General features: G+C 40.4%; 2 protein-coding genes across 4 annotated transcripts; one reads left to right on the forward strand and one right to left on the reverse strand.

The window, feature by feature from the left end:
- The first annotated feature begins 13585 nt into the window (after window positions 1-13585).
- trappc6b (trafficking protein particle complex subunit 6B) lies at window positions 13586-17655 on the forward strand. The gene is made up of 6 exons (XM_030056572.1): window positions 13586-14297; window positions 14382-14449; window positions 15190-15307; window positions 15633-15716; window positions 15863-15956; window positions 16738-17655. The coding sequence occupies exons 1-6, from the start codon at window positions 14217-14219 to the stop codon at window positions 16767-16769; spliced, it is 477 nt and encodes a 158-aa protein (XP_029912432.1). The 5' UTR covers window positions 13586-14216; the 3' UTR covers window positions 16770-17655.
- Window positions 17656-19017: 1362 nt separating this feature from the next.
- LOC115362309 (semaphorin-3F-like) lies at window positions 19018-59703 on the reverse strand. Of its 3 annotated transcripts, XM_030056179.1 has the most exons (19): window positions 59389-59703; window positions 43186-43319; window positions 32584-32744; window positions 31985-32047; window positions 31757-31876; window positions 31451-31544; window positions 31030-31149; window positions 30795-30940; window positions 30449-30563; window positions 30199-30268; window positions 29972-30116; window positions 29145-29367; window positions 28766-28854; window positions 28620-28661; window positions 28264-28421; window positions 27485-27552; window positions 25842-25966; window positions 24925-25080; window positions 19018-22811 (listed from the first exon to the last, which is right to left on the reverse strand). In XM_030056179.1, exons 2-19 carry the CDS (start codon window positions 43286-43288, stop codon window positions 22773-22775), a joined length of 2037 nt encoding a protein of 678 aa, XP_029912039.1. In that variant the 5' UTR covers window positions 43289-43319; window positions 59389-59703; the 3' UTR covers window positions 19018-22772. The 3 variants fall into 3 exon arrangements, with proteins under 3 accessions (XP_029912039.1, XP_029912036.1, XP_029912038.1); XM_030056176.1 differs by having other exon boundaries at window positions 19019-25080; window positions 59389-59702; XM_030056178.1 differs by lacking the exons at window positions 43186-43319; window positions 59389-59703 and adding an exon at window positions 42231-42309 and having other exon boundaries at window positions 19019-25080.
- Window positions 59704-72089: the final 12386 nt, after the last annotated feature.

Raw genomic sequence — 72089 nt, forward strand, 5'->3', positions numbered from 1 at the left:
GAATATTCCGGTTCGGGGCATTTTCCGACTAAGGTGGTTACATGCCTCAATATTCCAGTTGGAACAGGCATATGCCAGGGGTCTTATTCGGAATTCTCTCCGGTAAAGGAATATGACCTTAATCGGGTTCGGTGCGTGTTTACATGACTCATGCGCAACCAGAATATTGCGAATATTGTGAATAATACTGGAATATGGTGTGCATGTAAACGCCATTGCTCTTTTCAGTATTTGGTGGGAGGCTCTGAAAAGAGCCATTGGGGTCAGACAACATGTGGCCAGGATCAGAGGACCTAGGATGTCACAGCTGTGCAGATGTTTTGGAGTAAAAGTCCATTGCCGTCTAAATTTAGGGTGCCAAATTGATCAGGCACGGTCCTACCATACCCATGTCTGACAAGAAGCCAAACATCACCCTGTTTAGCCATCGTCTGGTTCTTTCAAGGCCGTATCCTCTGGCTGCGGTCAGGCCCCTCCAGGTCCAGCAAGGGAGGATGTCCGAGAACATCAATTAGGTGTTGGGAAACAGAAAACTAATTTCCCAGATGTCTGCCTTCATTCGCCACATTAGCGCCATTCTATCAGTGTCCATGCCAATGCTGTTCCCTCCGAGGTGAACCACCAGCACATCTGGGTTGCAGCGGGCGACGGCCTGCTTCGACCGGAGAAGCGGGAGCAGGTGATCTCACCACCTACCGCCTCTTCCATCCCAGGTGATATGGCAGCGAAGCCCCAGGTTCAGGTCCAGGTCAGACGCTCCTATACGAGCATGCAGCCAGGCGATGATCGAGCTCCCAATGATCCAGACGTGAGGTGCAGAGTTGTCAGCCATCCAGTGTTTAGGTCTAAAGCCAGGCTGAAATGGAGTCAGTGTAGAGAAAGTGGTTAAGAATGATTTCAGTTCAGGATTTTTGCAAGACAAGATACTTTTGAAATTGCACAATAATTATTTAATTCAGCTTTGCAAATGCCTTAGTGGTGGGGAATATAGGTAGTCCTCCAAACTGTAAGACTGATGCCAGACATAATGCTAAGGCTGAAGATGTGAGTTATATGTTTAGAAATTAGCATATTTCAAAGCAAATGGTTCCAGTGTGTCATCACCCATTGGTTTTGAGGCATCAATAATGTCATAAGGAGTCAGCTACCATGCCATTGGAGACAGGAGATAAACTAAAGGAGTAGTTTACCTCATTGTTAATATTAAGGAAGGACAACCTATGTTCTTCTGCATAACCACTGGATCCAACACTAAAACTGTCAATTAACTGCTAGGATGCAGCAAAATGATTGTTAAAAGCAGTGCAATTTTCAAGATTTTTTTTTTTAGTTTGGCCATTAACAACATAGTGTGATAAAGGAGTGCTACAATTGTTAGGTAGATATGATTATTTTCCAGAATTTACCTTGGTTATATGAGGAATAAGTGAAAGAGTGCAGGTGATAGTCAGTTTTAGCTTTTCTGGCAGCCGCAGTGCACTTACACCCCAGCTATCTAAAGGCAAGCCAATGACAGGCGTCTTTGGTGCACCTAGCCAGATCTCATGTTTTATTTCTTAAGTAAAATAAAGAAGAAAGCTCAGCAGTGAACCAGGGAGTGAAGCTAAATTTTATACTAGCTGCATGATTATCCAAAATAGAATTAAATACATTAGTAAAATAAATTTTGAGAATGTCAGCGATTGGACTGCAGTAAAGGTCATCTAAAAAGTTGGGGTCAGACAACATGTGACCAGGATCAGAGAAGCTCAAACACCACTGCTGTGCAGATGTTTTGGAGTAAAAGCCCATTGCCCTCTAAATTTAGGGCACCAAATTGGTCAGGCATGGTCCTGCCATACCCATGTCTGACAAGAAGCCAAACATCACCCTGTTTAGCCATAGTCTGGTTCTTTCGAGGCCGTATCCGCTGGCAGCGGTCTGGCCCTTCCAGGTCCAAACCAATTTCCCGGATGTCTGCCTTCATTCGCCACTTTAACGCCGTCCTGTCGGTGCCCATGCCAATGCTGTTCCCTCCGAGGTGAACCACCAGCACATCTGGGTCGCAGCGGGAGCAGCTGATCTCACCACCTTCCGTCTCTTCGTCCCAGGTGATGTGGCAGCAAAGCCCCAGGTTCAGGTCCAGGTCAGACGCTCTTATATGAGCGTGCAGCTGGGCGATGATCGAGCTCCCGATGATCCAGACACGAGGTGCAGAGTTGTCAGCCATCCTGTACAGATATGACGACAGCGGCGCTGCTTGTCTATTTATGCATGCCACAGCTGCCCAGGATTGGTCCGTGAATTTGAGGAAGGAAAATGATTGGATAGAACTTGACGCAAATTTTAAACTGAGGAGAGAAGGGACAGCTTGGTGAGAGCAGTGCCACGCAGTGCTTTGTGCCCGCTGTCTTCACTTACGTCTGCAACCCCCTCCCATCGCCAACACACACACACACACACACACACGATGCAGCTGAAGCTGCTGACAATGAATTGCGCGCAGGAATAGAATGCCAGATCACTCAGGCTGCACTCACCTATACACAGAGCAGTAAAGGTCATCTAAAAAGGCCTGATCATTAAATTTCTTTAAATTTCTTCTGACCAACATGTGTGAATTGGCTTTCCTCTGTTTCACATTTCTAATGCAAGAATTTGGGCAATGGTCACTAACTCCTGGGTCAAAAACACCACAATTAAGCTTGAATTAAAAGTCATGCCAAATCAGCTTTATTTGTATAGTACAATTAAACCACAGTGTAAAATACAGTGTGTATATATATATATATATATATATATATATATATATATATATATATATATATATATATATACAGAGCAAATCATGATCTAAAATAAATTTAACATCATGAGGTAATAATAAACTGATAGTAAACTCTGTTTCAATAAAACACAGAATTATATTAAGGGTAAAGGTCAAATCTGTTGGGAACAACATTCTCATTCTGAATTCAATGCCAATGAGAAAAAAATGTGTCTTCAACAATGACTTAAAATGTCCTAGAATAGGAGCAGATCTTAAGTGAAGTGGTAGGAGCAGCTACCATAAACGCTCGATCACCCCTAGTTTTAAGTCTTGTCTTGGGCCCATCCAGGAGCTGTTGGTTGGTTGACCTTAGTGCTTGAACATGAACTTGAAGTAATTCACTCAAGTAAAGAGGTGCCAATCCATTTAAAGCTTTAAAAGCTAAAAATAAAATTTTAAAATCAATCCTGTGTTGAACAGGAAGTCAATGGAGAGACCTCAACACTGTTGTGATGTGGTCAATACAATACAATGCAATACAATACTTCATTGTCATTGTCATAATAACAGTTATAATAACAACGAGATATCGTTTGAGCAACTTAATACTGGCGTAGCAAAAGTGCAAGAGTGCCTTTCAAATATCCAAGGTCAAAACTGTGTTCAGAAAATAATAATTATAGTAATAATAATACTTACGTCCGCAAACCCGCCACACACGCACTCACGCAGGTGCCGCATTTAGCCCTAACATATCTTAATTTTGAGTAAAAAAAAAAAAAAAAAAAAAAAAAAAAAGTTATTGCAGCATAGCCCAGCATGAAAGACTACTTTATATTAATTTGCGTGGGTTGCTTGTGTACGTTGGCCCCCTCCGATTTAAAAAAAAAAAAAAAAATTATATATGTACATACCATAACCAGTACTGCTGCTAATACCACTAATAGTAATAACAAGAATGACTTGGCCATCGCTCTTTTCAGTATTTGGTGGGAGGCTCTGAAAAGAGCCGTTGGGGTCAGACAACATGTGGCCAGGAGCAGAGGAGCTCCAACGCCACAGCTGTGCAGATGTTTTGGAGTAAAAGTCCTTTGCCCTCTAAATTAACTGCGCCAAATTGGTCCGGCACGGTCCTGCCATACCCATGTCTGACAAGAAGCCAAACACCACCCCGTTTAGCCATAGTCTGGTTCTCTGCCGTGTCTGGCCTCTCCAGGTCCAACAAGGGAGGATGTCCGAGAACATCAATTTGGTGTTGGGAAACAGCAAACCAATTTCCCGGATGTCTGCCTTCATTCGCCACATTAACGCCATTCTGTCGGTGCCCATGCCAATGCTGTTCCCTCCGAGGTGAACCACCAGCACTTCTGGGTCACAGCGGGCGGCGGCCCGCTTCGACCGGAGAAGCGGAAGCAGGTGATCTCACCACCTACCGCCTCTTCCGTCCCAGGTGATGTGGCAGCGAAGCCTCAGGTTCAGGTCCAGGTCAGACGCTCTTATATGAGTGTGCAGCTGGGCGATGATCGAGCTCCCGATGATCCAGACGCGAGGTGCAGAGTTGTCAGCCATCCTGTACAGATATGACGACAGCGGCGCTGCTTGTCTATTTATGCATGCCACAGCTGCCCAGGATTGGTCCGTGAATTCGAGGAAGGAAAATGATTGGATAAAACTTGGCGCAAATTTCAAACTGAGGAGAGAAAGGACAGCTTGGTGAGAAGGGCGCCACGCAGTGCTTTGTGCCCACTGTCTTCACTTACGTCCGCAACCCCCTCCCATCGCCAACACACACACATACGATGCAGCTGAAGAGAATCGCGCGCAGGGAATAGAATGCCAGATCACTCAGGCTGCACTCCCCTATACACAGAGCTATTGTTTCCCCCAAATATATACTAGCCTAATTCATTATTTATGTATTTATTTATTCATTTTCAAATGCTGTTGCTGCACTTATATAATATATATATATATACATATATATATATATATATATATATATATATATATATATATATATATATATATATATATATATATATACACACATATATATATACACTCATGGCATTCTCTCGATGAGCTTCAAAAGGTAGTCACCTGAAATGGTTTTCCAACAGTCTTGAAGGAGTTCCCAGAGATGCTAAGCACTTGTTGGCCCCTTTGCCTTCACTCTGCGGTCCAGCTCACCCCAAACCATCTGGATTGGGTTCAGGTCCGGTGACTGTGGAGGCCAGGTCCTCTGCCGCAGCACTCCATCACTCTCCTTCTTGGTCAAATAGCCCTTACACAGCCTGCAGGTATGTTTGGGGTCATTGTCCTGTTGAAAAATAAATGATGGTCCAACTAAATGCAAACCGGATGGGATGCATGTTGCTGCAGGATGTCACTGCAAGATGCTGTGGTCAGGGGCGCCACCAGGAATTTTGGACCCCATGAAAAAAAAAAAAAAAAAAAAAAAAATATATATATATATATATATATATATATATATATATATATATGTATGTATGTATATATATATATATATGTATATATATATGTATATATATATATGTGTGTGTGTGTGTATATATATATATATATATATATATACACTATATTACCAAAAGTATTCGCTCACCTGCCTTTACTCATACTATGAACTGAAGTGCCATCCCATTCCTAACCCATAGAGTTCAATATGATGTCGGTCCACCTTTTGCAGCTATTACAGCTTCAACTCTTCTGGGAAGACTGTCCACAAGATTGAGGAGAGTGTTTATAGGAATTTTTGACCATTCTTCCAAAAGCGCATTGGTGAGGTCACACACTGATGTTGGTCGAGAAGGCCTGGCTCTCAGTCTCCGCTCTAATTCATCCCAAAGGTGTTCTATCGGGTTCAGGTCAGGACTCTGTGCAGGCCAGTCAAGTTCATCCACACCAGACTCTGTCATCCATGTCTTTATGGACCTTGCTTTGTGCACTGGTGCACAGTCATGTTGGAAGAGGAAGGGGCCCGCTCCAAACTGTTCCCACAAGGTTGGGAGCATGGAATTGTCCAAAATGTTTTGGTATCCTGAAGCATTCAAAGTTCCTTTCACTGGAACTAAGGGGCCAAGCCCAGCTCCTGAAAAACAACCCCACACCATAATTCCTCCTCCACCAAATTTCACAGTCGGCACAATGCAGTCTGAAATGTACCGTTCTCCTGGCAACCTCCAAACCCAGACTCGTCCATCAGATTGCCAGATGGAAAAGCGTGATTCATCACTCCAGAGAACGCGTCTCCACTGCTCTAGAGGCCAGTGGCGGCGTGCTTTACACCATTGCATCCGACGCTTTGCATTGCACTTGGTGATGTGTGGCTTGGCTGCAGCTGCTCGGCCATGGAAACCCATTCCATGAAGCTCTCTGCGTACTGTACTTGGGCTAATCTGAAGGTCACATGAAGTTTGTAGCTCTGTAGCAATTGACTGTGCAGAAAGTCGGCGACCTCTTTGCACTATGCGCTTCAGCATCCGCTGACCCCTCTCCGTCACTTTACGTGGCCTACCACTTCGTGGCTGAGTTGCTGTTGTTCCCAAGCGCTTCCATTTTGTTATAATAGAGCTGACAGTTGACTGTGGAATATTTAGGAGCGAGGAAATTTCACGACTGGATTTGTTGCACAGGTGGCATCCTATGACAGTTCCACGCTGGAATTCACTGAGCTCCTGAGAGCGGCCCATTCTTTCACAAATGTCTTGTTTCACAGTCTGCATGCCTGAGTGCTTGATTTTATACACCTGTGGCCAGGCCAAGTGATTAGGACACCTGATTCTGATCATTTGAATGGGTGAGCGAATACTTTTGGTAATATAGTGTATATATATATATATATATGTATATATGTGTATATATATATATATATATATATATATATATATATATATATATGTATATACTCGATGATGGTTTAATAATTTTATATTAGTTTTTGCCTATTTTTTGGGGCCTCTGTCAGGCAAGGGCCCTTGGAATTGTCCTAACTTTTCCCCCATATACGGCGCCCCTGGCTGTGGTAGCCATGCTGGTTCAGTGTGCCTTCAATTTTGAATAAATCCCCAACAGTGTCACCAGCAAAACACCCCCACACCATCACACCTCTTCCTCCATGCTTCACAGTGGGAACCAGGCATGTGGAATCCATCCGTTCACCTTTTCCGCGTCTCACAAAGACACAGCGGTTGGAACCAAAGATCTCAAATTTGGACTCATTAGACCAAAGCACAGATTTCCACTGGTCTAATGTCCATTCCTTGTGTTTCTTGGCCCAAACAAATCTCTTCTGCTTGTTGCTTTTCCTTAGTAGTGGTTTCTTAGCAGCTATTTGACCATAAAGGCCTGATTGCCACAGTCTCCTCTGCACAGTTGTTGTAGAGATGTGTCTGCCACTAGAACTCTGTGTGGCATTTATCTTGGCTCTGATCTGAGCTGCTGTTAACTTGCGATTTCTGAGGCTGGTGACTCGGATGAACTTCGGATGACTGAATCCTCAGCAGCAGAGGTGACTCTTGGTCTTCCTTTCCTTCAATTAATTCACCCAATTTTTTTAGAGTTTCTGAATGGGCAGAAGGAAAAGACTTTCCTTTGTTGTTGCAGAGCATAATAAAATGATTTGTTTCAGTGTTACAGCATTTTTACTGAATTCCGTTGTTAAGGTTGGCTTTAACTTCAAATGGAAAATACATCTATTGCAATAAATATTAAACAAAACAAAACAAAACAAAAAAAAAAAAAACTTTGAGTTGCTGTGTTCACTGTTGTTTGTCAAAATAACAGTGATAACCGCTACTGCAAGCTGTTGCAGCTGTTAATTACTTGAACATGCAGCAACACTAATCCCTACTAGACTGAGCTTCATTTCCCAAAATGCTCTCAGGAAATGGAGCCATAGTCTGCAACCACACACGTGAAGATCAGCCCTGCAAGTAACTCTAACCAAGAAAGTGAGAAGAGCAGTCATACATGGGTGTGTAAACTCAATGCTATTGAGTATTTCTTGGCTACAGTTACGAGTGGTGTTCCATGGGGCACACATAGACACACAAACACACACACACACACACACACACACACACACACACACACACACACACACACACATCATTACCAAGTGAGTGTATTTTTAATTGGGGGGGGGGAAGAAAATAACTGAAAAAATTACTTATTTTCTAACATTAAAATCAAATCTACAAAGCTCCTTGATATATATTATGCCATATTTTGAGCATTTGTCATTAATAAGTTAGACATTAGATTACTCTCATTCACATGCCAAGTATAATAGCAAGACATAAGTATTCCCAATTCTATGAAAGTGAAAACTAGTTCCTGCTTAATTTATCTGAGGGAACTTGGTTCAGTACATTATTACTGGACTAAAGGGCTGTGTCTTAGCCCACAACGCAATGTCCAAGACTTTTTCAAGAAGATAAAAACTACGGGTGAGAGAAAAGTCAACACTAAGGAATCTCAGAAATTAATTTTTATTAGTCTACAAAAGTCACCAAACATTGACTCTCCGGACATGAGCAATAACAACACAGCTAGTTTGGAGCTGACGTTAATCTCTCTTGTTAACCAGCTAGCTAAAACACCAGTTCACTAACGTTAACATCAGGCTTGTCACTCAGTAGATTCGATTTTATGAGTACCATGAATATTAAATTACACTTGATTGATCCCTGTGGGGAAATTTGTCCTGTGAATTTGACCCTAACTGCTTAGGAGCAGTGGTAGTCACAGGGCAGCCTGGGGACCGACTGGAGGTGGAGCCACAAGTCTCCCCTATAGCCTACATAGATGTCCAGTTTTTGCTAGTCCCATACAGCTTTGGGCCAAAAATAATGCTGTTTTTATCATGCAACAAAATGCGTCTTTTCACCTACTGTAGTTTTGCTATATGCCTGTATTTCTGCATAGGCTACTGGAGTGCTTAAACACTGTTGGAGATACATAATATCATGTAGGCTAATACGTCTATTTCAGTTTACACCACAACGCTATCCCCTATTTAAAAAAAAAAAAAAGGCTTCCTGCTGTTAGTTTTTGTTGTTATTATTATTTTTGTGGATTTTTAACTTTCAGAGAGAAGGATATACCTCTTGAAAAACTGAGCTGAACTTGATGCTTAGGTGGTTGGGTAGATGTAGATTAGGCAGAGAGGTAGCAAGTCTTCTCGGTAGATAGTTTTCTTTCAGAAGGAGTCTGATTTGGAAACCAGTCATTTAATTAGTAACACAAGTGAGACAGAGCTCAATTTTAGTCAGTGACAATTTTTTGGGCCAATATTACGAAACCCTCAGGAATGCACTCTGTTTTGATAAGACGTAACCGAGGGTTTCAACATGTTTCCATAAATGGATCGTTATATCTCTTTGAATGGGACTGAAAGTAGAAACATATTTACTCTTTTCTCTTCCCCTTTTCCTCTCAGGGTTCTCTGCTGAAGTGAACGCTCTATGGAAAAGTCCACCTCTCTTCCAGTTCAGCTCCTGATGCGCTTTGCCCTCTCAGTCTTCACTAAAAGTGCCTGCAGATCCAGGAACTACGTGGAGCTGAACAGATTGGGCAAGGGCTCCTTTGGAACAGTGAGCCATTTAAAGGGTTTGCTATGAACACAAGGACTTTTTTTTTTTTTTAATAACACGAACCTGTCAAACTCTTCATGTGTCCACAGATATCCATGTTAGAGAGACTGAGATCTTTCAAGGCACACAGATATAACATCATCCAAGTGCTTGCAGATGCACGGTCACACTTGCCCGGTGTTTGAGGCTTTAGATATCAGCCTGTATCACTACATGAGGCAGAGAGACTTGTCCCCTCTGCCTCTATATGACGTCAAATGGATCATCAAGCAGGTACAGACACAATCAATTACCAATCCAAATTCAAAGCTGCTTCATTTGTGATCAGTTGGGACGTACGCTTCATGTTTTAGAAGTGACCTTGTACTTGCAGGTGGCCATCACATTTGACACCCTGAAGATAATGGGGGTTATCCACACAGACCTAAAGCCAGACAAGGGTGAAGCTCATTGATTATGGCTTGGCCATCCCGACATCTGCGGCCAGGCAGGGCTCCCGTCGTCAGCCACGACACTGGAGGTGAGATCTGGAGGAACATGGATCACTGCTCTAGAGGAGTGTGTCCATATCCTTAGTGCTAATGGAAGGAAGAAGCACTGTGTGTACCCTGTCCATAATCAGTGGCACTCAGTATCACTTGGGTTTGTTTTATTTCTAATTTTTAATTTACAGGAGTGTTTTGATAATTATCAGGGAATTTTCTTAAAGTAATATTTTACTAACTTTTATGTTCACAAACATTCAAAAACAAGAAATCTGACAATGATCCAGCATCACTGCTCTGACCTTTAAATATGCCATTTTAATGGTTATAAATATTGTTTTCCTGTCATTTTTATGATTGTGATTGCATCATTTTTCTTCTTTCACACTCAGGTCTCCAGAAATTATTTTGGGCTTGCCATTTTCAGAGGCCATCGATATGTGGTCACTTGGATGTGTCATGTTTGAAACGTTGCCGGGATATTCTCTGTTCCCTGGCGAATGTGAATGTGACACAGTGAGTCCTTTACTTTTGGACTGCCTTATCTCTTTCCACAGTATTTCAAACAAGCTGGAACAGAATCATGTGATGCTGTGTTTTGTCTCTGGGTCCGCCAGAGGACAAGCTTTTACACACTGTGCTGAGGACAAACAAATTTTCCAAGAAACTTAACTCCTGATGTCTCTTTGTTTTTTGCTCAATCCACCAATATGTTGAAGGAAGACAGCACCACTACTTTCCGATATCACTAAGGAGGAAGTGAAATAATATTCTATTTTTCAAAATGGTTGTCTTATGCCTTCAACAATTATGTGAGGGTAAAAAGATCCAGGTCTGGAAACAACATATAGCATCGAAATCTGTATACTTCATTGTATAATAATAATGCATAATAATGATGACTTTCAGGTGGAAGCGACCAGTACCTGGACATGGATTTGAATCTCCTCCAGTCTGAAATGTTCACCTGTGAGTGTATCCTCGCTAAACATCAACAGCATTCATCTGCAAATTCACATCTGCAGAACATGTGGCACCTTTCTGACTGAACCACTGCCTAATTAGTCATGTCCTCACCGGGTGAGGGGGTCCATTCTGGTCTGGAGGGCAGAGAGTGTGCCATCTTCTATTACTCTGGTCTGATGGTAAAACTCATGCTCTGAGTTGATCTCAAACACCCTCTACATCCTGCATCCACTCTTTTACCATAAAGATACACAGTAAGTCTGTTTTTTCTCAGTATGTTGGAATCTACAAATGTGAGATTTTGTTGTTGTTGTTTTTAACATTCACATCCAGTAAGTATAAGCACCAAATCACCAATTTCCAAGCTGCCAAACATGCAGAACAGTAAAACAGAATGAAATAAAACCTAAAAATGTTTTTGTTTGTCTTTGGTGCTTTCCTATTGCAGGCTTGAACACCCCTAGTAGATTTGGAGGAGTGGACACATATGAGTGTCCTCTTCTTTTTCTGTAAAATACAAGAAAAATGTACTAATGGTGCTTTCAGCCATTTCCTTGCTCCATAAAAATATTACACAGACTTTTAATAATCATCCAGGCCACCATCATAGCCTGCATGGGCAAAGTGGCCTTCACTTGTGGCCGACTCTGCTGTCATAGTGGCTTACAATACAAAGGGTACGGTTCTGATATCACTATCACTGGAAGCAACCAAGGTCCATGGTGAGGCCACACCGTATTAACTACACAGTAGTCTTGCCAGAGGTTCTCATGATACCGGGCTGACTCGCTGAAAAAGGGGCTGCAAAGTCCATGCAACCTGCAGAACATCATGGTGTAAGTGCTCATCACCGCCACTAGATGTCATTAAAGGGTAGTTAAGTCGGTGGCTCTGTCTCCCTGTGGAAAGCTTTTTAACAGCAGCAGCACATCACTATCAGACTGATTTAAAATATTAAACATGTTTGAGGTATGATTTAATTTGTCCTTGCAAAAAACTATGTAGGCCTGAATTCATACGTTAGAAAGTAATTTATTTTGCATCTTACATTCCACAATATGACATATTTACTCCCATAGTTTCAAATGCAAAGTTATAATGTGTAATTTATTCATTTTGCTGTATGATGTGCAGTGAGGCTCTACAGCCAGTCTTTATATGAAACTATTCCACAAAATAATAATGAAGTGTGTGAGAACAGGTATCACAGATGGAAGCTCTTGTGTTCTGACACTGCATGATGAATAATTCCCTGATAATGCTCGTGAAAATATAGAAGATAATATGCAAACTATGGAAGATGGGAAGGATGCATTTGAAAGACATTTGTTTCAAGGATTGCTTCAAGCAGATTTTTCACTGTTGAGTATAACATCAAACAGAAAAGTGTTTTCTCCTTGTGTGATTGGAAGAGTAATACAGACTCAGGGGAGCCATGCTCGCTCTTCCACAGCCCTACTTAGGTGACACCCAAATCAATTGTCTAGTCGATTCTTTTATTATATACACCTATACACATCATGTTGCACTCACCGACACACACACTACATGACTTCCCTTGCTGACTCACACTTTGATTTGAATGCTGTTATGCTCACTGGTGTACTGCTGTGTATATCAGCCAACACCCCAGGTAACATTAAACTGCTGGTTTTATGAATGGAGTTTGGTACAGTGGTGTAATGTTTGGAGTGTGGACCTGCTCTTTCTGTTGCAAGGCCAATGCCAGCTTGTACAAATACAACTGGGTTCCAGTACACATTATGCTTGAACCCAGAGGGGTGGTACGCCTTACCCTGGGCTAAGACTTAGAAAAATGAACTGTATGAATGTATAATGCATAGATGAACTGAATGAGACACTATGTTCATTCTGAGCATCTTAGTGAACCAGGGACTTAAAAAATCATGTGCTACAAAAATCTTAATCTGCTTAACATTTTGTGAAACAGGCCTTACTGCCCCAGTTACATCTGAACATCTCCTCATCATCTACACTCTGCTCATCCCACTCATCACTCCTCAGCTAAATGAGTGTGGCTTCGGCCAAATTAATTTTTACTTTATGTCAAGAATCCATCATGACTTTCTTAAGCATATCATTTGCCTTCCATTTTTATGTACATTTTTTATGTATTTGTTTTTTTTTTTATTATTATTATTTTCCAGTTGTGAACCACTTTGTAACTGTGTGTTTCAAAAAGTCCCATATAAATAAATATATGTTTTAAAGCTTTCCTCATCATGAGTGTCACCACCAGGTTCCTGGGGAAATCAGACTGCCTCCTCTGTGAGACACAACACACTGCACACCAAGCTGCACCAAGCTGATTGACCAGCAGGTGGCGCAGAGGTGTTGCAGAAAGCTTGACACACGGGCACACTGTAGAGGTGTATGTTACATTTTACATTGTGTCGCGCACATATTGCCAACTATTAACTTATATATAAAAATACTCAGTTAAACTTAAACTTGAAGGACAAATTCAGAGTCAAGACGCAAGAAAAACAAACAAGCCCGACATCCAAACCTCCCAGCGGCCCTCCACACGGAGCTGCTGCGAGGCCCCGCACCAGAGAGTATATATTAAATCGAAGCGAGAGAAACACTGCCAGCACTTCCGTTTTCACTTCAGCGTCCCTCATGAGCAGCCCTTCAGTTTCAGTGTCTGTTTCTCACATCTTCACTTTGACGAACCTTTACTGGATTTTCTTGTCCCAACCTAGAATTTAATGGGATTTAATGTCCTATATACTGGGAGGCTCACTGCGCATTTCAAACGGAAGCCGTTCCGTTTCGTCTGTGTCCCATGATGGAGTCCAGTTTCCATCAGCTAGCCCCCGAGAACAGTGCAAATATTGGTGAATGCATAATGAGGATGCATAATTGATATGACATGGGCATGTGTTGTCTTAAACAGGAAGAGTCATTTCTGTCATGCCATACTACACAGGCTGTGCACGTTTTCGACATTTTCTGTGCGAACACGCGAAGTCTATCTTGTCTTTTTTAATCTTTGACTGAAGAAAGCGGGGATAATTTCGCCCGCCTCATGTTTTTTTGTGGTATAATTGCTGTATATCTTAGCTACAAAACTCTATTTAGCTCTCCGGGCCTCAATATATAAAGTGAAAATATATTGAGGTGAATTTGCGACGTCGCGGGAGGGTTATTTTTCGTTTCATTTTGAACAGGCAATTATGTGGTCGCTCTGTAAAGGCCCTGTGCTAGATGTTTAGTTTTCCTTCTTGACAGTGAAAATATTGTCGCACGACTGAATGTAATGAAAGAAATCCTCTGTGTATCTGTCATGCCCATTTCACCCGACCATAACACCGCGTCCTAACAGCAGCGTTCAGCGACATTTGTGTTTTTACTGCCGAGCTCTGTGGAGAAGGAAGAATGGCTGACGAAGCCCTCTTCCAGTTTTTACACAATGAAGTGATCCAGTACATCTACAAGTCTGCTGAGGGCGGAGAGACGGTAAGGCACTGGCTGGCTGACCTGAGCTCTGTCTGCGGTCCTTGTGCAGTAACTTCATGTCTAACAAGCTGACCTCTTTGACAGGAGAATGGAAGAAACATAACCAAACTGGAAAACATGGGATTCAGGGTCGGCCAAGGACTAATAGAGAGGTGACTACTGGGCTCAGTTCCTGTTTTGTCGTGTGGCTGTGTATTTTGAACATGGCTCATATAAAATGTTCATATTATATACAAACACATTTGCTATATTGTGTGCAAATGAAACAACAAACCTAACCATACTTACAAGTAATGGCATGGGACGAAACCACGAATTCCTTCCTGTTTGGTGTTACTGCACCTGACTCCATTCACAAATCGGAAATTCGGATTTTCCTCACAAATTGGCAAAGCTGGTACTTTTTTTCAACATATTGCAAGATATCTTACGAATCTTTTGGGTCCGCTGCTCACTTCGGCATACATTTAATACTCCAAGAAGTGGTCAAACCCTAAATTTTATGACCAATCCAGCCAGTCTTCCTCCATCGAACACACACTGTGCTCGCCGGTAGGGAGCAGTGTGAATTAGTTATAAAAGCTGAGATGTTGAAACGAAGTGCTGTTTAGTGAGTTGTCTGTTTGCCGAATTTACCAAAACACCATAAAGATGTCCTAAAAGGGCTCGTTCTATTTTTCCTGCTGTGTGTATTAACCAGTACCCCTGGCAACTTTAAATTGCTAGTTTTATGAATGGAGTTTGGTATGTTTTCGCCACACAAGAGAGAACAAGTGTTAAAGCAAGAATTATCAATGACTCCTATACTGGAATACAGTAAAAAATTATGAAATATTATTGTGTCGTTGTCAAGTGTGTCGCCTATGTTTACACAGCGTTTACTTCCACACAGGTTCACAAAAGACACGGCGCGGTTCAAAGATGAGCTGGACATTATGAAATTCATCTGCAAAGACTTCTGGACATGTGTGTTCAAGAAGCAAATTGACAACCTCAGAACCAATCACCAGGTAGAGCCCTCCTCTCCACAGGCTCACGGAGCTGGATTTTCCCTATTGTATGAGGAAACTAATTTGTTCTCCACGTGGATAAGAAGACAAAGGGGGAGAAATCAGCATAAGTAAACACTGAAATTGTGCTTTGCTCAAGGCGGCAAATCCTTCTTCCTCCTTGAAAGAAAGTGAAAATGTATTTGATACCCCAGCACAGTACTTTATAACTAAAGGCACTCCACATTATTAGTTTATTTTATTAGTTTATTAGTTATTTGTGATGTTTTCCTTTGCATGCAGTGTAAATGGATAGAAGTGCTGATGCCGTTGTCGTGTGTTGCAGGGCATTTACGTTCTACAGGACAACAAGTTCCGCTTACTGAGTCAACTGTCAGCTGGGAAGCAGTATTTGGAACATGCGCCCAAGGTGCTTTACTTTGATTTCATAAGACTTAATGCCTCTAGGTATTAAATAATGTCCACATATTTATCAGGCTTACTAATGTCTGTTCCATGATGTTATTTCTCATCACGTTGGTTGTAACTGGGTGATTCTGTTTTCTGTGCCTGCAGTATTTGGCCTTCACCTGTGGCCTGGTGAGAGGAAGCCTCTCCAACCTGGGAGTGAAGAGTATCGTCACAGCTGAGGTTTCCGTCATGCCGGCATGTAAGGAAGCTTTCCTTTACCTTAGATTAATGAGCAATGCATCAACAAAGCCTCAGAAATTTTGAACGAGTGTGTTTGATATTAGGAGAAATGGGTTAAGGTGGAAAAAGCCACCACAAAACACACTGTCAAAACAACAGGTATTCAGATGTATGTTGCATTTTACTTTGGTAGAAAATCCTTCTACTTTAACACCATGTATACAGTGAAATTAACCCCCTGCTCTGGGAGTTGTTGAAAGGCATTCTGGGAGATGTAGGAAATCACTGATTGCAGTAGAAGCACAGGAAGCAGGTTGAGGGAGGTAAATTACAGAACTTCATCATATAATAACTAATAGAGTACATTGAACATCACTGATAGATGACAAGTACAGAAACTATCCAAGCATGGATTTTCCTCATAAAGACACTCAAAGAGGTTTTCCAGAGGAAAGATTAATATTTTTTCAGGGTGTAGTAATCCCAAAAGGACAGAATGTGTTGTTACATCTGATCTGTTTTCTTTGCATGCTGTAATCCCACTTTTCTTCCCCTCCCTCTGCAAACATCACATATATTACTGCATTTAAGGTCTCATTGTTTCGAGATATCATATCTTCAAATTCTTCTTTAAATGTGATTTTGTTTAATGGAACCTTCAAATTTGCCATTTATTTCAAAGTTTTTACTCTACAAGCTAAGTGTGAAGAAGGTTTAGAGTTGTTTTTTTTGTTTTTTTTAAGCACAAAGTGTGAAGAGAGGAAAGCTCTGCTCACTTTCTGTGTTTTATTTGTTTGCAGGTAAATTCCAGGTCATGATTCAGAAACTGTAGCGTCACCAGAGGAGGCTGCGTTCACTCGTCACACTTCGGCTTTTAGACATCATGGAGTTTCGGTCATTACGCATGAAAAAGTCACCCTGCATGAACAACACTATCATCGGGTTTTGTTTAAGCGGAGGTGTGTGTGGCTCGGTGTGTGTGTGCTCAGATTCCAGCATCAGATGAGTGAAGCTCTTGGCTCTTCACCTCCAACATTCCAGCTCTGAGAAGGTTCAGCTCTTTTACAAGTCCACCGATCACTGACAAAGGCCCCTGGAGGTTTTGCTTCTAAGAATTTACCACAAGCTCTTGTTGGATTCATTTGTCCCAGTCAGCGTCGTGAGGGGGCCGGAGCCTATCCCAGCATGCACTGCTTGCATGTGTACACTGTCAATCCATGGCAGAGTTAACACTAATAAAACCAAACACACCTAAAGGAGTCATCCCCTCATCCAAAGGACCATCATACACACAGATATTTTCACAGATTGTTCAGTTTATGCTCAACTATAACCACAGCTCATGGAAATATGTGCCATTAATTGCATGTGATGTTGTGATCAGAGATGGATATCAAAGGCTTGTGAAAGTACCGAACCCTCTCTCTCTCAGCCCCGGTGTCACTCTCTCCAGCAGCTCCACACGTGAACCAGCGTCTGACATGACGGGGATGCAGGACAGCCGCAGAGTGTGAACCCTGACATCAAGCGAAAGTCACTGACCTGATGCTTTTCCTCTCTGTCTGTTGGTGTTTTTCATTATTTGCACTGAGTGAACCCACTTAACAAACGGAGAACTTTGAATTCAACATGTAATTGCCTTTTTATTTGAAGATTTTATTTACTGTTTTTGTCTCTTGTGTTTTACCTCATTAAAACTTTCAGTGAAATCTTTTGAGTGTTTTTTTTTCACTACCCTGAAATGAGTTGGCACATGGTAAAATGCATCTTAGAGGGTTAAAATAGACAAAAAAATAACCCCAGTAGAAGTTCAAAACTGAATCATATGGGAGAAATAAAACCACATTTAGCACTTGAACACTCAACAGCGCCCTCTTCTGGAAGGATAAGTGTCCAGTTCATTAACTGCAAGTCAATGTAAAATTAAGAGTTCAGTTTATTATCAGTGGTGAGCTACTCTTACCTCACTTATCAGATAGCCTCAGGAAATAAATATATGTAACTAATGTATAGTTCTGGTGGACGGGGGGTTATGCCTGGGGCCTTGAGAAAATGAAATATAAATTCTTAGAAATAAGAGGCCTTACTAAGAAAGTAACATTTATTATGAAGAACCACAACGACACACACTAATCACACACAGCAACTCTGTGGATTCAAAAATGTGATGCAATAACCAGAAATCTCCAGCCTTTCATGAAATATTGACTTATTTCATGTGCTACAATTTGGACGGTATAAGATCTTGTGTTTCAGCTACACGATAATACAGAAAGGAGAAATAAACCCAAATATTTAGTAAATTCGTAGTTGTCACATGGAGAATTTTTTACGCCAGACAACATACCATACTTGTGGCATTTCCGTTGTCATTCACTTATCTGTTAGTGCACTTAGAAAAACACTAGTGCAAAGTGCTCTGTAAGACTAAATGTGCACTCGCAATATGTTCAGGCTCAAAGTTTCTGCTTTGTAAATCAGATCAAGCTGATTCATGGTTATGTTCCCCTGCAAAGACAAAATGGAAATGGGGGTAACAACGTGCAAAACTGCTCAGTGAGAGGAACAGGGAAATTCACTTAGCCTGACATAACTACAGAATATTGTCCACATATTTTTATGTTTTCGTCCTATCTTGAAAAGTCCCATAGCTCCATGTGAAAAACACTCTCAGAGCAACGTTCATGTGCCCGCTGCTCCAATTTGTTTTATGACATTATAATTTACTCTGTTGTCTTGGTTTTGGAGAGGTTTGTTGAATACATGCTTCTATTTTAGCACAGGCAGTTGCTTTAAAAGCTACCATGTGGACCGGACTGGGTTTTTTTTTTTTGTACTGCGCTTTTTACGATCGTTTCAACTCAGTTTTCCCAATAGAATTTCAAAGACCAAAACTCTTTTTAATCCTCCTAATCTTAGGCTTAAAGTCATATTGCATAAAAAAACAAGCTGTGCCAGGTGAGGGAGTAGATTATGTAGAAAGTTGATCGTAGTATCTTGCTGCACAGATATCATCAAATCATCATCTCACACAAAAAGAAAATGCAATCATTTCTTATAGATTATCCAAATAGCAGCAAAAAGTTTTGCCCTCTGTATTTGAAATTATGCACAGTAAACATTCTCTGTGTTAATGTGAATTTAATAGAGACAGACAGACAGGCGGGCCAGCAGATTTTGGATCAAAGTCCTGTGCATGAGTACAACATAATATTCATCACAAACCAAGAGACGATAGCAAAACAACTTCCACACACACAAAGAAACCAAAAGTAAAAATAGTACAATAAGAGTTACCAAAAACACTGTTCCTATTTTACAGTAACCATGTCCACAATGTCAGACAGGAGGACAGAAGCGTCAGCTGGCGGCACCAGCTGCACCGCCCTGCCGCACGTTGTCACAAACACACACACACATACACAGGTTTCTTCAGCGCCATACCACTTGAGTTCTGCTAACCTGAACAATTTTGTTGGGAGTAACAAGACGTGACTGAGCGTACATGTTGAACTGAGCCACAAGATGAAAAAAAGAAAAGCTGTTTACCCAATTTCGACTGAGTGTTCGGTCAAATAATTTCCCTAAAGGAAAACTAGGGCAGAGGTCATTCCAATTGTAAAAAAAAAAAAAAAAAATCCACATTGAATTCATTAGAGCTTAAAACACCAGCACAGAAATGGAAAAGGAAATTAAACTAAACTTTTGTATAAGAATAATAATAATATTAATACCACACCCACACCGAAAAACAAAACTGCAATGACATTTAAATTAAAATGGAGAACTATATGAAAATTTAAAAAAGAAGAGAAAGGAAAGAAAAGTGCCAATGCTGGTCAGAGGTTTGCACATTGAAACTCAGTTGTGAAAACTGAGCTGAACCAATGTTGAAACGATAGCTTTATGGAAAATCCAAAGTGAATGTGTTTCATACCATGTTCACTTTTTACCTCCAAATTCAGTCACTGATCAAACACAACAAGCCATTCTTGTAACAGCATACACACACTCTCTCTCTGTTTGACTGGGGTGTGTTTCTCCACAGTTGACTAGTTACTCTGTGGTGAGTTACTGGAGTTGAGTTCTCATGTTACTTACTTACAACCTTTATTTAACTAGGCAGGTTAATTAAGAGCAGACTCTTATTTACAATAACGGCCTAGGTGGGGGTAGTAGCCCCCTGGGGAAGGGTATGGGGATTAAAATAAAATGTTGATGGATAAACTGAACTTTCCCCCTGAGGAGAATTCACAAAAGTTGAATTGTATACCTGCTTTTTGAACTGAAAAAAGCAAAGGACTTGTCATTATGAACCAGTGTGGTAACAGCAAATTTTGCATTATGAAAACTAAAAATGTTTTCTGTCAACTTGGAGAGAAAACATCCACTGGATAACCATTAGGGAGCAAATCCATTAATGTCCATCAAAACATCCTCCACTGAAATGAATGACTCCCACTCTCCATTAAACTACAGCTGACAATGACAGTGTGAACACAGTATTAATGAATTACTTGTCTCCAAAACATCATGAGAAAGAAGAAATGTATACAGCCTGAGTCATTTTGCACATTCCCTCGTGTCATTTTCATTTTTCATCATGCTTCTCCGACATTGGATAATGTTTCAAAAAGGTCTAGCTTATTCCACAGGCATGTTTCCATGGAGGCTGGTGATCAGGTCATAATCTTTCCCTTTGACAGCCCAGCCCTGACATCCCCACCATCAGTGATAAAACGACAGAAATATGTACAGTTCCAAAGTAAATGATGGGGTTGGTGAGAGAGACAGTAGTGTTGAGTAGCTGAGAAGTACAGCCACAACAATCTGCCATCTGCCATCAAAAACATGACCTCAAAAGAGACAAAAGATTCTGAAATACCCAAGAAGTTTCTTCTTATTCCACCCCTGGGCAGCATTCACACCATGTACACGCCTAGTTTTTTTTTTTTTTTCTTTTTAAATGGAATATGAATACACATTGCTAGAAATGTTCACATCTGATGCCTCACCACTACCAGACACATCAATAAGTAAAGCACTAGGGTCAGAATCATATATGTACATGATACTGTCCTACTGGGCTAAAAGATGGCACCAATATGCAGAATATGCACTTTAGGTTTTGTACTATGTTGGCATTTTCCAAGTACCCAGTTTGTGCTTACATAAACTATCTCTGGTGAAGGGGAACATGGGAAAATTAGCAAGTTGTCTGCCATCAGTCAGAAATCACTGGGAACACTGGCAATGCAGCCAGGCAATCACACCAAACTCCACAACCACACTAGAGGCTGTCCAACAGCGTTGCTTATTCTTTTCTATCGAAAGCAGCTACAGTATTGACTGGAAAAAAGTTACTACATGTCACCATTTGATACTATATGCTAATTTACAGAGTAATATATTTGCTCCAGATCCCATTCATAGTGACAGGCAGGGCAATGCTATGTACGGAAAGGACCATGGTCAGCAGACCTCTTTGGATTAGATGAGTTAGTAACACAAATTAGGATTGGCTGTAACAATTTGTCACCAAATGTTTTGGGAGTTGACACATCGACATTGTCTGTGAAGATTCTCAGTCATCCAGGTCAAAGTATGTCAAGAAGTAGTAAGTCAAACTTAACTTGTTTGCTTTGAAGATGTTTTGCCACTCATCCAAGACCTAATGATTGGTGGGGTGTCCCAGGCATTTAAACCTTTGAGGTTTATTCATACCTTGATGTCACAAGAAGGTGAACAGTGCTCAAAGGTTTACATGCCTGGGACTCCCCACTGGTCATTAGAGCTGATGAAGCTTCTTGGATGAGAGGCAAAGCATCTTCACGACCAAGTCCAGTTGCCTTTAACTTATTACTTCCTGAAACACAGAAACATTTTTCCCCATGGTCAGAAAAAGTCAGTATATTTATTATTGCTACTTGTTTTTGAGAAATAAAGTTACAAGTAACTAAACCAAGGCGCCAAGAGATGCTTCTAAATTGACATAAGAAGACAGAGAGAAAAGGCAGTAAGAAGAAATGAGGAGTCTAGTAACAGGGAGGTGTTTAAACAAATGCAGGGGGCTCTGGAGGCCCTCACCCCAAAAAGATTCAGAGATCTAATGTCCTACATTCTGGTGATTCTTTTATGTTCTTACAAAAACAGTGTGCTGTTTTCCCAGTAATAAAGCTCAGATTCCTTGGTGTCTCATCAACATGAAGAGGAGAGCTTTCAGAGAAGAGGAAAAAGTTTCTCCATAGGGGGGGGGCAAAGAGTTGAATCTAGTATGGAAGGAACTGAGAGCAATCTGCAGAAAAACAGTGTGAAGGAGGCGTGGAGTTGGACAAAAAGAATCAATGGCTGTGAACAGACCAGGCCAGTCAGTGGTGGGGAGGATGGGCGGTGGAGATAATCCTGTTTTCCAACAAGTTTGACAAAGAGTCCCTGCGACAGCTTCCCCTGCTCCCCTCATTCAGCCGACCAGCTTAATGGGTCACCACTCACCTCCACCCTCCCATTTCACCCTCTCCCATATAGCATGGTGAACAGCCAACAACATGGCTGTTTGCATCATGCTTTAGCCTGCCCAGTCCAGCCATCACGGCGGAAGGTAGCACTTCTTGGTTGGACGTCAGAACTTTAAAGCTGTAGTGCTGTCTGACTCTGGTAGGACACATAGTAGCACTGGCTTCCCACATCATGGCCCTTTGAGAGGCTGGTCCTGCAGCTTCTCAGACTGGGAAGGCTGGGAAGCATTGTGAGACTCATATTTTTTTCTTTCTCTAGCGCTTTATAGTGCCATGTCCTGGATGATGCACATTACTATCTCTATCTCAGATATCAGATATCAGTAAATCAGTGTCCTTCTGATATCAGAGGCTCTTCCCTGTCCACAACTGCAGAAAAAGTCAGTAAAACCTGCAATGACATTTTTTTTTCTTGCACAAATTATTAATGCATTGTTTGATAAAGACTTTAGAAGCCAATTCTTGATTTAAAGGCAGTAATGTATCTCATTGTATCGCTAATGTAGGTCTCAAATGTTTTAGTGTCCCATTGGGGTCAAAGTGCTGATTGAGAAGCTTAGACACCCTGAGAAAAATCAAAATGGGGGGCAATAATGAATTCAGTCCAGATACATGTAGGCATCAGCCTTTAAAAAAACACACTGGTCTAACCCCACACAGCACCATATACCTCACTGCCATTAGGGTTGGGATCACCTCTTTGACCACCAAAGAGAACTCTGACTCTTGTTGATCTTAACCGTGTTTCAGCTGCTATCATGGTTCAAAATGGAGAAATGAATGCTCTCAATTCAATACAGATAATCTCATTCAAATGTAATAAAGAATGCAGCCTACCCCCAACGTACTGTAATATCCAACTGCTGTCAAGAAAAGATCTGTAATTTCAGTGTGACATAACAGGAAACAAACTATTTGCCAACAGTTCAATTCACCTCTTATTACTTAAAAGCTTTTATATTTGCATGCTGCTTTACAAACCCCTAATATCTCGGCAGACGATTGGAATAGTGTTTGGTCCTAAATTTGTCTGTTACAAGACTGTTGATCTAAAAATTACAATATATTATGAATGATTAGGAAAGAAAGCACAAAAATGATCTCTGGTAACTATTCACAAATATTACACATGCTCAAATAGAATACTTACTGGGTGTAAATGCAAACAGCCAAAGTTTCATGAATTGTTTAAATTATATTATTGAACAGTTATATACAATAATTTCCTGTTTTCATCTCTAAGGAAAGGTTCACTTGTGAGATGCTTTTAGTGTCGTTATATTACAGATGTTGTAGTGATCTATTTGAAATCCTTTAACACAAATGCATTAGTTCACCCAAAACGAATTTCAATGATAGATCACTTGATGATATTTCCTGCATTGAGTAGTGTGTAGATGATTTTTAACTTTTAAATAAAATCAGAGAAAATGGGAGAGTATAACATACCAACTGGTCCTTTAAAAACTGCCACCATTCAGGGCAATGCAATAAAAGCTAAAAGTTGTGCCTCTTTACTGTATACATTTATCACTCCTGTGATCCACTGCGTCTCATGTGAGTGAGAGAGAGGAAAATAAAGTAACCAGTGGAATTCAACATACAAAAAGAGTGAAGTTATTGTATTTCGACCCTCTCTCTGTTGTCCTGGACAACATTTTACTACAGGTTACACATCTACGCTCTGCCAATTCTATACATCAAATGTTGATGTCAAATTTTCAGGAATCATAATTATTTGCAGACATTACCTTGTTTATAATTTTCTGAACATAAGCTAGGTAAACAAGCCACATTTTAAAGGAAAAATCCACCACAGACCACTTCAACAGCATTTGGTGATGAATCTTAAATTCCTCTGTCCATTTTGTTGTATAATTTGCCAAACACAGACAATCTGCAATGATCAACAATAACAGAAGCAGAAATCCATCATAGCAAAGGCAGAGATCCACCGACAGAAGCCTAACTAGACCAGAATGCAATGCAGCCTGAGCATGAATGTTGCAAGTACATCAAATATAATATCCTGTTTGACAGCTTGATGATCTCTAAAGTAGATGAGGCAGGTTGGGGGAAATCAATGCAAAATAAGCCCTAGAATAATGTGAACATCACAAATTGATGTCTAACAGTGGAAGAGGATCTGAGGTTGGATTTTTACTTTAAGGTTTGGACCAAACTATAGTGTTAAAGTGTGTGATATTCAGGATGACAATAATTAGGAGGTGTCTAGTGGTCAGCCCGGCCCTCAGCATGACGGCGGCTGGTGCGTTTGGTTGGCAGGTTGGGATTGAGTTGCTGCCAATAGGACTGACAGTACTGGTTAATGAGGCGAATCTCCGGCTGCAAGTGAGGAGGGAGCACATGTGGCGGAGGTGGAGGAGGAGGAGGCTGCTGCCGCTGCTGGCTCTGGGTGTGGCTCTGATTCACCTCATCGGGTGGTGCTTCATGGGAAGTCAGGGCCTCCACGATCTCCCTGTCGAGGATGCGGAGGGCCACCCGTGCCACAGTGTGTTTGTAGTTGTTTTCTGTGGCCAGACAGAGGTAAAGCCCCGCGTCCGCCTGGCTCAGCCACTTCAGCAGGATCCCATGGCGTGTCTTCAGCACCTCCTGGTCCCGGTTCAGCTTGATGAGGACAATATATCATATTTTCAGCATGTATGTCAGGCGTTGACATTTTCAGATGAGCTACAGCAAAACACATTCCACATTGTTGCTTTTATTTGTTAGAGACAGGAATACTTGGGAGAGAGATGAAGATGATATGGCTTTGCACTGACTGAAGCATTGTTTTTTCTAAGAGCAGAAGCAATGCTACTTCTATTGTGGATGGAAAAAGGAGGTGAATCAGATGAACCATTCCCAAATGAATTCACTATTTTATGGCAGCCCAACAGCATTATTGCTTAAAGGAATCTACTGTGGTGTTTCCAGCACAATAGACCTTTTTCACAGCAGCCAATGTCATGGTAAATGCAGGTGGTACATTAGTTCTGTTCCATTAAGGCCTAACGGAGCCAGGGCTCGAGTTCACAGAAATGGAATGAAACCTTGATTAATGTTATTAGCAACACCTGTGTTTACCCTGCTATTTTGTGTCAAAATGGCTGTTGAAAATGTTTGTTTAATACATGCTTTGAAGAACTGCCTTAATGTCTTAAGACAAGCTGCTTCATCTCAAGGAGCTTATCTTGCTATTGAAATAAACTTTTAAAGCCAAGCAAAATATTTATTCATTAGACTGATGTCTACGTCCCTGTCAAATTTACCTTGAAATGATATATTGCTTATTGATTTATTACAGTATGACAACTAGAAAGCAATTCTAACACAAATGATCCAGTCACCCAAAGTCAGACTCAGTCATTTGGACTCGCTCTGCTCACCACTTTCCTCCTGCCATCTTTGTGAAACAGCCACTTGATGGTTGCTTGTGGAGATCTGGGCTGGCACTCCAGAAAAACACTGCTGCCCTCCACGCCAAACTGGGCTGTCTGGCCGAGACGCTTCTCTGCAGGTGGACAAACCAGAGGAAGATCGGAGGTTGGTCACAGTCACAGATGTCAGGGGCAGGTAGTTTAGGGCAAGGAGTCTTTGGACTGATCATGTGGATAACTACAAGGTCAGTGGTGCTTAACCCTATAAAGCCATTTGCATCATATATGATACACATTTTCAATTCTGTTTTTCGTTTTCAGTTTAATCAATACTTGACCAAAATACTGTTGTATACCTTTGAACACTTCCCCTGTTCACCCTGGGCCATACCATTGGCACTTCAAGTACATATCATATATCATACACCAAAAAGGTCGTGTAATAACATATTTTTTGATTTTTCCTTTTTTATATATATTTTGTTATAGGACAAAATAAAGGGTTCAATTTCAAAAAATTGGTATTTTCTGCCAATTCTTTCATAGTTCAGGCTTTATAGGGTTAAACTAGTGTGGGGAGGACTAAATATTAAACATAATCTTAGCATGATGTTTAAGATTTTTCTGATTTATAAAAAATGCTGACAGAATAAATCTCTATTTGTTCATTTAAAGCAGTGCACCTGTGTCATATACACATGGAATATGCAAATAAATAAATAATAATAATAAATCACAGATGAACTTCAGTTTGAATGCTTCTAAACATGTTTTCCACTTGGTTTTCCGTATAAATGTGATCCAATAGTTTATGTCCGTTAAACAGTCACATCATCTATGGTGAAAATGTTAACTTGTTTGCTTATTGTAACTTGCTTTATTTCATGTAAATATCTTACGATAGATGATGAATCTTGCATTCCTTGTGCCTCCAGGTTTCTATGCATTACCAGTAAGTGGTCTCACATCAATAAGATTAAACTCATCTTGAAGAATCACATCAGTGCCATGAATGAGCAGAGCTAGTTCAGTCAGGAAACTCTCCAGGTACCATCAGCTATTGGTACCTGACTGGCATGCTTTTCATGGTTAACCAATCATCATCTAATCCCAAACTCAAAGCCCTTTAAATGACACATTATTTTACATGACATGCTGCCTGTCAAGCTGCCCTGCTGCTGCTTGTTACTATAGCATCTTTTTAACCTCCTGCCTCCATGTCAGCAGGGAGGCAGGAGGAGGGGAACTATGTTTATACCTACAAAATATGTATATGTGGCAGTGATTTATGAAACCAAATAAGTGCAACAGTTATAAAAGGAGATCTGGTGTACCAAAGTCAAACCCCTTGTCATTCCTCATTATGTAATAAATGCATCTCTGATATGCAAGTTATCCTGGCTGAAATATTTTTTGGCCACTTCATATCACCACCAGATAAGATTCGATATGATCATGCACCTTTTTTAGAAATGAGGCCCTGGGAATGAAAGCAGCTAAAGCATAACTCAGTGTGTCCAGTAAAGAAATCACTTTATGGTACATTAGACGTTAGACATGTGAAGTCTTTTGCTCAACACTAAGCAGAAACACAAGGCAGGCACAAAGTATGTAAGTCAGTTCTCTAATCCATGTGATCACAGCCCCAGTACCTTTAGCATTGAAACCGCGACACTGACGCAGTGGGTCTCCATGCTTAATGTCCTGTCTTCTGCTCCGCCTGAAATAAAGATAATGACTGTTAGAGTATAGCTCACTGGATTTCTGTAGAGAATATAAGACAGTAAGACAATAATTATGTATAAACTGAAATACAGGTTGCATGTTGTGGACATGAATAATGTTAAGATTTGCCTATACTGCAGCACCACCAAAGCATTATGCCACAATGGTACAAACTGGATTATGTGACAATAGTAAGAATAGGACATACCGTCTGCACCTTTTCGTCACATGACAAGGTTAGCTTGTCAAGTAAAATAACTTTGGTTAAACTAAGACAGCTACAACAATTTGGTTAAGGTTAAATAAGAAAGATCACGAAAATAGAATGATTTGTCAACCAGAAACTTTTTACATGAGTTGGGAATTGAACCTGCTGCCTGACTTCTACACCTCTTCAGTGTGCTATCTCAGAGTCAAAGCACTGCCTGTTTCCATGTATCCTTCACTTAATCCTTTCATGACGGAAAACATATTCATGTCGTTTTGTCTGCACAGATTAAGTATTTACATTTTTTTCATGTTGAGCTGTTGCCACACAATTTCAGGAGACCAGGCTGAGAGGATGATGCCTCATATACATTAACAGCCAAATTCTCACATGGGCATTTCATATTGAAATAAGGTCCTGGCAAGAGCATAGACCCACCACTAATCAAAGATTTTAATTGTCAATCCACTGCAGCCAGTGCTTAAGCAGACCTCTCACCTCTTTGTGGAGGGGGTGAAGGGGGCGCAGTTCTCTCCGTCCCAGGCACAGTAAGGGTCTCTGGCCAGACAGCAGTCTGAGCAGGCTTTACCATAGACTGCACATCTGTGCAGGGAGACCTGGGTGAGGCCTCTGTCTGAGGATACATACAGCTGTTGCTGCAGGTCACAACAAAAGCAACGCAGAGCTATTAGCACCCAAGAAGTGATAATTAAGATATTATTATATTGATATTTAACAACAAAACCCTGTTAGCCATCTAATGATGAAACCAGGGACAAGCCACTCAAATGCTGCAGTAATGAAATCTATTGTGAAAGCTCAAAGAAAAAGGATTTTATAAAATGGTGACTTACCCTTTTAGATGATATCTTCATGGTTTTTATAGGAACCGGCGTCTGCAAGAACAAACATCACAGTGAGTATAATGAAATGGCTTGGGAAATTGCCTCTTTACATTTTAAACAGCCAAGTATAGTGGGTGAAAAGTTGATAAAATTACCCTGAACACTTCCACCTCCTCCAAGATGAGCTGCTCTGTGCTGCTGGTGTCTTTAGGAAGTACTATGACCTTTTGGACTGTTCCACGATCTGAAAAGAGGGGCTTCCTTTAATCCTGGCTTCAGAATATTTTTTAATTCTTCAGCTGAATTTAAATGAGTTAATTTAGCCTTATCTCTAATATCATAATTTTGATGTCACAAACCTGATTCTGACTTGTCACAGTGCACAGATGTATGTACATCTACACTATGTACAACTGCTCTTCACTGTCATATGTGCTGCTAAGTTAAATAGCCATGTTTCTGGCTGAAGCATCATTTTTTGAGACCCCATCACAGATTCCTTCAACTTGTGGTGTCATGAAGCTAGCAACTGACCTGTTCCCAGGAAGAGCACCTCGTATCTCCCATCCACAGCATCCACCTGGTCCACCACAATGGAAGTGAAGCGATAGTCCAGCCCAGTGGACAGCACCAAGGGGCGTTTGTGTGTGGGGTAAACAGGGTGGTACATTAGCGGGTGTGCCCTTACAAAGTTCACCGCTTCATCTGAGAACTCCTTGGTGGAGTGGAGGCCAGGGGTGAATGTTCCTCCCGGACACTATGCAGGAAAATGCAGAAGGATTTGCAAAACTTAGGCTTTTGTGAAAACAATGTTTGTCTCTTTTCCATCTTGAGTACATTTCATGACTCATGAAATTCATTATCGAAACACTGTCTTGTAATGTTACTTGTTTTCAAACAGAAATAGGTAAATTATTTTCTGAAATATGTTGTATCTTGTATGCTTTGGTTGACCAGTCTGCCCTGTCTACTCCTATATTTATTCATTAATACATTTTGAGCTGTTTTAATATTTTTTAGGTTCATCTCTTTTGTGGCACTGCCAACCATTAACAGCAAATTTTCAACATGTGCCTGCATGATGGTGCAAGATGAGGTTGCCAGGTTTATAACACAACTGCCATGTCTTTCAAGGAGGGGTGAATCAAGGGCACATGAATTTGTTTGTAGCTTCTTGAGAATGTTTTTTCAGAACTGAAGAAGCTTCTTGGATGAGAAGTGAAGCAATCTACATCTTTAATCTGAATGCAAGTCAAAGTGCCTTTGATTAAACTCTGCTTGGATAACCATGATCTGGATGACTGAGAACCTTCACAGACAACTGCAATGTCTCTGTTGACAGAAAACCAAGCACTGCTTACAGTTCCTGGACGAGGGTATGGGATTCTGCCAGTGTAGGGCGTCCACTGGTAGTTATGTCCATGCTTGTGTGAGAATGGACCATTAAAGACATTTCGAATGTCAGACATTGAGTACACACATACAGCTGAGCCTTTGAACACAGACCTACAGAAGAAAGAAGAGAGGTTCAGATTGACTTAAGACACAGTAAGAAAGGATAAATCTCTCAGAACTGGTCACTATTTACCCAGCCGTGGAGAAAACCGCATACACAACTGGATTGCGTTCATCTTGTGTTGGCTGAATGAAAACATCCCCTGCAGTGAAGTAAAAAATAAAATGAGGAATGGCTAAGTACAGCTAGGTTGCATGTGGTGTTGAATGAATGACCGTTGAGCATGGAGTGGCTGACAGAGTCTGACTCTGTTAGCCAAAGTACACAGATGTCATCTCCACTACCTTGGGTGGAGCCCGCTATTCAAGCCTTTGAGACTTACTCAGTTCATCAAAATGCGTTTCTACTCCATCACTCCCAATCACAGAGCACACCAAGCGGGCTTTCAAGAAGGTTGTCCATTTGTTGACTAATGACCTTTGTCCGCCATCGTCATTCTGGGGTAGAATAAGGTCACAGAGGTTCTAGTTATTCATCACTACAGCCTGATAATCACTTACACTGCATTAATCCAAATACTGGCATCAGTTCTGCAAGACTGTAATCTCAGTTTGATTGGCTGATGCTTTGGAGCCAAGGTAGAATATCACTCGCGTTGGTTTGATCTCAGAGCAGGATTTTAGTTAATAGGATATTAATGATGTAAAGCCTCATGTGGCTATTCTCACCAGGCAGACTCGGCCCACTCTGGATACCACGATGGGAGTGCTTCCTCCTGCTGCATCCAAGCTCTTTTCTCGGAAAAAGAAATACAGCTTGTCATCGTTCTTCTGCGAACTGTCTGGAATTTTCTGGATCTTTACAAACACTGGGTCTGAGCAGAGGGAAATATACATGACAAAGAAGCATGAATGATAACAAGGCAACAGGGAAGAATAGTGCATGACTGTGTGTGCGCTGTACCGTTGAGCCAGCGGGAGTCATACTGTTCTGTCCGAACTGCTGGTCTGTCCCCCAGCGTCCTGAAGATAGCAGCATCTGTTCCCATGAAGTCAACATGGACACCTGCATACAGGTTCCCATCTGGGAGACATCCACAGAGAGAACAATAAACAATACTGAACAGGATTCAATTTCTTTTTCAAAACTTTGAGTAGTGAAGAGCATTTCGTAAATGATTTGTGAAGAGAGTCAGTCAAAGGTCTTAAAGTCTTGCGTTAGTCGAATATACAAATTTACCATTGCAACCTTGCATTCTGTGTGACAAATGGGTCAAAGCCCACAAGGCAAGCCAATTGATGGTGAATCTATCTTTATGGGATTATTCTTAAAGTTATTTACATTGCATTGCACTGTGCAGTAAAAGTGAGCAGTGTAGACTCACTGATCAGAGCTGCAGCATTTGCTTGTCGAGGATCATAGGAGCATTTGCCTTTCCCAGAATCCACATAACCTGGCACCAGCCTGAACAGATACTCCTGGACACAGAAAGAACAGGCCTCATTTTACCAGCGCTGTCATGGAAGAGTATGAAAATCACAGTAAGTTTGTGGCAAATCTATTGGTGGACATGTGCTTACAACTTTTTCTAAGCATGGCTGCCAGACAACCAAAACCATCGAAATCTGACCGTAGGTGACACTGATTGTTAGGAAATACAAATATAGTGTGAATGTGTGTGTGTGCACACCTCAGCTCTCCATCCTCTATTGATGAAGGTGCAGATGGGTTTGTAGGCTCCGGTGCCACAGGTATACAGGTGAGTCCTGTTCCAGGGTTCAATCAGACGCACAAAGTTGGCACACTCTCCCTAGAATTAAAGGGTGTGAAACTCACTATACTCCAGTCTACATAGAATATAATTTAGTTAATAGAAGAGCTTTGATCATTTCTGTACGGATGGCAGGGTTCAACTGACCTGCCCTCCCTTTCCAGTCATTTGGCACTCTCCTTTCCTCTGGGCAGTAGCTGGCCAATGGATCTGATGTACACAAGAACAAAATACTTTTTAATCGAGTGGCTTCAAAGGTACCTGATGTAGAAATCTCTGTTATGCTGTTTACTGCTGTAGATGGTGATGGCATAAAAGATGTGTGCATTTCCTTTTCAGATTTGAGAGCTTCCTGCAAATATTGCAATGGGGAAAGTGGCTCCCTGTTTGCTCTGTGTGTGTTGAATATGGGTGAGCATAAATGCAAATGAAGTCTCTAACTCTAAGAAATAAAAAAGGAGAAAAGGAAAGTGATCTTAGTATTTTGGTTTGAATCTCACTGCATACTTTCAGTTACAGTGTCTTTCTGTTTCATAGTTTCATGTATACAGTGGTCCACAGTTTTGGTCACATTCTTTAAAAACAAATCAGCAAATTTGCTAAATTATTTTACAAGAAGATAATGTTACAAAGACTGACACAATTTTTCACAAACCGTGTTAAAAGACCATGTGTTTTTTTCAGTTTCTAAGCATCACCACAACTTCCAGAGAGACTTGTCAGTAACAGGGCAATGTTGTTATTACTATGAGTGGCTCTTTGTTGATGTTGTGCATGTCCAAAGCCACCAGGTACTCTCGGCTGCCCAGGTAGAGGCGCCCCTGGTCTTGGTCCATGTGGAGGATCCGATAGTCACTGGTGTTGAACGAGAAGGAGAATGGCCTCGCCGTCTTCGTCTCGATCAACTCTGGCAGTGTGAAAAGAAAGACAGATGGAGATGACACAGACAGATTTTGAAGAAAGTTATGAAGTGGTTTAGACAATTTATCTTGTTGTAATCTTGTATTTAAATTTGTGAGTGCACCACCCATGGCGTACAACAGGGGGTGAGATCACCCATCACCAAAAACCAGGCACCATAATTGTTCACCATTAGAGGTCAGGCTTCACACAGATTTGGATTTGGGGTTTACTTACTCTTTAAAAAATTAGAACTGACTACTTGTGCAGTCTTACTTTCTCACTGATGTGTGCAAGCCTTCCAACTGCAGTGCCTATATATATGTGAAAATAACATTTGGGTGACATTTGGGGACAAAACATTTTTGCCAACAGGCAGTTAATAAATGAAGCTAACCTACTGGACAGTAGCATTGTATGTGTATGAATGATGTGATTATATTGATTATTCCAGGGCTGTAGTAAACGTCAGTGACAGAAACAGCTGATTGAACACCAGACTTGGCTGCATCTGTACTTCTTGATACAAACAGCCACAAGGAGCCAAGCTCTTTTGAAAGTAGAAATGACTGGATAGAGCCACAGAGCTTCAGGTTTCTTGGGACAAACAAAATGTAAATTATTTAGGGAAGTGATGGAAAAATGCAAGCACAGGCAAAGGCTGGACCTTTTACCTGGAGTAGAGAATAAAGAGTCTTTAAGCCCCACATGGATAGTCACTTGCCATAATGTAAAACAAAGTATTTCATTGTTGATTACAGCCTGCAATCATATGCTCCCTTGCCATATGACATTTGCAACAGTTGTGTGACAGATAAGTACATGAGGGTAAGTGGAGTAGAGGTGGGGAGGACAACAAGCCTTGTTGACTTTAGCCATAAATTTCAGGGTTGTGAGGACGTGGCGACAACACTACCCTCTGAGGATATTGCACATATTGCCAGAGAATATGGGGTGGAGGGTGGAGGGCTAGCATACACACACATTGAATCTATAAATGACTGCCATCAGCATCATGCCAGCAACACTTTGATCTCCTGAAGTACAACACACCATCTTTACAAATGCCAACATGAGCTTACAAAACTTCAAATCAATAAACCTTACTGAGCAATTTAATACTAAATGGTTTTGCTTTGCATTTCCAAAGAGTCCTGTGTAGTAACATCATCTGTGTACAGAAACAATCAGGGAAATGAAGGGAAATTTCTTCAAGCCAAGCCAGGTACAAAGTAAAAACACATTATTTTCTGTGTGCAAAGAACATGTTCGGATGCTCAAAGGAAATTTACAAAACCACACAATGAATCCACAATGAATCTGTGAAAAATCCACTGTTTGTCTTTTTAAGTCAAATCTTTCATGTAAATTGATGAATGTGCATGATAAATAGGCTGCCCTGAATGTATGCCTACTTTTTCTCAAAAAAATTCTATAATATAAAGGAAGCAATACTTAGAGGAAAAGAATTTGCTGTAGATTTTTTTTTGTTAAAGACTTGTCAATGTTGGTTTGTTCTTGTACAAGGAGAGTGTGAGGGACTAAATCAGTGCAAAGTCCCAAATAATTTGGACTGACATGGAACTGGGGAGTTGGGGGACATTTGGTTTGGGGTCAATCCAAAATCCAACGCAGTTTAAGCCCACTGACTGTTTTAATAGTTTGACGGCTGACTGATGTCAGATTCTTCATCTAGAACCATGCCAGAGATCGACACATCCCTAAAGACGCACTGATATGTACATTGGTTTGTCTGTTGGCCTCCTCCCATGCTCCTTTTGTTGGTTATTTAAAATCAAACCACTTTCCTTTAAGTACTTGCACAATTGTCTGTGAGAATGTAACACACACCATCTTTTTGTGGAGCTGTAAGTCTGTTGTATCATCTCAGTCCTGGTGATGTTGAGGCTCCTTTTCACACCGTTTGATGCTGTTGTGGTCAAGAAGATTAGAAATATGGATGCGCTCATTTTGTTCATCTTTTGCTCATCTTGTATGGCATTTCTAAGGTGGTGCCATTTTGTTAATTCATCATAATTAATCTCCTGTGAGCACACTTCCCATTGGAGTCATTTGAGGTTATTAGTATGGTAGTAAAAAAGACACATGCCAATAGCCACATGCCAATAAACAATTGATTGTGATGATGTGACCAATAAGAACCAAACTAGTCCATAGATTTAAATGTTGCTTACAGTTCAGTTTCAGCTTTCTTATTTGGGAAATTCAAGTGTTTTTTCCTTCTAGCTTACAGAATATTTATACAAGTTGTCAGAGATGCATGGAAAAGGAAAAGTTTTTGATTATAGGTGCATCTGTGCATTAATGTCTGCATGAAGGTCAATGTGCCGGTGTTTCTGACACAGTTGCTGTTCTAGGGGTCTAACTAGGTGGCGAAGTGTCACTGTCTGTCTGTCTGTCTGTCTTTCTGTCTGAGGTGCAGCTGTATGACGATCCACAAATAATCAGTAGAATCCCAAACGTCACAGCTCTGCCAAGTGCCTGGCATACCCTCCACTCTGCATGCATGGGTCTATTCTCAGGACCGCTCTCATCCCATTCCAAGAGGCATTATCCTGAAAATCAACTACCTCTGGGTGAGGGAGGAGTAGACACACCTATTGGCCTGGACAGCCAGGACAAAATGTGCCAATCTGGGCTATTTCTGCACTGTGGCAGCTACAGTAACCACAAGATGGCCTTGTCTGCATGCTAACTCAGCGACGTCATGGAGACAGAACAGATCTGGATAGGCAGAGGCAACACTGAGTAGTCAAGTCAAGTCAGCCTTGTCTATATAGTACTTTAAAAATAAAACCTGTGTGTACCTATGTGCTTTAGAAAACAGAGGGGTTATAAAACATGGAAAGAGGAGGTAGAGCATGGAACCTTAACTGCATCATTGATGTAAGGGATATAAAAACTTGGTTACAAGCAAATATTGAGAGCAATAAAACATAAAACATGTCAGTGAAAAGCTAACAGTTAAAATATATTTTAAAATATCAACTGATTTGGTTGATTTGATGTTTTAGAGAAGGCTACTCCATAGTTCCTGTCCTACCATGGCAAAAGCCCTACCTCGACAGTTGAACTGGGTCCTCAGGACGCCCACAAGTCCCTGATTTGATCCAAAGACCAGTTCCTGAGGTCTTTGGATCAAATCAGGGGCACAATGGGGACAAAACAATATCCTTATAAACTATCTCCTCTGTCTCCTTGTTTAAATGGAGAAATCTTAATGTCAAGCCTTAGTGGCAGACAGAGCAGTGTGAATACACTTTTGTCCTCTAACAGGCATCATACAATGTTCACTACATTGTTTTGGTCAGGTCCTCTAGTGCATTTACAGAAGAATAGGTTTCATGTTTCACTTTTACTAAGGGGGACTCTGCAGTCATCATTTCAATGCAATTTGCAGAAATGAAACAAGCTATCTGTCATTAATAATGGCAATAGCATTAAACCAGTGCCAACAAAGATAAAGGCAGATGTTTAGGTGAATTTCAACCTGGTAACAACATAGAGACAAATCAACTAATTGTACATAGTACCTTTACAGAACATACTATACATTGGCCTTAGCTGAGCTGGAAAGGAAACACCCAATTATAAAGGAAATACTAAGGACACAGAAAATGAGAAGGCATTTCTTAGTAATACAGTGATGTAGCAAGGAGACAAAAGTAACTTACTATCCTGTAATACACAACAGAGTTATGTTAAAATTAGATGTTGAGTTTTGGTCTAAAGGCCACCCACCTCCTGAAGAGTTAATTTCTTTCAGTGTCTGCATTATATATTTAATTAACGCAGCCGTCCACACAAAAGTTATATCATATGCATCATCTATAACAAATCAGAAAAATCTTTACTAATAATTAAACTAATAAAACACCCTCCCTGGCTCAGTAGCCAAATAAAATGCTAATAAAATGCTAATTGATCCCACTGGTTGGTCTACTGCCATGTCAAACAAGGGTTAAAGCCTTCTCAGAAATGTAACAGTTTGTGTGTGTGTGTGTGTGCGTGTCTCTGTGTGCTTGTTTAATTTTCTCACATAAGCAGCTGTGCAGCCACAAACACACTGCACAAAACACTAAAGAAAAGACTGAAACTGACATGACATTCAAATGTTTGAATTTAGATGGATCTTTTACATGCACAGGGATTTATTAATGATTTTTTTAAGTCTCAAAATTGTTTTGCAAATTTTTCTTTGAGTCTAAAATACTTAAGCTCAAATCCAAAATTGATTTTGCTTGCGGAGTGTGGCAGTTGTGTAGAATTCTGAAACAACACAAACGAGAGTTTGTTTAAATCTGCAGGTTTATAAACTGGAGGACAGGAGGACTATTCCATGTCAGGATTGGCTTGTTTATATGATCAAGATTGTTGTGGGATTGGGTTAAATGGGACAGGATCGGCTATATGGCAACCGCTGCAGGACCGGGATGGGACCGAGGGAAATAAATCAGGATTGGACATCTCCACATCACTCTTTATTTGACTGGTTTTCAGGTCTCTCCACTTGCTGCCTGCTCATTGCTGATCTGAGGTCGAACTTTCTCTTGTATAACTTGGTTTGCAGTGCTGTTTTGTAATCCCACTGTTTAAGAACTTGAGTCAGACACTTCTCTTTTCTTCTATCATCCTGCAGCACTCCGGGTTTAAAAACTGACCTCACTGCTCTGTATGGGGGCTCTGGTTGGTTACTCTTCCTCTTCTTCTTTAATGGTGCCTGGCAAACAATGAAATGGTTACCACCACCGCCAATGGGTGTAGAGTGTGGTTATAAACTTTCCACCCAAAGGACCCCCTGCCTCTCCCTCCCCGTGTAACCCTCCCACCTCCTTCCCTCTCCCAGAGATGATCCTGGAGCAGACAGGGCAGGGGGGGGGCATAGTTTTCAAATAACAAATTGGAGCTTTAAGATTTTCCCTCATAAAGAGGCAACTATCATTTGTCCTTCCTACATTTAAGGGACTGAAGAGAATTACATGAGTGGACAGTGGCCGACAAGTGTGAAAAGGATCAAAAAAGTTTTAACAACCACAATTATAAAAAAAAAAAAAAAAGACTTCACTCACAAACTTGTACCTTACAATAATTCATAACATGGAAATGATATTGTGAGAGAAAATATTTTTAAGCCTGCAAAACTTTTCAAAACACAACTAAGGAAAACAGTATGCTTCTCCATTAGTCCCTCTCCAGGTGATCCTATGATCATGTAGCATCTTAACCCACATTTATTTTCAGCCACAGCTGCAAAGGAAAATAAATCTCTGCCAAGGGACTAGTTTGCTCTGCTCTGTAATATATCAAGACAAGCCTTAAAGCAGGTCAAATAATAAGTATGGAATGTTATGATGTCAATTAGAAGTTATGAAGTTACTGAGGTAATGGATATTTTCAGCCATAAAGCTATACTGAAACAATGTGCTCTGTTCTTTATCCCCATCAGGGCAGAATTAAAGGGGGTTTGCTGGGTATTGGGACAGCCCGATTACATCAGTGGATTTTTATTGACTTTTTTTTTTTTTTTTTTTTGAGAATTCACCCTGACACTATTTGTGTGTGTGTGTGTGTGTGTGTCAGCATACAATGGTACACATCAACCAGATAGTCTTGAATAAGCTTTTTTTTTTTAGTAGGCCACAAAAGATGGCTGTTTTAATTTTCCTTTCCCACTTTGTCATGATCACAAGCTCTCAACTGAAAGAAGTTTATGAAAGCCACCCTGTCCACTGAGATGACAGTGACTAAGATTAGAACAAACTTGCCAACGATATCTGATGACAAACTGCTTACTGTCAAAGCAAACGAAAGGCTCTCTGTGTATTTTGCAGTATGTGTGTGGGAACGTGTGCCCATCCAGGAAGTGTGAGGTGGTGCTGAAACACCAGAAGGATGAGGTGGGTCTGCAGGACAGGAGGTGATTAACCCCGAACACCGTGTCCGTGGTCCAAACAGGAAGCCAGCTGACCTCCCTGGCACTGCCCCGGTTTGCTATTGATGTCATTACTGTCAGTAGGTACTGCTACAATCAGCCATTATTCACTTTATTGCCTGTTGAAGCCTTTGGGTTTAATAATCTTTCTTCCTTCCCAAGTTCACAAGCTAAGCTTTAGTTTAAATAGTGCACTGTTGTAAGGTAAAGATGTGGAATAATGAAGCTGCGTGAACATCTTTTAAAAGAAGAAGAAGAAACAGTCAATTATCAACCTAACTGCACAGACTACTTTGTCCTGTGTAGTAAAACATTACAGAATGTGGATGTCAGCACTCGAATGTGGAATGTGGCAAGTCAGAGAACACAATCTTTCTCCAAGGAGAGTGGACCAAAAATGTCTGGGCCAGTTAACGCAGATTAAATCGTAAACAAGTTATACAAAGAAAAAAGCCACAATACACAGTGAAAGACGCTATCTAAACAGGACGAAAACGGGTTGCTTGACAGCCCTAAACAAATACATCAACACAAAACAAGCACAATGTGTTTTATTTAAAATGCAAATTCAAATTGGAGCAGTTCCAAATTCATCTGCAGTCCCTCTGCTGAAAAACATTTTTTATTTTGTGCCCCCTGAATGGGATCCTGGGGTGGTTCTTAGCATGCATTCCTTGTCAACACAACTGGACTTGGCAACACCTGTTAGGAGTACTGTCAGTATCATCACCAACCAGGAAGTGAGCTCACACTCACCTATCTGTGTCTGCTTTCTGATATCACTCTCTTGCCCTGAGGAACAGAACTCACTGTGTAGCCTCAACAGGCGGGTCTCGGCCTTGTCTGTCTTCGCCTTTGGTTTTTAGGCACAACAGTCACTTTAGGCTGGATTAGTGGCTGGTTGCCAGTGTTGGCAGGCTGCCCAGGCTCCAGATCTATAGGGACTTGCCTGTTTTCCACTGCAATGTCATACAGCCAGTCAGCACTGGCTTTTTACTCTATGGGGCCGCGCAAGTAGCTCATTTGGCCCTGATCCTGCACATATTCTCAAGGAAAAAACAAACTAATCAAGGACTTCTTGGCTTTGCCTTCACTGACCCTGTTGCACCCCCGCTGTCGCATGGATTTTTCACATAGTCTTGATGACCAGAATAGAACCTTACTTTGTAAACTATTTGGCAAATGAATAGTCCTCAAGTAAATATTGTGAAAACAGTTGATTAGATTGATGTAATCAATACATATTTTAAAAGGACCATGCCGATCCTCTTTTGACTTCTTGTAAAAGTTGTCATAGTATCTGTATGTCACAAAGATTGGTTGCATAAGTGTGTACAGACAATACTTTGGTGGCTTTCAAAACATTAAAGTTGCAACACACAGGTAATTCCATCTTGGCCAGCAAACATGCCTCTAAAATCACTGTGTTACTCTATTATAATCATTTAAATATAATTGATAATATAATTATATAATTTAAATTTATGCATTAATACCAAATGTGCTGCATGTTCAAAACCTGTCCATTTTTTTAACTCCTCAGTGCTTTGGTGAGACATTAGGTAACTGAGCTGGAGCTATTTTTTTTTTAGTATTTAGTTTAGGTATGTTATGATGAATTGACTATAGTTGACTCCCTCTGTTTCTAGTTAACGTATGAGGAAAATGTTTCCTAACGTGGTACAACCAGCTATTCTCACAAGTTCATTTTGTTTTGACTAGAAAAACCATCTGGCCCTGCTCCAAACAAATTGTTATTGGGAACCACAAAACAACTGAACCAATTGGCTTAGGTGATGGTGACGGCCTGAAGTTACAGTGCGCTGACCTGGAAATACAGAAACAACAGACATCAGTGTACATTTTCATTACGAAAGCTGCAAGAATTATGAACCAACATGCTAACAAGCTGGCCATATACTTACTAACATTTGACCAGCACTTCAACTTCAGTTGAAGATAATCCGTTGCTCCCTGATTTGCACATGAAGAAGGCAGTGTCCCGTTCCCATGTTTGGGCCTGACATCTTTATCAAGTTAAAGTATGACTTTCATTCCTGGGTGTCTGGCTTTCCAAAGGGTTCCAAAGTCAACCTTTTCCAAAATATCTGACCATTTTCTTTGCACAGAGACAGTTCCCACATGTCTTTCCCATAACCCATGTCCCAGTAAAGTTTTATAGCAAAACGTCAGTGTTGATGCTACCAATAGTGACTTACTCAACCGAAAGTTCTGGGAGAACAGCCGAGCTGGTGATGTATCAGTACATATCAAGATCATAGACTAAGGATGACGAAATTTAGAATGAGGTGCAGAAAGATAAGAGCCAGGCAGGACAGTCATGGTATGGTCAGAAGAAACAGGCTGCAGTTTCCCTCTAGCACTAGTACTGTTTAGTGTCAGGACCTTCCAGCCTATGATAATGTGCTGTAACAGTGACAACTTATGTTGCATCTGAACCGCTGGGAGTAACAGGTCTTCTCACGCATATAATCAGTGTGTTTACTTTTGAAATGTAATCAGTTACAGATTACATGTTACCTGTTTAATAATGCAATACATATTGCATAATTGCATGGTGCTGCTTAGCCATCCTGAAGGCAAAGCAAGCGTTAAACTACATTTTTGTTTAAAATGTAACATACTGCTTATAGCTAAAGTGCATAATTAGGGCCCACTCACATTGGCAAGTTTGAGCCCGTATCGTGCTAAAGCCAAAATCCCCCCCTCCCCAGTCCCCGGCTGGCCTGCACTCACATTACCTAAAGCCCAAACGCGCCCAAGCACGATTGCCCCCGGTGTGCACGTCATCACGTTGAAATACGACAACAGGCATGGCCCGACGTCATTATAAATCAACGTAGTTCAAATACATTCATCATGTCTTCCTTTTAATTAAAAAAAACGTTTTTGGTCCTTTTAATCAGACATGGGATGTTTATTTACCTTGACAGTTTCGGAGGTAACTTCCTCCTTCTTCAGAAAGGTCCAACTGACAGCCGGAGCGGCACCTGTCAGATGCCGGATCTCCGCACACAGACTGCTGTACTTTCATTATAAACCGACTTTTGTTTATACGCGGTTGCAGCAGCACAACGGACAATGACACAGACAACATGTTTGATTATTGATTGCGCAACGCGGCCATTCGCCGGTAATCAAGCTGCGCACATTAAACAATTTTGCAGAGGCAGGAGGAAAGTTGCATGATTTACGTCCGCGCACTGCGTGCGTGACCGTGCATGTGCTCGTGTACGCGCCCGTACCGCGCTGAAGCACACCTCCTCCAACCGTGCCAGAGCGGGGGAAGTGTACTGTATTCAAGCACGATACGGAGCGATCACACTGGTCAAAGAATCCGGATTTTAGGGGCAATCGTGCTTGGGCACGGATCAAACTTGCCAGTGTGAGTGGCCTCTTAATGAAAAAAATGAGAGAGATCTACTTCAATCATTTTTTCTCAGTTACTGTAATGGATTACTATCACATTAATTTTCTCATTTTGTAACGCCTTTACATGTAAATCCGTTACTCCCCAACCTTGTTGCAGTAATATTGGTGCACCAGTAGAAAGTGAAGGCAGCAGCCTCCTAGTGAGCCTCCAGGTCGGCTGTATGGAGCCCCGTGCCACATTAGCCACATGAGGCTGCTGGAACGAAGCCCTCGCTACATTCTTCGGGGGGCTTCCCTGTGCGTTTGCTGAAATAAACACAGCAACCATGGCAAGCTATTTTTACTGCAGTTACACCACTGCCCTATCCTCTTTCTCAGAAGAGGAATGTGTTTCGCTGTCATCTACGCACACAATAAACTGAGTCAGCCCACCCGCTGTCACCTCTCCCTGCCTCTCACACATCTATCTCTGCCGCGCTCATACACACACATCTCCACTAGAGATTTACACCTCTCTTTGTTGTTTTTAGAGTTTCTTACCTCTTGCTGCTTGTTCGCCAACACTCACATGAATTAAATAAAGATAAATTTTATCCTTTCTTATGAATAGCCTCTCCATTTTAATTACCTCTTATTATCTCTGAACATCTTTATCCTTCTGTAAAGTTGGCTTTAGTCTTTTTTTTTCTTTTCTGTGAATTCCAAACTCTTAAGTATTCTGGTACTCTGAGGTTAACCCTCAGAGTACCCATTAATCCTTCACCTGAAATTAAAACTGAAAAGATTAAAGGGTATTCAGGGTTGAGTGCATGAAGTGAAATTGGTGTGCGGGAAAATTGCAGTTGGAAAATTGTCATAATTTAGTTTTGTAGTCATAGACGTCTGGCCCATTATCGTTTTACACATAGTTAGAGAAAGCAATCAAACTAAGCTACACATCTTCCTCCCTTTGAACAAAGAAATTTGCAGCTTTTATGGGGCTTTAAAGGGGCTTACTTAATCTTTCAGAAATAGACTTGTTTAAATGCGAAATCTACCAAGAGTGGCTGAGGATATCTACCAAATGAACTCTGCAGGAAACAAAATACAAGCTACAACTCACCTTTGTAAGACAGATACACCCTGGGAGCTGCACGGGAGTCACCACGGCAACGGTAGACACAGCAGCCCAGGAGGAGCAGGAGGACGGCTTGGCTGGTTTGCATGGCAACGGCAGCAGAGTTAACCTTTGACTTCCTACAAAAGGAGAATGGAGAACATTTCAAAGGCAAGGCAGATTAACCAACAGCTGCTTCATATCCTTCATATCCTACTGAAGAGCCTCTCTCATCCACTGTGATCACTAGCTCCATGTACTAGTCTCAATTCACTTCATATATATATATATATAAATATATATATATATATATATATATATATATATATATATGTGTGTGTGTGTGTGTGTGTGTGTGTGTGTGTGTGTGTGTGTATATATATATATGTGTGTGTGTGTGTGTGTGTGTGTGTGTATATATATATATGTGTGTGTGTGTGTGTGTGTGTGTGTGTGTGTGTGTATATATATATATATACACACACACACATATATGCATATACATATACATATACATATATACATATACATACACACACACACACACACACACACACACACACACACATGAGAAGCTGTGCACGAATGCAAACACACACACACATGCACACACACCAATTAACTGTCACTGGAAATGTGGTGTGGATTTTTAATAATCATAAACTTTTCCAGTGAATATATCTCAGGACCTAAAGCCAAACAGGTCAGTGACCAAACAGTCTTTAACTTCAGAGTGGAAAAACGATTAAAATGAATTATAGAAGTACAATGTTTGCTGTTTTGTAAGTTCCATCTCACTGTTCCACTTTTTTTTTTTTAGAGGAAATGTCCAGGAAATCACCAGCACAGCAAAAGACAGGGCCTTGTTTTCACAATGCCAACAAACCAGCAGGGCTTCTGATTGATGGTCACTGGATTGATACTAGGCCTACAAGTTATAATTAGGCTAAAATCTAGAGATATGCGACACAAAATTCAAGGATTTCTGTTTAAATCACAGCCGTCCCGTGACAGGGTGTTTTCTGTCACCTGTGTACCCCTTCTTGCGGTAGAGATGAAAAGCAGCAACTTGTACAGTGTAGGTTTGTTAGATGGTTGGGAAAAGAATACATTACTTATAGACCAAGAGCCTTTACAGACCACTGCCAAAGCCTGCAAGCTGGACAAGATTAAAATTTCCCAGAGCATGGCAACGTCTGGAGCTTGGTATAGTATCATGGCAGCAGGAACAGTCATCCCTCTAACATTCACTATGGAGACAGAGACAATTTTTAGGGCATCACAGTGGGTGGTTGATGGGGTAGAGCTGCAGGGCAGGATTTGGCCCTCATCCGTCAGGGTATATGTGGATGAAATGACGCCTGTGACTACAACAGTACACTTCACAAAAAGGATGCTTCCCAAATTGAGTTATAAATGGCCAAGGGTGAAAGAAAAGGGATGCTAATCAAGAAAAATCTTTTGAGTGAGGGGGAAACTCACAAACAAAAGATTCTAAAGAGGCAAAGAGGCATTCCTGGAAATATCAGGAAAGCCTGTGAAATGTTTAGGGTTGTATACTGCAAACTTTACAAATTAAGTGAACATTTTGGGGCTAAAACAAGAAGTGACATGAGGTTTATAGAGTCTCAGCAATGCAACACAGTATGGAATGTTTTTTTTTTTTTTTTTTTTTGTCTAACAGAAGAAGAAAGTAAGACTGAGGTTCAGTCTAAAGACACAACAGTAATGTGTGCTCTTACGACTGGGTGTACAAAGACCTATAAAGAGGTAGGCTAGTTCAGTAAGCTGAATCAACACTCAGACATCGGGTTGGTGCAGAGTAAGAGCAACAGGGTCAGGAAGGCCTTGATTTTAGCAAAAACACACCCGTGTACAAAACAGCATCACCAGAAAATAAAAAACAGTACAGGAGTAGAGCGAATACATCATGAGGAAGAAGTGGTCAAAGCTGTTTATCAGGCTAGGCAGGGATAGCAGCTGAAATGGGAATATTTCCCAGTTCCCAGGATGATCCTCAGTTCCCAGAGCAACATAAATGAAATAACAAATACAACTAGGATGATTGATAACCTGAATAGCTTCTATCAATGCACACGTGGAGTCAGTTGATGTGTGTGTGTGTGTGTGTGAGACTGAATGTGCTTAGGGGGTTTCATATGTTAAAATGATCAAGTCAGTTAAGTTACTGTTAAGTAGCCAAGTGTTAGAGCAGCTACTGGAGGCTAGAGATTGAAAAATGTAAACATTACCCTGTGAAGACAGTCCGGACCCGATGAAGACCTGACGTGTTATAAAGGTATACATTCAATGGACTGTTTACTTCTAACAACTCACAGTACCATGGAAAGATGTTCTACAAGTATACACTGTGGCCTAGCAGCCAAGGCTTGCATTAAGACGATTTCAAAAGCAGAGCAGACCAAAACACAGAAATCCATCTCACAATACAGAATCATTTCAGCTATGTATGAGGCTAGAGACTTATATTTGTACAGTTTATACTGATATTTGAATTGTTATAACTGCATCTATTAGAAAGATTTTTATTGAGTCCTGATAAACGATACTGTGGATAATGTGTTTGAGTTTTAGTAAACAAGTTGCAATAGGCTTCTTATTGGATTCTGCTGAACATGATCAATCAGAAAGCTGTGGGAGTCTTGTTCAATAGCATGCTCCACTGTCTGCAGCTTTTCTAAGAAATGTCCCTCTAAAGACTCTAAAGGAGAACACCTTCTCAACAAAAAGGTCTCATTCACAAGTATTTAGTTAGATTTACTACTTATTTACTTACATGTGATAAATGGCTATTTTATTACTGTTGAAACTGTGGACAAACAAGTATGCAAACCAAATTTGTTCATATGAATACATGCTTCATGAGACCAGCTGTCTTTTAATGTGGCTAGACATGCTAACCATCTAGGTTTCACAAAAATGAGTGAGTGTAACTCTTTGCAAAACCTGCAGTTCATTTTTAACTGTGATTTATGTATGTGGTTTAATATGTAAAATCACGACAGCATGCCCTGGCAAAGGCACTAACCACAACAGTAGGCTTTCCAACCACCAGGCTGATGCCTGGTGAAAATAACAGTTATCAACTCTACCTCTCCAGCTTCAATACTTTATTCAAGATGTTTAGCAGCTTTGTATAATGAGTCATTCTCGTGTGCTTACAGGGTGGAAAGATGGATGACAGAGGGCTGAGTGTGCATTAAGAGTAAAGTTGTTTCCAAGCCTGTAATTATGAGCCACAGGTGACTGTGCAGCATATTATCAGCCCTGACAAAGTAAAATAAGAAAAACCACCTGCACAGTTAAGTGGAAGGGATGGGCATCCTAATAGCAGAGTACTGGACTAAAACAGAGGATAGTAGAATGTCCAGACACTTAACAACACAGGCTGCAGGTGAACTCGAATACAAACAGACAGACAGATATATCACAGGACTGAGAAGAGGAAAATAGGGAGTGAACTGTGAAGTAAGTGAAGTCAAGCCAAGACAAGGCCTGTCAAGTGAAAGAATAGGAAAGATCTATGTCTCCAGAAGACTTCCTACAGCCTGCTTGACTACTGCACCAAGACAGACATATTCCTGTAACACTGTAAGGACATTAACTAGTTCCACTGGCTAAATATCGTCAGAGTACAGCTTGCTTGATATTGAATAATCTGTGGTTACTTTTCTCTCTCTTTGAAATGGTTTTGAAATGCTGTAAACTACTACATGTATACATAACATATATAGTGGCTGCACGGCATTCTGGTCAGTAGAAAAAGTGGTATCAGTGACCCTTCTATGATAGATTTCTCCAAGTATGATGTATGACAACTGAATATCGGTTAGTCTAATTCTTGCTCTTTGAATCTGAGGGATTGACACGAACACCTGATGTTTAGCATTAACTTTTCTACTGTCAAGCTCTGCTGTCACTGCACCAGAAATAAATTTTGATGTGATGACATACTGTCTTCATTTGTCTAGTCGTTCACAAGAAAAAACAAAATATACAGACAAAGTTCCCAGGAATAGTATCTGTACTGCCAAAAGCTGTTTTTAAGTGTTTTCCTTTGAATCACAAGATCAAAACAGGCACAGCTCCCACACGGATCTGTCCCGCTGAAAACAGCATGAGGCAGGCTTGAGAAGTGGAGTGGCCATTTATTACTGGGCAATGAGCATACAGAAACCAGTATATTCAGACAAACCCCAAAACATAAAGTTCTCCAACAAGGCACCACCTGCCTCAGGTCCCACACAGTACAGGTAGCTGACAATCAAATCATTGTACCAACAGCACCTGCTCTGTGTGTGTGTGTGTGTGTGTGTGTGGGCTACCAGCAACTCCATCTCAACTTTCACAATCTTGCATTCAGGTGATCATTATCATTATCAAATTTTTTTTTTGGTTATATGAAATATTGCCAATATAATAACACAAATTTTATTGTTCAATTATCATCATAGACTATCTCCAATCCTCCATTGAAGGGCAACTGGCTTTGACGGTAAAATGCACAGTATCCTCACAGTAAATGAACTGTGAGGATAAATTGCTTTTTCACTGTGGTAAGAAAAAAAAATCATATCATCACAGCCCTATGATAAACCAAAATACCACAGCTCATTTCTCAATAAAGGCATAGGGTGAATCTTTGTGGGCATATCAGTCAGACTACACTACTGGGCATATTCTTTGATACATAAATGAATCTTAAATTCTTAAGACGGATTTAGTCTGCTTTGTTCTCAAAATGAATCACATCTAGTTCAGCAGTGTGATGCTGATTTTTATATGACAGCTATCCTGACTGGACCAACAGAAATAGTGTACAGGAAGTTGATATGAGGTTTACTTACTAATATACTAATGTATTATAATATACAGATGTGCAAGAGGTTCAACCTGCTGTGCTTTTACTTTACCATTATAAAATACCCAAACATTAACATAATACTCTCTTTTAGTCATTTGTAAAAAATGCTCTGAAGAGAGTTTGATCTTATATTTCTGATGAAAGATCATGTTATTAGCTCCAGCTATGTGCACTGAGTCTAACTGGAGTCAAAAGCCTGTTAGCCACATGTGCACTAATGCTGTGCTCCATTCAAAGTTGGAAGTCAGAAATTCACCACTGGTAGGTTATAATTACAACCTCCTACCGGCCAGCTAAGAAAACCCAAGATACATGGACATCCATATGGAATACTGTTCCCCGTACCACTGCTAATGTTGATAGTTAACACAGGATCTTAACTGCAACTTTGCATTTCTAATGTACACATTTAACTGTTTCCCACACAGGTTGTTAACAAATGTTTGGTCATATGATGCCAAAAATATAATTGCAGTACATTTTGAGGATTCTACATGTTAAAAGTGATGCTTTGTGGTGTTTATAGTGCATAACACCTTGATAAAAAGTTTCCTTATTTGGAATACGAAACTGAGGGGCCATTGCAATCAATCAATGTAAAATTTGGAGATCAGTCATCTGACTAATTGCAGCAAACAAACATTAGGCAAACTCAAATTATAATCCTGTCAAATGCACTTCTATCTTTTGGGAGAGGCAACTGAAACAGCAAAAAGTACTGGGAAGACAGGCAAGCTGTATCATGCGGGTAGCACAAACAGTGAAATCTTCAATATTTGACCTAAGGAGGGCTGCTTTTACAAAGACATCCCAGAGCAGTGTCACTCCAACCACACTACAGTGTGGATGGGAGGAGAGAGAAAAAGAGGCCAATAAAGTAAGTAGGAGCTGAGTAGCAGTGGAAACTTAGATCAAGCCATTACACATTCGACATGAAGCCAGCATTTTAACCCACTGCTTTAGTTCCTTAGCCAAGTGTGAGGCTCAAGTAAAAAAGAACTGAATAGTTAAGAGCAGTGCTTCAGATTTTGGACTATGAAATTGGAAAAAGTAACCTATGGTAAGGTGTGCTGACTGCCCCCACCCAATCTCAATAAATGGATTACTGACAACATGTAATGAACAAAAGACAACCTGGAGATTTTCACTTCCTCAGTGTGATGAGTTATCCACTATGTGGGGTTCTTGGAGGATCGTCATAGTGGGCAAAAGAGTACAAACTACACTCAAAATTTCACAAACTCAGCAGTGGACCAGCTGTTCACCGTCATTGCACTGAAAGCAATGTCATTCAGTTCAAAATGTGATTGTCCTATATGAATAATACTAAATACAAAACATAGGTCATCACAGGATATGACATCTAGAACTAGATCAGACTAGAGGGGCAAAAGCTTGATGTAGTTCTTGGTCATTGCTGTTAAACTGGAGTTCAGCCATTCAAAATCAACACCCACAGGGAATCATCTCCACCTGGCAAAGAAAGACTGCAGTTCACACCAACATACAAACCTAAACAGAGTTCAATTTTGTCAGGGGAAAAAAAAACTAGATAAACCCTGCGGTATCTTTTTACCAACGAGTTTCTATTTGTTGACACTTTTGGGTGCAGCTCCCAGATACTAGATAAATTACACTGAGATTGATGGGATATCACATTCTAAAATGTATTGCTTTAGTTGTACGCTACGTCCTCAAAGAATTTAGTGTCTCTTGAGAAGATTCACCTCAAGGAAGAATTCATCATGCCATGACACAAAGCTGTCAATCGTGTGAGTTTTACCCCTCCTAATAAATTCTTGCCTCCCTCACATCCTATGGCTGAAATGCCCTTGAGCAAGGCACTTCAAGTTTTTAAGTCTCTGAAAGTTCATTGCAATTATTGCAGTGGAATTAATGGGAAAAAGGAGAAAAAAAGATATCAGAGCATACACATTTTGTAGATATTACACTAAAGATGCAAAATGCTGGTATAGTCCTTTAACCCCCTGGACTCTGTCAGTTGAGCTGCTCATTGACCAGCAGTGCAGACTGCGTGAGGCAGAGCATTGCTGGGGGAAAAAACTCAGTGAACCTAACCTGGATTAATACTGATTAAAAAAAAAAAAAAGAATTTATCAATACATTTGCTGCAGCAGGCAATATATAAAATGTACTGGAGGGGCTAATAATCAGGACCTGATCATATGAATTTCAGAATTAAAAGCATGAAGAGTCAAATAAAATTATCAATACAAACTATTCAGACAGTTAGCCACTTATCGATGTGTGAGACAAACCACCCACCCTGCTCATTTTGTCATGTCATCCAGTCATAACTCTCATCCACTGGTGTTCGCGAGGAGACCCTCATGACAGTTGAAACGCTGGTCAAATTTTAAAGTCAATGTAACACACAGCAAGTTAGCTGGTTCTGTAGCAGCCGTCTCCAAAACAACCGAAGTGAATAAAGAGTTTCTTTAGAGTTAAAGTCATAAAACTAAGTGATGTGAAGAGAAAACTGCCCCACCTGTCACCTGTGCCTAATTACCCACCATCACTGAATAGAATCACAATCCCCGACAAAAAATGTACACATTTACCAAAAAAACTGACTTATTCAATGAATTTTTCCAAAGTTTTGATGACTAAAAATGTATGTTGATGCAATGACCAAAACATGCTCGAGTAGTACAAAAGTGAATGAAATATGACTGTTTGGCTACAGTGTGCTGCACAGCTGTCACAGCACATTTGTGAAGTTCAGCAGCATCAGTCTTTATGGTATAACACAGAGTAAAATGTCTTTGAGAAAGTCAAAGCAGAAACAGGATCCTGTACTATAACACATTCTGGTAAGACAGTGGACAATATTGTCTCATAATCATTGTTTTTTTTTTTTTTATCTCATTCAGTGATAAAAATTTTTCCCACAAGTGGAAAGTGGAACAATACAATCCCTACGCAGTTATGGGTTTTAACATAAACTGTGCTCTGTAGAAAAATACCAAAGTCACATTTTAACAATACAATACAGAGAGTAACTGAGTAAGCTGGCTAATTACAGCAGAGACTGAACAGAACCGTCTTGTGAAGAGGTGACAGCATGCTAAGTGCAACATGATGTTGGCCAGAAAGTGAGTTTTGCAAGCCATAAATCTCAGCAGCTGGCCAGGTAATCACTGAGTCACACATTCTGATCGGCACCTCAATTAACATGTACTAAGGCCATTTTGTGACACACAGCCAGGATTTTCCTGCACAGAGAAATTCAAGGTGGCGGTCTAAGTCATTTTCCATTCCTCCTTCCAATATGCCCAGTGCAAAGGAATGTGTATGTTCATTACAACAGCTGCATTGCATAAGGCAAAAGTCCTGTGGTGTTATCTTGCTAGTTCCACTTCGGGACAAAGAAGGGCCAAGCTAGGCAAAGTTTGATGCAATGTCATGGGCTGTAAAGTTAGCATTTCTGCCATTTAGTGTCAGTCAAAAACCCCTATGAAAAATATGAATGGGACTTGCAAGAAATGCCAAAAATAGTCTATGCTACACTGCAGGCTACAACCTGCACATTTTGCTGCATGAAATAAAACACATTAACGTCACTTCTGTGAGTTTTTGCCCTTCATTATGGTTATATATGGTTCTATCTAAAAATAAAATTCTGTCGTATATGGATGTGCTCATTTACTGGACCAAAGATAGTTCTGACGTTACATTATTATCAATCATAGAAACTGTGGTTTAAATGTACCTATACTGTTTCATTATATTCCTCACAGCTCTGCAAAAATCGTTTCACAGAGGTTCCAGCTTCTGGCCTTGAAACATAGTGAAAGCTCAATCCAACTACAAAAACAAAACCTTCAGGGATAGCAGCACCTGAAATTCAGATCAATAGCACTGGCTCCTTACAATCCCCAGCTTCCCCTTTAAGATGTTTGAGCAGGTGATGGTGTGTAGTTGGCTGATGCTTGAGGCTGAGAGGCTGCTGGCTACTGGAGAGGCCAAGCTGTCAACGTGACGGCTTATTAGCACGACCTCTTGAATAGCTAACCAACACAGGCTGGCAGCACAGACCCACCATGAGGGGTTGATGGGGGTCGTGTTTCCATGTCGGCCACAGAAAACCCAATAATTACTTACCAAAGTCCAACTCCTTAGTCAGTGCTTCACTGTGTGACTGAGAAGGGATCAGTGTCTGTCAACCTGTCATCATGTCGGACAGAGATAGAGGGAGGTGGATACTGTAGGACTAGTGTTGTCACAAGAACCAAAATATCAATAGGAGCCAAATACTGGTGTAAAAGATTGCAATCAATTTTGGATTTTAAAAACATTTGATACTTTCACCAAATGTGTTCTGCATGATCAAAGATCACTTTTGACTGTGTGAACATATGTTTTAAAACAGTTAATAGAAGGATTGGACTAGACAGAGTTACTGTTGGGCTCTTGACAGTGGACTGCAGCACTCACAGTCACAACAGCTGAAAACATTCAACAGCATCAAAGAGTGTGCCATGCCTTTAACTGGATCCCAGTCCAGCCACATGGGCTGAAAACATGGTTCCAAGAACCAGAAGCGACAGACACCTAACAGACATTAAAACCTCTGTGGAAAAGCTGCTGCAGAAATTGCCAAGCCAAGTGCTAACAATTTGTTGATGGTTTTTCTTTTCTTTCATTTTTTTTTTTTTTTTTTAATAAAAGGCAGAGAAAAACTTTGTGAAAACACAAGACAGTTCAGGCCATTAGACTACTATTTTCCTTTTGGTAACAAAATGAGACATTTGCAAATGTGATGTTAGAACAAGCAAACTGGCCATTATCTGCCTCCCCTGCTCCTCCTCTCTTTCTCCATCTCTACAATGTTGCCATACTTACTTCCATTATGAGGAATCACTATATAACGTTCTTTGTGATATTGTTATAATAATCAGTGTCTTCCAAACTCAATATTAAGTGGGCCTAATTCGCAAGTGAAAGTGAAATGCCTCTCTCCTGAAACTAATGTATGGCACACAACAAACATGGTCAATGGACAGTAATAATATGCATTTTTTAAGACAGGTCTAAAACTTGACAAGTGTTGTATGTAAGTATGTAAAATATTACATAAAACTAAAAACAATTCTGGTCACTTGTTTCTGAAAATGCATATCACAGTAAAGTGACTTAATTTCCTGTTTCTGACTTTGATATGTGGGCTATTCTTTCTGCTTTTGTTTTTCTACATCCAATATAATGTGTAGCAAGGGATCTATCACAATTCCAAGTCTGTCAATGTTTAATAAAAAAAAATGTGAGTTGTTGTTTTTTTCTCTTAACAGTTAATTTCAGTAAAAGACAGTGATCAGGTACTCAGTTTTGTCCCTATATGCATCGTTTCTTTGGCATGGTATTTATCTACACTAGCTAGTTTCTTTGCTTTCAAAATCAACAACCAGAGCTACACAGACAACAGTGAAAATGGGCAGATGCATTGAGTCTGTTCACAAATTCAACATTTATCATATGTGTCAATGGTCCAAGTCCAAAACAGCACAGAATTTAGACAATCTGTATTCAATTCTGTTGAGGCATAGAGTTGTACATGTAATCATATGTAAATCAAATGCAGTCAGCTGTTAACAGCCACAAATTATTATGTGTTGTTGTCCAAGAGCTGGAACCTCTAATGTGACAGCCAGAGGGTGTGAGACATCTTTAGCAGCAGCCATCTTGAAGATATTTCACTCTGATGACAAACTGAAACAAAAGTCAATCTTGCAGTATCATTTACAGGACTACAAAAACACAGCTCTTTAATTGCCCTAATCTGACTTTTAAAAACCCTGCCAGATTTAAGTCCCAGCTGGCACCTTATGTTTTTTCTTCCCTGAGGGCCAAGGGGAGTGCTGGGCTCTCCCTTGCGACAAGACAAAAGAAGCTCTTCCACGTCACTTTACATTCACGCCAGTGGCTTTCCAACTCCCCCCCAGCCTGTCTCGCTTGGTAATCCTGCCCCCAGAGCTGAATCCCTCAAAGCAGAGGTCCAGCAGGGGTGTAATAGCACGACATGAGAGACAGGAATCCACCATCACATTCTGACACCTGTTTCACACAGCTTTTGCTCTTTTCATTTACACAATAAACACCACATTCCTTTGCAATTACCAGAACTTCTCTCCCCTCCTATTTATAATCTACAGCTGTTTTCCAGTCTGTGATAAACGTGTAACACAACAAAATTTTCTGTTATTGTGCATTACTTTTCCAACCGTAAAACATAATCCCTCTTGTAAGACCTCAAACCAGATTAAACAGTAGTACACTAAGAGTCATTCCAATTGCATCAACTTCGACAGGGGCAAATCTGAAAAGAAAAATGTCCTCCAAGGCAACGCTGTTATTTTAGTTGTTTCAATAGTTAACTGAATAGTTTAACTGAATATCTGAAAGCATGCTGATATGCAACAAATTTCAAAATAAGATTCAAAGATTTCAAGATTTAACAGTAAAACCCATACCATTATGAGTATACGGTACCACTTCAGCCTTTGTAGTCAGCTGGGTTATTCAGATAATGCCGTGACAAACCATTTGTACAGATTAGGTTTAAAGAAGTATAGGCTGTTTTTAATGGAAACGTTGGTTATGTTGGACATTCATTTTGATTCAAGTAACACTAAATACTTATTCTTATAAATATTTTAATTGGGATCATCTTTAGTGCAAATTGTAGTGACATTGAACTATTTTGCACTCCTGAATCCCCCTGAAGGACCCCACTAGGGCCCATGAATGCCCCTTGGGGACCCCCCACAGAACCACTGGTCTCCAGCGCTTTGCCGTGTAAACAAGATCAAAATGAGGCAGCGATCTAGATGGCACAACGAATATTCACAAGACAATAAACTATCCCATCTCTACGTTTGTAGCTCTTTTCCTTATGCTGAGTGGCTCATTTGAGTGTTTAGGATTTCATTCACCCCACCTTACAGTTGGATGTGGTGCCAGCCCCCCTGTGACTGTCTCCAAAAGACAGGCTCTACCTCTGGCAGGGCTCCAACAATCTGCAGAATGGAGGCTTAATACCCCGCGGGCTGACAGCTGCATGGATTATCTCCCCTTGCTTGCTGTCATTGACGCCCCCTGTATTGTGCCTTTCCCTGTAAAAGCAGCACCAGATTTAGGAAGGAGGGTAAGGGAGGGAGGATTAGGGGTTAACATTCTGAAGTTCGGAAGTCAGGTGCTTCTGCTTTTGAAGTCTCAGTGACATGCACAAGTGCTTTGTGGCTCACTGCGTACAGTTTATCTATATTAATAGTATGTAATCAGCCTGCATGAGACCCCCTCGCCACTGTCAGAGGGCTGACATTTATTATACAAGACAACGATGACCTTCCCCAGACAGATAATTGTGTTTTTGATGCCTTGGTATGAAAGAATGAGGTGTGTTAGACAGTAGCAGAAGTGCAATCAAAAGTGCACTAGACGTTTTGCCACGACAGAGAGTCAAAAAGAGGTCATCAGCTTCCTGGTGCTGGAAGAATTTAGATCTTTTGTAGCCTACACTTCACCAAGGGCTGAGATCTTTTATGTTGTTGTATGTTTTTATGTTTTTCTATACCTCTTGTCAGTGAGATTGTCATCTTAATCAGATTTTACCTGTTTCAATAAAGAACATAACATTAATAATCTACATGAATCCACACTTTCAATTGGTCAAAGCAATTGGCAGCAAGTATTGAGGATGGTAAAACTGGAAACACTGTAAAACTATTTATGAATTTTTTTTAAGTCTTTAAAAGAGACTGGTGTCTGTATTCGATTTGTTTAGTCACTATTTTTCTTTATATTGCGTTTATATATTCACCAATAACTTGTATTTGTATATTCACTATATAATACTGTATATTATAATAATTTGTGCATTCTGGACTCCACTGTCTATGAAAATGTTTAAAGCTGTGCCAGTGGACAACTGTTTGGACTGTTGTGTGAGCAGCCATGTGGTACCCAGTGTGGGCTGCAGTCCCTATGAAGTAAAGTGAAAGGTCCAGGCTGACTTTTTCAATGCATTGTAAATAAGGCTCATGCAGAGCTGGTTTTATTCAATCATAAAGAAAAAACAGGTCAGAAAAAAGAATTAAGCCTAAAGCCACAAAAAGTCATGCCCATTTTGAACTATTACTTTCTTTCTCTGCTATGATACAGAACAATGTTACATTTTATTTAGTAAAATTTAACTGGAAAATAAATCAATTTTTAAGCTTCTAGGCCACTTGAAAATAAAAGCTCCACATATATTAGCAGTGCATTCCCCATTATCACTTTCAGTTCCACTACCCCCCTTCCTCACGTGTTGACCCTCACTGATGGCCCCACTTTGACCCCAAACCTCACTAAGGTCGTCATGGAAACCGTCTCCAGAGGCTGGTTGCATTTGAGTTGGTCCTGGCAACACTTCACTGCACCAAATCCCTGATGACAAATTTAAGGCAGGGACAGTGTCAGACAAGTGATGATGAACACTACCCTGATCCCTATCGGCTGACACTGAAGTGGCAGCAGTTTGGGGTTTGAGGCTCCGCTGCCCCAAAAGGATCAGCTCTACTTGTTCTGATGGATTAAATGACATGACTGTTTTGTGCTGATTACACATGTTAGTCTATCTTTATCTTCTGTTTATAGCAAGATAAAAGAGGAGATGTTGTATCAATGTCAGAAAGTTGGCAATAAAGTCTCTCACACACCTGAGAGTAAAGTCTCAGTGTTCAGGTAATGCATTCTATGTTTCACTTGTCTTTCACTACTTCTGACTCATACTTTTTTACCTACACATCTGTCACTGTCTTCACACTGTTGCAATTCCAATAAATAGTTTTTTTTTCTCCATCATTTACTTCCCACCAAATATGTATGTGCAAGCAAAAACTAGCAGGCTAGTTGAGGATACAGAAAACAGAGTCTAGAGAGCCAAAGGAAAATGAGCCGGAGGTGCATTCAGTTTAAAGGTGCACTATGCAACATTGTGACACTGAGAACCCTTTAGACTCAACTGACTGAAAATGTGGAATGAGCATGTAATTTGATGGTCCAGTCTGCGTGGTTGACTCACTGACAAATTTTGCATTTATTCTATGTTTATGTCAGTTGAGTCTAAAGGGTCGTCACTTCAACTGATAATGGGCATTTTTTATTAGTGCAGCTTTAACTCTGTAAAAACAAAACATAGACCAACGACATCAACAGGTAGGTTGGGCCCCAAATTTATTCAGGTTTTTTCTGACATTCAACTAAAATGTGAACACTGCCATTTCTAAGAAATGAAGTTCTCACAATTCAGTTACCTCTCACCGCAATTTGGAGCTGCCAACATGCAAAATTGCTTCGTGCATCTTTAAATCATAATAGTGTGGGTGGTTTGGTTGTTTGGGAAAGGCCCACTGACTAAAGACTGAGCGAAGAATGTTAATCTCAAACCTCAACGCACAGGTACTGTCATGCAAAGTGGTGCAGCTTCATACTAATTAAAAGTTTGCAGAAATCTGCACCACAGAACTCATTCTGACTAAAGGTGTGACGTCATTAGTAGAAAGACGAATAATTTATATGACAGCATAATTAAAAACACACATCTGCAGTACTGTTGTACACCACTGCGCCTCAGATATCTCTTGAAGTGACACCCAATAAGGCCTGGCTGAATGTTGGGAAAGCATGATGGTACAGTACATAGAGAGATCCTCTTTAACAAAACAGAGGTTTCAAACCCACACCCTGCTGAAGTGTCCTTCAGCAACTGAATTACTACCATCCCGGCCCTGCGGTTTGGTAGCTGACCCTGACCTCTGACCTCCCTCTGGAGGGATGTGGAGAAAAGACTGCTTCACTGCAGAGATCAACAAAATATTATTGTATGAATTCCATAACTCCACATCACCCAGCAAAGCTGATAAAAGCAACAGCCAGTGACTCTCAGTATCAAAAGTGTTTGTCACTGGCCAATGACAAATTGATTTTGAGGCAGCAAGTGATGAAGCATGCTGTGCTGCATTGCTATAAAAGGCGAGAGAAAACAAAAGGAGTGTTCAGTTCAATGACAGATGTGAAACATATTCAAAAACAGCAGCTACACTGCTGAAAATAGACATGTGCTGTGTTATGGACAATAATAAGAAGGAATTATGAGGGATAAAGAACAGATATAGATATAGATAAGGATAAATAAAGACATATGCAGAAAAAGACAGTACCAGTGTTACAGATACAACACACTCTGTTAAAAAGTGCAGATCATTTTGCCCTTCACTGATGACGCACAATCTACAACTCACTCTACTTTCCCCTGTTGGCTGTGCATTTTAAATGCAAAACCATTACATGTTTTGACCAAAACTGATAGAATTCCTTTGGCGCATAACCTTTAATATTTCAACTGTGGCTGAAAAAGAAAAAAAAAAAAGCATGGCTAAGAGCTTTTCCATGTTTTCTGGAAGTGGGAGTGGACCCTCTCACCTTGGCACAGCAGCACACTGAGTAATGTTGAGTGGTGTTAAGGGTGACTACGTCTTTCTTGACTTAAAAATAAAATATTTAAATTCAAGCTTTATTCTATAGGTAGGAGATCCATGAAATCATCCTGAAATGAAGAGAAAAATGCAAAAATAATGTAATTTAATAGACAGATAGATAGATTGATAGATGCTAGGCCTGATTTAATATAAGTTCTCATTTTTAAAAAAAATGCAGCTTTCATACAGTCCAGCCTGAATAACTGAGAAGAAGACATGCTATTAAACAGCTTGACTTGGGCTTGCCATAAGGAGACCGACATGTCTCTGAGGAGGGTATTAATTATTTGAGGTGGTAAGTCAGTGAGAAAGAAAAAAAAAAGATTGCTTTAAACGGAGATATATTATGCATTGCATTTAGCGATGCAGTCAGTATTAATAATACACAGAGTCACTCTGACCTCGTTGAAACTTTAACCACTTCGAGGAAAAATAATGAGTTTTAAAGCTAGTTTAGCTAATACAAACAGCAAACAACGGGCATTCAGCCACTTAGAAAACAAACTTGGACGTTAAAAAAAAAGGGGGGGGGGGGGGAAGTAGAGAAAGTGTTTCCGTGAGTTAAGGAAATTCAACAAGCAGGTTGAGAAAAGAACAGGAAAGGAAAGAAAAGGACAGAAGAGGAAAGGAAAGCTGCATCCTTCTGGTGTGTCAGTTGGCTGCGCACTGAGTGAGGATGTGAAAAGGGGCACTTATGGGGTAAAAAAAAAAAAAAAAAAAAAACAGGTAGCAAATGAAACTGAATCCTTGTGGAAACAGTGGGAAAGGGAGACTTAAACTCACTGGAAACGCTGCTGCAGGTGACTTCAGGTCTGGCTGCTGTTCCGTCGCCTCCTCCACCTCATAAGTTTTCTCTTTACAATCCGACAGTGGAGCTTCGGGAAGACCTCACATCGGAAACCGCGGTTATATTCCCATTTAAAACACTCCGCGAACCCGGCCGCTGGTAAACCCCGACACTGCTCTGAGTTTACCGGCAGGTGTTTCCATCGACACTGACTGACTGACTGAGTGTGGCGGTGTGTCCCAGTCTAACCAGCCATGTTACAACGAGACATCCCAGTTTAACCACCTCACTGCCAGAGACAAGAACCACAACTGGCACTGACACATGTAAGGAAAAACAAGAGGCGCAGGTTGACGGCTAATACCTGGCACGAAGAATGTCAGGGAAAAAAAAAGTCCGCCTCAAAAGTTAGGGCGAGTTAACCTGCCCAAATAATGCACTCAAAATAATTCAGTTTAAAGGTAAGGTGATATTAAGACATCTCCTGTGTCCCATGAAGCTGTTTTTGCCTCATGTGGTGAGAGAGAAAAGGGAGTGGGGGAAGAGAGGGCATGACCATGAACCCATGCTGTGTATTTGTGTCCCTGTTGTCTTTGTGCCATGCAGCAAGGCATGGCCTCAGAAGAAAGGCAGTGTGGGATTCCAAGAATTCCAGGCAGCAGTAAGAAGCCTGGTGACTATGAGGGAGGGGAGGATTTAAGTGGGAATTAAAGAGAAAAATCCAAACATGTTCACAGTGTAGGCAGTGTAGGCCAGCTTTGTGCTGCTGGGTCAAATTTGTTGTTTGGTCAAAGAGGATTCAGAGATCATCATGAACGACTGCCTCATGCACAAAACAAAGCTATTCATGCTGTGGGCTATAGATAAATTAAATAATAGGGAATGCAATACATTTGGTGCATTGTTAATAATAGCGAGTGCTCCCTTTGAATCCCAGTGTTTGTTTATGATAACTTCTAGGTAGAAAACCTCAGCCTTACCAGCATATAAGTTCAATGGCACACAGCAAACAGGCAAAGAAACAAGTAACAACTGTGATATAATTTCAGCTCAGGAGAAAATGGTGACATCCTGTTGTATTTGGGGGTGTCAGGTAATGCGAAGGAGTGGAAAAGGGTTTGAACTTTCCAGATCTAAGAGCAAACTTTCTCCTAAAACTAGCAATTAGCTCGACCAGCACTAGATGGCGCTGTTGTGTAGAGTTTGGCTTATCAAAGACGCTGCCTAATCAATACAGAAACATAAAATAATCGCAAATAATCCAGTCAGAAATGTCAAGGTTTCTCAGACCATCTTTGAAATCTACAATTATGGCTGAATAATGGTCACAGCAATTATCAAAGTTGCCGATCTCACAAGAGAATGAACCGCCGGTTTTCTCCCCAGAAATGGCTGTTGTTATCGCGATGACAAAATGATTTAGTCTATACACAACACAGAAGACAGTTTTGCACCAAAGTGTTTAGTAACTTGGCTGTTCAAATGCCATAGGCCTGCCTGCATCATCAAATTGTGCCCAGATGTTAAAACTGATTTTTAAAAAGTCCTGCAGACATGAATATCTGAGTTAAACATGGACAGCTTTCAATAGTGTTGCTCAAACAAGTTAGCCTCATGTGCTTTTAATGGCAGAAGAAGAAGAAAAAAAGTCCAACCCAATTACATCTAGTCATTTTTTTTCCAGCAATAATGACGGAAGATGCCATAGAGTGAACCATTTTGCTTCCTCACTAGGATGCATTAAGTAGAGGTAGAAGGAAATTGCACATTGAAAATAATGTCCAGGTTTTCAGACACACTAAAGTCCATGAATGCAACGTAGCACATGCACAAGAGAAGTGAAAGGTGTGCCCTTATGATGGCCTGTCAAACCAATGAAGATTAATTATTGAGTCAAGGATGTGAGCCGGAGTAACCTGGAGGAATGTTGGCTGAAGAAATATGAGAGCCTTTAGTGGCATGGAAGGATGTTAGCAATGTGATCTGGTTCTGCAAATCATCGTTCAAAAGACAGCATGCTTCAGTGATCGAGGCCCAGTTCAGGTACAAACACTGGATGCTCTGTTCAACTTTGCACGTTTAACTGATTCCTTCGCATCCTCCATCGGTCTTATTACCATCCCTTTTGACAACCCCTTCAAACCATGAGCATGGCATGAGTGTATCTTTTGTATTTATTAGAATGCAGATTTTGTGTTTTACATCATTAAACATTGGAGAGGTTTGGTTGTGTAAGGAAACAAATTCACAAATGGACTTAAATTGCAGTCGGTGTATGACACACTAAAGATGGGCACACTTTACATATTCATTACCTAACATATCACAATGTGAAGGTGGACATGTCTTTATTTGTATATCCGTCACTTAAAACAGTTATTCTCAATCGTGGCCTGTTTTTTTTTTTTAATCCCCTGGCAGGTTCTAGGTAAGAGATAATCTTACTGGTCACTCCAGTTTTGGAATTGATTTCTCTTTCTGTCTGTGATCCTTCCTGAAATCGCTTCCATTTTTCCATTTTTGCCTTTTTTGGGTTTGTTGTGGAGCTTTTCCTTGCCCTCAGTCAAGAAGATTACATGCATATCCACCTTAGCGCAGGTGCAAGATAAAAATCAACTGAGTAAATGAAAGGAACCACAGAGGGTCTTTGTCAAAGACCTGAAACATCATTGAAATGCTGAAACATCTTGTTGAAATATCTTGTTTTCACAAGAAATGACTTGGGGCAGCATGCTGCTGTGCAACAACTTTAATTTACTGAGGTTTCCTCCATGAGGGTTCAGGTCAGGGATGTCATTTTGTTTTCTATAAATGGATCTGTAAAACCTTTTGAGACTGTAAACAGTGATTAGGGGCTATAAATAAGCTTTAACCTGAATTAAGCATCATCCTCCAGATTTTTCAAAGTCTTAATTAAGTACTTATACATTACTGAAACCATGAAACACTAAAACCATCTGACTGCTATTTTTCTCACTTATGAATTACATTGAACTTTTTAAACACTGAAAGGACCAAAAGGAATGAGCAGTGAAGCTCATCCATACGAATCAGCTGCAGGTGAAACAGCTGTCAGCCCACATGCCTTTAGCTCAGTAAAACGTACGTGGTAATTCTCTCAGCCAATACCTATACTGCCAGGTTGTTGTCCTTGCCTTATACTGAATATTGATTCCTTGTTGTTTACACACTTGTTTTGCTTGTACTAATTCAAAACCCTACTGTAACATGTAGCTGTTACCTATTTATAGTACAGTGACTCAATCCACTGTAACTGGAAAAGGTGTTTTTGCCTGCAAAACAGGTGTTGTGCCCTCAAGCAATTTAATGGGTCGAATGAAGCATAAATTATGCAGAAAGACAAAGACAAGAAGGATGAGCTGTATTTTGTGTGACACAAATCCTGATTAAGATACACTGTAATGAGTTGTGTAAATCTGCCAACAGTCTCTGAAGAGCTTTCATACATGCTTCACAAAAGTAAAACCACAATAAAGGAAACCAGGGTCTGAAGAGTAAAACAGAAATAACCAAAACAAAGCTGCTGAGAAATGTTGGATGGAATTCCTCTCCGTTTCTGAGAGGCAAAAGTAATAACTGTGTTGGGGTGGGAAAGATGGAATGAAGTATCTGACCACTGAACCAATAAAACTGACATTTCTTAACTTCCTTAGTGCCAGAGGCTGCTTTGAGGTCAGCTCTTTGTTAATTCAATATTTATTAAAGTTATTTGGATAAGCTGTGATAGCGTACTATTTATTTTGATCACTTACCATTTATAAAAGGAAATCAGTATTTTTCAATATATGTTAACTTTATGTTATGGAATGAGAATGAGCCTCCTGACTTTACTTCAGTGTGCCAGTTTTCCATGAATAAAATCAACAGATGATAGAGTGACTGATGAGTATAAAGTTATCTCAACCAAATGTCTATCAGTCAAGCACAAATCCCAAAGGGAGCAAATCTATGTTCTCAGAGTCCTTTGTTCCCCAGTTAGGGTCAATGGTATTATTATGTTAAAACACATTAAACGTAACTCCCCGAACCCCCGAATAGCAGAGCTGTGGAACATCACTTTCAGGTTCCCATTATGTGCTATATAGAACTGGAGAACATAGGACCCTGGGAATAGAGGACCTTTGCAACACAGGACACGTGGAACATTGGACCTTGGGAACACAGGCCCTTTGGAACATAGAACCATAGGAACATAGAAGATATGACTTTAAGGAAGTAGGATCTTTGCAACATAGGACCCAGAGGGACATACGATGTTAGGAACATGGAACCCTGATAACATAGGACCCTGGGAACATAGGACTTGTGAACACAGGACCCTGGAAACATAGGACATTGGGAACATACGACTTTGGGAAAACAGGGGCCTTGCAACACAGGACCTTGGGAACATAGGACCCTGCAAACATAGCACCCTGGGAACATATAAGACCCTTTGTCATGTTCCCATTATGTGCCATATAAATCTGGGGAACATAGGACCCTCAGAGCGCACATATGTACAGCTGGGGAAGATAGAACCCTGGAATTCCCACCGTGACTTTGTTTCTGAAAACTAGATAATGTTTTCTTGTGTTTCAAAGTAACAAAGAACCTGGTGTGACTGACGGCTCATGTTGCTGCTGGGCGTTTGATGTGTTCCCACCTTACCAGGGGATTTCAGTCGTGCCCTGAGCAGTCATCTCACTTCTTTCCTGTGTGCATTAGAAAAGAAAAATGGCTACTGAGTTATCATCTGACTGGCCCCGGGCGTAACTCTCCAGTGTTCGTCAGTATCACAGCGGGAAGTGGTGAACTGTCAGGCAGCGTCAAGAAGCCAACATGCCCTTGAGAGGAAGAAGCCCAACCTGGGGAATGGAAACCAGGCATTGTTCTGCTTGTTTTCCTTTCTTTTTCTCTCTTCCTCATCCAGCAAGGCACTGGGAACAGCAGCTCAAAAATATGATATAGAAGGATAGATAATAGTGTTGTGATACTTAGTGGTAGAGGTAGATTTTAATGTGTTTTAAAGCAAACATTATGGGGATAAGAATAAGTTAAGGATTTTTTTTTTTTAAAGTATTGTTTTACATTTGCTTAAATTGTTGTCCTAATACCTTTCAAACACTAGGAAAAAGGATCCCTTCATTTTAACACCATAAAATAGTCTTAACTGGTCTTTGAGACAGTTAACTGTTTTTGTGCATGGATTAAGCAATATTGAATTAGAATGAATAGAAATAATTAGAATGAATAAAATTAACCTAAACATTTCCATTTATTTGATTTCAATATGCCCCTTACTTAATTTCCTTAATTTGATAGTTTACAACATTATTTCTGAATTACTCCCTGAAATATCACTTAAAATATAAAACCTGAAATTTACACCTTAAATGGAAGGTAACATTTTGGTACACTATTATTTTTTAAATACATTTAACTATGCCCTGAAATGCTACATTATGGGATCTAAAGAACTCTTCGATTGCTCTTTTATTAAAACAAAGACTGAGATACCCCTGAAATATATATTAACATTGTGAGGTCATTAGCTTTCAGTTATAGTGATTTATTTAAGCGGTTCAATCTTAAAATTAAGAACAAATTAATTGTCTTTTAAGGTACAAAGAAAGTACATAATACCAGTCTTGTGTAAAATGTCTGCAATATAATACAAAAATATTGCATTCTCATGATGTATCTTGACATTTGTTTGCAGCCTTGCAGGAGCTTTGCACATGCAATAATAGTGCTTTATTATATCCACGGCAGCACTATGAAATACAAGAGAGGGCAAAAAATCTGAAAAACTGAATCAGAAAAGTATACATACCACAAACATAAACAGCAATAACCCTTCTCAGCGATCCATCTAAGTTGATTCAATGGATATGTACAATAATCTGTAGTTACTGACTCTCATATGTCCATGGTGTCCATCAAACAAGAATTGTATGGGCAACATTTCTGCTATGCTTACACAATAGTTAGTTCCAATCTTGCATTTCGATTGGCTGAGAGGTATTTTCATGAATGCTACTACCTCCTGGTACTGGCAGCTCCAACCATATATCTGTTTATATATCACTCCCCATTGTTAACCTTGAATACCTTGACCATTCATCAGTCATGTAGAAGAGAACTGTTTTTCTTTGTGGAATCATTTTCTTAGCAGTTAATCATTAAAAACACATCCATCAGCAAGAAATGAATAATGAAAGCTAATTGCAAGTTAAATACAGTCAAGGTCGTGCTATGCTTTGCAAAACTGGCACTGACATATTGTGGTATAGCACTGCCACTCATGTATTACTGGATAATTAATACTTTATGCAGGACAGAGAAAGAAAGGAGCGATTAAGAAGAAGCATAAGCTGAATCTGACACAGTTCCACAGGTACAGTGTTTAGTAGACACCTTTAACATCTCCTTGGCAGCTAGGATTTACGGCTTTAGCCCAACATGCAGAATCAAGGGCATTTAAAAGTACATTTTGTCTCTGAAATATCTATCACGTAAAACTGCCTTGCCTGAGGTGAAGTAATCTGTTGATGTCAAGCTGTTAAGACATGACAGGTAGACATGTTTTAAGATCATAACAAAAAATTTAGGGGAATGTAGAATTTTTTTCTGCCTTTGAAGTAGAAGGGAAAGGCAAGTGAAAACACCCAGGGAATTACAGGAAAATGGGGCATGCTGTACAGTATTTAAAAAAAAAAAAAAAAAAAAAAAAAAAGTGAGGATTTGCAGACTGCAAAACTAGAAATGAAGATTTTATAAATCAATCTAAGCAATAGCAAATTTATTCATGGTTTTAAATTTAAGATTTAAGATGGTGGCATGTCTTGTACACAGACACCAAAGCTGCATATACACCTCAGCACCCCAATTCTTTTACCACTAAATGTATTTTGCCATTGAAAATGCTCTAGACCAGAGGACACAAATTTTGAGTTATTTGAGTCATAATAAAATGCCACTACAAATTTTAATACCTCACACTGTAGTAATGTTGAATGATTTTATCCTGTTGGATCGTTTTACTTTGCAGTTTTATGAACCAGCTTGATCTCTCAGCTGGAACAAAAGGGACTGCCCCTGTTTAAAGTAAGCAAGCCAGATCTATGTTTTCCTCATTTTTGTGGCCCTTGTGTAGTTTTAAGCAGCCGCTATGATAAAAAATGTGTTAACAAGTACAATTAAAAACATGACCTTCTACCATTAAACAGGATCTGGTGTGAATATCTCTTTTTAAACTACCTTGGATATTAGAAGAAATGTGTATATGTTGAAACAGGTTTGTCACTGGAGTTATTAGGTGTAACTCCCCCCCTTAAAACAGATGATTGATGATGGGATTTGACCCACGATGTCCTCCTGTGCTTTGCCTCATAAGAGGTTAGAAAGCCCCCACAGACTCTGATGTGCCTGAGAAGTTGTAATTTGTTCATTCATTCTTATTTAGGTCACAAGGGCAGAAAGGCAGAAAGCAAGAAAACACCCTCACAGTGTGTCCATTAAAGGGGTTACCACAGATAGATAACACAGGTCACATTCACCACCCGACCTGCATGTCTGGACTGTGGGGGAAACCCACACAAACACGGGGAAACTCCAAACACAGAGGTTATCAGTATTAAAGATGCACTATGTGAAGTTGTATTTCCATGAGAACCATTTAGACTTTAGACTTTAGTGTGGCATACGAACAAAGTTTCAAGGTTGAGTCTTGTGTCATCGTCAGTCTGACTCACTGATAAATAATGTGCCTATTTCACATTTTTTTGTCAACTGAGTTGAAACAATTCTTACCTTAATCAACAAAATTGGGGTGATCTGATCCTGTTTTCTTGATTTGGCTTAACATTTTGAACCAGCTGCAACTGGAAAAGGAATAGAGGCAATCACAGTAGTCTACTTGAGACAAGCTAGCAAGACTTTTGCAGGGTTTAAAGCAAACTAAATTTCCTAGCCTGAAATTTCGTCTGAACTTTAAACCTTGCTTTTTCAAAAGACAAAAAAGACCTTATCTTGTAGATGTGACCCATTGCTTGTCATCACAAAACATGGTTGATGATATAAGAGCGATCATTGGTTCATCAAACATAACACAGTTCAGTATGAGTCACTGCATCAGGCTGTGGTACGGTGGTTGGTGATAGAACATATGGACAGTGCTGTTTAATTTAAAACAAAGTGATTCAGTCCATTGTCCTGACAGGGCAAGATTACAACTTTAATTTTGCTTAAGATGCAATTAATCAACACTAATGGTTTCCGAAAATAAAGAGCGGAACTTAATCAAAAGCACAGTAAATAACAAACTTTAAAAAAAACAATGTTAGCCCAAGGAGCAACATCTGCAGTAGTTTGACTTTAAGATTGCGTGGGCTTCCAGCCAGAACAAAGTCTGACAATCTGTGACTGTGTAGCCAAGGTCTTGTCAAGATTCAAGACATTGGTTGCATAAATTCACCATATGAACTTTGACACCCTAATCCAACACGAAATACCTGGTAATCAACACAATGCACATTTGCGACAAAAATAGCAATACACTCCAGGGGAAATTAGCCCTGCCAACACAAAATTCTCAGTTTCAATTAATGTCTATTATTAGTCAAAATAAGAAACTGTGGGAGTTCAGTTCTGCTGAGGTCAATTAAGATCATGAAAAAAAAAAAAATCCCCTCTGGGGTTCTCTGGTAATCAGGCGCAAAACCAAAACAAGGGAGCAATCCAGCCAGCATGTGTAATAAGCTTGCTTCCAAACTAATGTGCAATCAAATTCTAACAAACTCGCTCAAGTGTAAAGCTGCAATGCTCATATTAACAAAAGGCTACATCTGTATTTCCTCTCGACACTTAGGCCTCGTTTTTAATTCTTATTACTTGTTTAGACTATTTCTAACATGTTGAAGCACACAATAAAGCAAATGCTAATGCTATAGACTAGTTAGGCCTATTAATGTCTACCAACGCGACTGAATTAAAACAGTTAAAGCTGCAGTGAGCAATTTCTGGCCACTAGGGTGTGTAGAGAGCTCAAACTCAGTCCTGCTTCAGGGTTTTCTGTAGATCTCTCGTAGAAAACCTAAAGTTAAGGTTGAAACAAATGTTTGTTTGTTTGTTTGTTTTCTTGGATGGAAGTGAGGGGTACGTTTGACTCTCTCAATGCTCTTATTGGATTTCTAGGATTAGTTTTTCCAATTTTAAAATGTAGTGAAGCTGCAGGATATCAGTGACAATGTCAGCAACTGCTTTGAATGAACTTTTTCAGTTGTTGCAGTGCTGATCGCAGCGACAGAGGTACAAACGCCACTGATGTGAATTTTAGAGACATTCATCTGAAGAATATGCAGTTTCAGAGAAGTTTTGAATGAAGCTGAAGAGGCGAGGGGGTGAAGGGGAGGACAGAGAGCTTATTATGGGAAATACAGACATTTAGAAAGCTGTAATCAGGAAATAACAAGCTGGCTCTTAACTGTCTGGTGGAAAGAAGACCCACAGTGATGACTCTGACAATGACTCTGGTCAATTTACTGTTAAAAAAAAAAAAAAAAAAAAAAAAAAAAAAATCATGTAATGTTGCTCAATGTAGCTGAATGTAGTGAGTTTAAAATGCATACCTACACAGACAATGAACCCTATCAGCATTTAGACAGTGTCTTTTCACTCCTTTTTTCTCTGCTGCTTGTTTCCTCAAGGGGTTAACAACAGAAAATTTAAGATTTGACAAAAGCATATATGATAATGTTGGGTACAACTTGAACAATAACTGTGCACATTTAGGCAATGGTAATGCTTTAGCTACTTCACAATGAAGTGAATCAGACATAGAGACTAGGCTTTCACTCACTATTCACCACAATCACAAATCTTGGTTTCCCTTCAAAGTAAAACCAAATTAATTGATGAGGTAAGATTTGTTTCACACATTAAACTATATACAGTAGCGAGGATAGCAATAATAATTCACGGCATGTCTTATCTACTAACAAGGGAGCTAGTACTTTATTCTGCACCACAACAGCTTTCATTTAGTTAATATTAGTAGCACCAATAGTAGCAGTAGTCACAGAGTGCAATATAAGCGTGCTGAGGCTCCTAGTGCGTCCTATGCCCCTAAACACAAGATATAAAACTCATCCAACAGCCGAAAACACAAATTATCACACACCATCCTCACTTTCCAGCCGAGCATTCTTTAATGAAACTTCCCTCCACTGTAAATTAGAGAGAAAGGCCCCAGACAGGAAATACCTTTCCCTTTACCTCTCGTATTAACACCTTGTTTATGGAACTGTAAATGCAGCAGATGTAAAGCTCCCAGCAGTCTGCAGGGCGACACCTGTTTGATGCAATCATGTACAGAGGAAGCTGATCGGTAATAAGCACCTGCCACAGCAAGTTGTTAAAGCAGAAATATGAGAGGATGAGCAGTACAAGGAGCGGGGCTTTCAATAAAACACCTTGGAGAATTGAGGTTAGTCGGTCAGTGTTAACCTGAAAGGCAACACACTGTCAAAAATGTAACCTAGAACACATCAACAGGGATTGGTGATTTACGTTATTTTTCTGGTGCAGATTTCTATGATAGTGTATTAGGGCCATTGTAGAGGGAAAAACTGATGGAGTTGAGGGATGGGGAGTAATATTCCAAGAAACAAACTTTGAGATTAAAGTGGTAAATTTACGAGACAAAAATCTCAAAAAATATAAAGTCACAAATTTATAAGAAAAAAAGTCAGAAAAATATTTTTCTTCTACTTTTTGGGGGGTTCTTGAATCTAGTGCTTGTTTCTTGGTTCCTTGATCAAACAAATGTAAAAGAAAAACAGTTTTTCTCATGTTTTTTTCTCAAAAGTTTGTGAGTTTTTTCTCCTGTAAATCTATGACTTTAATCTCAGAAATTCTGAGTTTGTTCTCTCAGAATATTACCCCCACTTTATAATTTTTTCCTCCTACAATGGCCAAAATGTGCTATCATGGATCATAGATTTCTGGTTTTAGTGTGTAATTCTTCATTTTTCAATTGGCCAAACTCAATGCATACAGGTTTTAATGGCAGGGAGAAGTGAGTTCACCCTCCTCTATGCTGGATTTCTCATACCACTCTTATGCTGATGATACCCAACTCTTCCTGTTCTTCCAGCCAGACGACCCACAGTCTCAACTCGAATATCAGCATGCCTTACTGATATCTCTGCATGGATGAGGGAACACCACCTTCAGCTCAACCTGTTAAAGACTGAGCTCCTCGTCTTCCCGGCCAATTCCTCTGTATAACAACAGATCAGTATCCAACTGGATTCTACTGTGCTCATTCCCACAAAATCAGCCAGAAACTTTGATGTGATGATTGATGACCAACCGACTTTTAAGGAACATGTGGCCTCTGTGGCTCGCTCATGCTGATTCACCCTGTACAACATCAGGAAAATCGGACCATACCTGCCTGAACATGCAGCACAACTCTTGTGATTTCACGCCTCGAGTACTGAAACTCCTTCCTGGCAGGGTGCCTGGCAGGCACGCTCAAGCTTCTGGAGATGATCCAGAACACAGTGGTGCATCTGATATACAACTTGCCAAAACTGCATGTGTCACTCCACTGTTCATATCCCTCCACTGACTCCATCAAATTCAGGTCCTTGACACTGGCCTACAGAGCAGACACCACAACTACCTACCAGGACTCCCTTGCGCCCTCTTCGATTTGCCATGGAGCAGTGCCTGGTGCCTCCAGCACAACAAATCACCAGACAGACTTTTCTCCTCTGTGGTTCCTCAATGGTGGAACAATCTACTACATTCAATTCGATCTTCGAGTCCCTCTCAACCTTTAAGAGAAGGCTAAAAACCCAGTTCTTCAGAGAACACCTGCTCGCTGAAAGGACTGGGTAAGAAAGAAAATTCTGCCTCTATGCCGTTTTCCTTCCTCCATGCACTTCATGCACTCTATATGTTCCCTCCTTGCACTGCCTTGTAGCTCCTTTGACCTTTGGACCAGAATCAGAGCTTTCTGGCACTTGATGTCGTTAATTTCTACTGAATACATGTTTGCTTGTAGTGTATGGAAATCTCATACGTATGCCGCTTTGGATAAAAGTGTCTGCCAAATGCGGATTGTACTTGTAATGGTAATTTCTCCCTGTATGCTTGTTTTACGTTGCTGCAATTTGAAATGAGTCTACAGAGGAGCCCATGCAGATCTATTTTTGGTGATTAACATTGAAACCGGATGGTTAATGTTTCTGTTTTAGAATTGTTTTTTTCTTTTTTCCACCACTGCTGAGAATATCTCACAGTGACGTCTGTGGATTGCCTTTTAGCGAGATATGGAATACCAAAAATGCAACATCAAACAAAAAACGGCAGCAGAAACATAATAAAAATTACCAGTTTTTGAAAAATGCTCATGTGTTTTAAGATGGAAACGTTTGTCTGAAGCCTTGGGCTAGTCAGAGAACAGAAAATACTTTCTGATTCTACCAGTGACACACTTTTAGTCCATTTTTGGGGGAAGAGAGTCTGTCAGGATCAAAGTGGTGAGAGCCAAACACAAGAAGCTGCAGGCACAGAGGAGCTACCAAAGTTTAGGAGAGCGTTTCTCTACAAGAGCAACCAGGTGGGATTAGGGCATTTTCCCTGCAGAGACAGAAAAAAAACAAACAAACAAGTAACATGTTGG

Source organism: Myripristis murdjan, chromosome 7, assembly GCF_902150065.1.
Source record: "Myripristis murdjan chromosome 7, fMyrMur1.1, whole genome shotgun sequence".
Lineage (NCBI taxonomy): Eukaryota > Metazoa > Chordata > Actinopteri > Holocentriformes > Holocentridae > Myripristis > Myripristis murdjan.

What these genes read in the sequence shown, in the direction of transcription:
- LOC115362309 (XM_030056176.1), bottom strand. Translation starts at nt 43,288, where the DNA reads ATGCAAACCAGCCAAGCCGTCCTCCTGCTCCTCCTGGGCTGCTGTGTC. An exon ending in GGTGTATCTGTCTTACAAAG is followed by an intron (nt 32,745 to 43,185) that starts GTGAGTTGTAGC and finishes TCACACTGCCAG; the next exon opens with AGTTGATCGAGACGAAGACG. An exon ending in GCGGTTTTCTCCACGGCTGG is followed by an intron (nt 30,117 to 30,198) that starts GTAAATAGTGAC and finishes TTTCTTCTGTAG; the next exon opens with GTCTGTGTTCAAAGGCTCAG.
- trappc6b (XM_030056572.1), top strand. Translation starts at nt 14,217, where the DNA reads ATGGCTGACGAAGCCCTCTTCCAGTTTTTACACAATGAAGTGATCCAG. An exon ending in CTGCTGAGGGCGGAGAGACG is followed by an intron (nt 14,298 to 14,381) that starts GTAAGGCACTGG and finishes CCTCTTTGACAG; the next exon opens with GAGAATGGAAGAAACATAAC. An exon ending in ATTTGGAACATGCGCCCAAG is followed by an intron (nt 15,717 to 15,862) that starts GTGCTTTACTTT and finishes CTGTGCCTGCAG; the next exon opens with TATTTGGCCTTCACCTGTGG.